General features: G+C 34.7%; 3 protein-coding genes and 1 long non-coding RNA gene across 17 annotated transcripts; 2 read left to right on the forward strand and 2 right to left on the reverse strand.

The window, feature by feature from the left end:
- Positions 1-23,774: 23,774 nt before the first annotated feature.
- LOC113727536 (probable sucrose-phosphate synthase 3) lies at positions 23,775-27,852 on the forward strand. Its single transcript, XM_072076210.1, has 7 exons — positions 23,775-24,059; positions 24,497-24,628; positions 24,707-24,853; positions 25,606-25,683; positions 25,845-25,945; positions 26,284-26,473; positions 27,578-27,852. Exons 1-4 carry the CDS (start codon positions 23,775-23,777, stop codon positions 25,648-25,650), a joined length of 609 nt encoding a protein of 202 aa, XP_071932311.1. The 3' UTR covers positions 25,651-25,683; positions 25,845-25,945; positions 26,284-26,473; positions 27,578-27,852.
- Positions 27,853-28,655: 803 nt separating this feature from the next.
- LOC113727535 (protein COP1 SUPPRESSOR 2) lies at positions 28,656-34,529 on the reverse strand. Of its 12 annotated transcripts, XM_072076212.1 has the most exons (7): positions 34,285-34,529; positions 34,011-34,093; positions 33,680-33,746; positions 32,233-32,306; positions 31,836-31,993; positions 31,476-31,727; positions 28,656-29,200 (listed from the first exon to the last, which is right to left on the reverse strand). In XM_072076212.1, the coding sequence occupies exons 4-6, from the start codon at positions 32,235-32,237 to the stop codon at positions 31,660-31,662; spliced, it is 231 nt and encodes a 76-aa protein (XP_071932313.1). In that variant the 5' UTR covers positions 32,238-32,306; positions 33,680-33,746; positions 34,011-34,093; positions 34,285-34,529; the 3' UTR covers positions 28,656-29,200; positions 31,476-31,659. The 12 variants fall into 12 exon arrangements, 5 of the variants coding, with proteins under 5 accessions (XP_071932313.1, XP_071932314.1, XP_027107559.1 ...); XR_003457845.2 differs by lacking the exon at positions 31,476-31,727 and having other exon boundaries at positions 32,261-32,306; positions 34,285-34,527; XR_003457847.2 differs by lacking the exon at positions 31,476-31,727 and having other exon boundaries at positions 32,250-32,306; positions 34,285-34,527.
- Positions 34,530-41,259: 6,730 nt separating this feature from the next.
- Positions 41,260-51,361, forward strand: LOC113727537 (DEAD-box ATP-dependent RNA helicase 28). Of its 3 annotated transcripts, none has more exons than XM_027251762.2 (20): positions 41,260-41,619; positions 42,419-42,911; positions 43,524-43,709; positions 43,846-43,914; positions 44,256-44,362; positions 44,622-44,703; positions 45,434-45,607; positions 45,803-45,951; positions 46,138-46,233; positions 46,449-46,551; positions 46,647-46,709; positions 46,869-46,930; positions 47,154-47,250; positions 47,931-48,049; positions 48,128-48,170; positions 48,417-48,518; positions 50,074-50,172; positions 50,256-50,333; positions 50,543-50,814; positions 51,140-51,361. In XM_027251762.2, the coding sequence occupies exons 2-20, from the start codon at positions 42,543-42,545 to the stop codon at positions 51,153-51,155; spliced, it is 2,286 nt and encodes a 761-aa protein (XP_027107563.1). In that variant the 5' UTR covers positions 41,260-41,619; positions 42,419-42,542; the 3' UTR covers positions 51,156-51,361. The 3 variants fall into 3 exon arrangements, with proteins under 3 accessions (XP_027107563.1, XP_027107562.1, XP_071932316.1); XM_027251761.2 differs by having other exon boundaries at positions 41,261-41,619; positions 42,414-42,911; XM_072076215.1 differs by lacking the exon at positions 42,419-42,911 and having other exon boundaries at positions 41,317-41,619.
- A 2,264-nt stretch (positions 51,362-53,625) lies between these two features.
- Positions 53,626-56,574, reverse strand: LOC113727539 (uncharacterized). Its single transcript, XR_003457849.2, has 4 exons — positions 55,925-56,574; positions 55,509-55,544; positions 55,345-55,395; positions 53,626-54,003 (listed from the first exon to the last, which is right to left on the reverse strand). It is a non-coding gene; the product is annotated as an uncharacterized lncRNA (long non-coding RNA).
- Between the last annotated feature and the right edge of the window lie 15,515 nt (positions 56,575-72,089).

Raw genomic sequence — 72,089 nt, forward strand, 5'->3', positions numbered from 1 at the left:
ATAGCTTGGGTACTTCTCCACTTATTCTGTACTTGCTGGTTCTGTATTTCCTCCGTCTGGATGCTTCTCAGGAGAAAAATATGTGGGTGAATGTTTACTGCGAATCTCTCCCATATCCTACCTATTAAAAGCGTTCCACTACAAAGGCGTAATGATTATGAGGCTGACACCTAAAAAGCAAAAAAAAAAAAGAGCCGGACAAAAACGAGTAACAGTAAGACGTGCAGTGCAAGCAGCCACAATTTTCGGGAACAAATACAAGGTAACTAGACACTCACTTATATATATTTTTTCTAAAATTCAAAATTTACATTGCCTTGGTACGTAATATTGATATTAAAATTGAGGATGAGGATGCCACGTTAATTCTGTTAGTGTCTCTATCGTTATCGTATGAGAATTTTGTTCAGTCTTTTATTGGCGGTAAAGATACAGTGACTTTAGAAGAAGTAAGATCAGCACTGCATAGTAAAGAGTTGTGCCATAAGGCGGCGGGTAGTGTTACAGATAATCAAGCTATTGGGCTAGTTGTCAGCAGTGGTAAAGGAAAATTAATGAAAAAGAAGTCAGAAAACAAGAAGCAGTTCTCTAAAGGTTCCAAGCCAGATGATGTCTGTAACTACTGCAAGGAAAAGGGTCATTGGAAATCTGATTGTCCCAAGAAGAAGAAGCAGCAGGAAAAGCAACACGCTTCAGCTTCAGTTGCAGAAAAGGAAGCAGAAAATTCAGAAGAAAATCTGACCCTAATTGCAAACGAACCAACACATCACTCTAATTTGTAGGTTCTTGATTTTGGGGCGTCCTATCACATATGTCCAAAACAGAGAATGGTTTATAACATATGAGCAGATAGATGACGAAAATGTCGTGATGGCTAATAGCGCTGTCTGCAAGACTGTTGGGATCGGTTCGATTAAGATCAGAACACATGCTGGAAAAATTGCCATGGGACCAGCATCCTAGATGATTATGACAAAGACTAATTAGTCACAACAAGCTGAACCATGATCTATTTGGAATAACATGATTTTTTTCACATCCAATTGATGGTTCATGATGAATTGAGCCTAAGTTTTAGATAATTAATATGTGCTACCGGAGTCATAGGCAACAAAGACAACTTTATAAAGCTGAGGAAATTGCTAAATTCTAAACTTCAAAACATCGGCTATTCTCTTCACAGTACTGCTGCCCACATCAAATGAAAATTCCTGTCCGTTGGCATCCATGTTCAGGAGTTAAGCCAAAATTGAATGTTTATAATAACCACAGCTTCTACAAAAAAAATGTATATCGGATCACGGAAAACAGTAAGCCCTTCTTTCAAACTAAGCTGGGCAAAAACTGAAGCAGGCTCCTTACAAACGAAAAAAACTAAAAAAATAACGACTAGATTCATAACTATTTATAAAAAAAATGTAAAAGATTTAGTTCTCCTTTGCCTAACGTTGATGGGCAACAAGATCCCCTATACTTTTAAACTTGTTATCACATATATCGCAACTGAACTTCAAGCGACCATGAACAGAATTATTGTGCTTCAACAGTGCATCACGACTCGCAAATGAGCATTCACAGTGGGAATGGTAACACCAGCACTGAACCCCGGGTGGCAGAGCTCGGGATTCTTGTTCTTTTTTTGGCATATTTAAACGTAAAAAAGAAACGTATCAGAACGACAAATTACAAATTAAAAAAATAACAGCAAAAGAAAAGGAAAAATAATCCGAAGCTGCATGTTTTGTCATCACAACTATCACAAAAAAAAACACTGAGTTCTAAGCAGCAATAGAACCTTTTTTTCCGAGTTTTAAGTTGAAATATTTGTTCAAACTGATCATCGCACATATCTTCATCGTCATCACAAAAATCAAAAGTTTTTTGAAACATACATAACAACTCGAAACTAGCTAAATTCAAAAAGTTTCTGAAAGCCAAAAGCCAAAAGTTTCTGAAAATTTTTCTTCAACAAAACAACTGCAACTAAATTCAACACTTCGAAGCTACCTTTTCTAATTTCGAAAACTTTTTCGTAATCTTTTGCTCTTTAACCAAGAAAGCATGGATATACTTCATCTGCATAAGCGAAAAGCGAAAAATCTACAACAATACAAAATAAAAATCTAGAAATAACTAATTAAAAGGAAGCGATAATCACCATAGTTTAGGCACTTCTCCACTTATTCTGCACTTGCTGGTTCTGTATTTCCTCCGTCTGGATGCTTCTCAGGAGAAAAATGTGTGGGTGAATGTTTACTGCGAATCTCTCCCATATCCTACCTATTAAAAGCGTTCCACTACAAAGGCGTAATGATTATGAGGCTGACACCTAAAGGGCAGAAAAAAAAGAGCCGGACAAAAACGAGTAACAGTAAGACGTGCAGTGCAAGCAGCCGCATTTGCCAAGAACAAATACAGGGTAACTAGACACTCACTTATATATTTTTTTTCTAAAATTCAAAATTTACATTGCCTTGGTGCGTAATATTAATGTTAAAATTGAGGATAAGAATGCCACGTTGATTCTGTTAGTGTCTCTACCGTTATCGTATAAGAATTTTGTTCAATCTTTTCTTGGCGGTAAAGATACAGTGACTTTAGAAGAAATAAGATTAGCACTGCATAGTAGAGAGTTGCGCCATAAGGCGGCTGGTAGTGTTATAGATAATCAGACTGCTGGGTAGTTGCCAGCAGTGGTAAAGGAAAATTGATGAAAAAGAAGTCCGGAAACAAGAAGCAGTTCTCTAAAGGTTCCAAACCGGATGCTGTCTGTAACTACTGCAAGGAAAAGGGTCATTGGAAATCTGATTGTCCCAAGAAGAAGAAGCAGCAGGAAAAGCAACACGCTTCAGCTTCAGTTGCAGAAAAAGAAGCAGAAAATACAGAAGAAGACCTGACGGTAATTGCAAACGAACCAACACATCACTCTGATGTGTAGGTTCTTGATTTTGGGACGTCCTATCACATATGTCCAAAACAGAGAATGGTTTACAACATATGAGCAGATAGATGACGAAAATGTCGTGATGGCTAATAGCGCTGTTTGCAAGACTGTTGGGATCGCTTCGATTAAGATCAGAACACATGCTGGAAAAATTGCCATGGGACCAGCATCCTAGATGATTATGACAAAGAATAATTAGTCACAACAAGCTGAACCATAATCAATTTGGAATAACATGATTTTTTTCATATCCAATTGATGGTTCATGATGAACTGAGCCCAAGTTTTAGATAATTAATATGTGCTACTGGAGTCATAGGCAACAAAGACAACTTTATAAAGCTGAGGAAATTGATAAATTCTAAGCTTCAAAACATCGGCTATTCTCTTCACAGTACTGCTACCCATATCAGATGAAAATTCCTGTCCGTTGGCATCCATGTTCAGGAGTTAAGCCAAAATTGAACGTTTATAATAACCACAGCTTCTACAGAAAATATGTATACCGGATCACGGAAGACAGTAAGCCCTTCTTTCAAACTAAGCTGGGCAAAAACTGAAGCAGGCTCCTTACAAACGAAAAAAACTAAAAAAATAACGACTAAATTCATAACTATTTATAAAAAAAAATGTAAAAGATTTAGTTCTCCTTTGCCCAACGTTGATGGGCAACAAGATCCCCTATACTTTTAAACTTGTTATCACATATATCGCAACTGAACTTCAAGCGACCACGAACAGAATTATTGTGCTTCAACAGTGCATCACGACTCGCAAATGAGCATTCACAGTGGGAATGGTAACACCAGCACTGAACCTCGGGTGGCAGAGCTCGAGGTTCTTGTTCTTTTTTTGGCATATTTAAACGTAAAAAAGAAACGTATGAGAACGACAAATTACAAATTAAAAAAATAACAGCAAAAGAAAAGGAAAAATAATCCGAAGCTGCATGTTTTGTCATCACAACTATCACAAAAAAAAAACACTGAGTTCTAAGCAGCGATAGAACTTTTTTTTCCGAGTTTTAAGTTGAAATATTTGTTCAAACTGATCATCGTACATATCTTCATCGTCATCACAAAAATCAAAAGTTTTTTGAAACATACATAACAACTCGAAACTTATATTTTTTTTTTCTAAAATTCAAAATTTACATTGCCTTGGTGCGTAATATTGATGTTAAAATTGAGGATAAGGATGCCACGTTGATTCTGTTAGTGTCTCTACCGTTATCGTTTGAGAATTTTGTTCAGTCTTTTATTGGCGATAAAGATACAGTGACTTTAGAAGAAATAAGATCAGCACTACATAGTAGAGAGTTACACCATAAGGCGGCTGGTTGTGTTACAGATAATTAGGCTGCTGGGCTAGTTGTCAGCAGTGGTAAAGAAATATTGGGAAAAAAGAAGTCCGAAAACAAGAAGCAGTTCTCTAATGGTCCCAAGCCGGATGATGTCTGTAACTACTGCACGGAAAAGGGTCATTGAAAATTTGATTGTCCGAAGAAGAAGAAGCAGCAGGAAAATCAACACGCTTCAGCTTCAGTTGCAGAAAAGGAAGCGAAAAATTAAGAAGAAGACCTGGCCCTAATTGCAAACAAACCAACACATCACTCTGATGTATGGGTTCTTGATTCTGGGCCGTCCTATCATATATGTCCAAATAGGTAATGGTTTACAACATATGAGCAAATAGATGGCGGAAATGTCGTGATGGCTAATAGCGCTGTCTGCAAGGTAGTTGGGATCAGTTCGATTAAGATCAGGACACATGCTGGAAAAATTGCCATACTGAACGAAGTCAGGTACGTTCCAAAAATGATGAAGAATCTGATATCACTTATTACTTTTGACAGTAAGGGTTTCAGGTTCAGCGGAGGAAGTGGAAAGTTGTGCACCAGTAAAGGTTCGTTAGTGGTTCTCAAAGGAGTTAAGCATAGCACCCTGTGCATCTTTCAGGGTCCTACGCTAACAGGTTCTGCCAATGCTGCTGTTGCATCTTTTGAAGATCGCAGGTCTGATAAGACCAAATTGTGGCACATTAGGCTTGGTCATATGAGCGAAAGGGGGATGCAGATTCTGTCTAAACGTGATCTTCTAGAATGCCACAAGGTCACCGATCTTGGATTCTGTGAACATTGTACTTTCGATAAACTACATCACAGAAATTTTGGGAAGGCAATTCACAGGACCAAAGGCATACTTGATTACATCCATTCTGACTGTTGGGGTCCTCCACGAGTTGAGTCTTTGGGAGGCTGTCGGTATTTTTTATCCATGATTGATGATTATTCAAGGATGACTTTTGTAATCGTTATGAAGGAAAAATGTGAAGCTTTCAAGGACTTCAAGCAGTGGAAGGCCTTAGTGGAGAATCAAACTGGAAAGAAAATCAAAAGGCTGAGAACTGTTAATGGTCTGGAATTCTATTCAAAGGAGTTTGATAAGTTCTGCAAAGATGAAGGAATTGTTCGACATCACACAGTTCGACACACACCACAACAAAACGGTGTAACAGAACGCATGAATTAGACACTTCTAGAGAGAGTACGGTGTATGCTCTTCAATGCTGAGTTACCAAGGAGGTTCTGGGCGGAAGCAGTGAGCACAGCCTGTTTTTTGATCAATCGTGCACCTCATACAGGTATAGACTACAAGATACCTTATGAAGTGTGGTCTGGTAAGTCCCCTATTTACTCAAATTGGAAGGCTTTTGGTTGTACTATGTATTATCATGTCAGTGAGGGCAAAGTAGAACAAATGGCTAAAAAGGAAGTGTTTCTGGGATATGGAGACGGGGTTAAAGGGTATAGAATTTGGTCACCCTCAGAAAAGAAAGTTATACTTAGTAGAAGTGTAATTTTTAATGAAAATTCTATACTTAACCCTCCTATAAAGATTGTTGTTGAAGAAAGTGCAGGTGTTGATAAACAGGTGAAGCTACAAATCATTCAAAATGGTTTTGAATCATAGCAGCAATTTGGTGATCATCAACAGCTATCCTTTGAAACTGAACCTCCTGCAGCAGTAGAGTCTCCAGAACCTGCATTAGCAGAAAGGTTGGCACCTATATCCCATACTGCGTCAGAAACTCAGCAGCATGGTATTGCTTATGATCGTGCGAGGAGAGTGAGAGTACGAGCTCCCGGCAGGTATCGGGATTTTGTAGGTTATGCATTTCAGGTTGCTGAGGAGGTGGATTCTCTTGAGTTCTCTACCTATAGAGAAGCTATTTCAGGCAGTGAGTCAGCTCAATGGCTTGCTACAATGGGTGATGAAATAGAGTCATTACACAAGAACGGCACTTGGAAATTGGTCAAACGGCCAATAGAGAGAAAGGTTGTGAATTGCAAATGGGTCTTTTAAAGGAAGGAAGAAATTTCTTCAGCTGAAGGCATCAAGTATAAAGCACGTGTTGCTGTAAGAGGGTTCACTCAAAGAGAAGGAGTAGACTACAATAAGATTTTCTCACCAGTGGTCAGACACACTTCTATCAGGGTGCTACTAGCAATGGTTGCACATCAGGACTTAGAACTTGAGCAGCTAGACGTGAAGACAGCTTTCCTACATGGAGATTTAGATGAAGAGATTTATATGACTCAGCCAGATGGATTCCATGTTCCAGGAAAAGAAGATTATGTATGCAAGTTGAAGAAATCCTTGTATGGATTAAAGTAGTCCCCAAGGCAGTGGTACAAAAGATTTGACGGCTACATGATTGAGTTCGGCTACAACAGAAGTCAGTATAATTGTTGTGTATATCACAACAAACTTGAAGATGGTTCGATGATCTACTTGATTCTGTATGTAGATGATATGCTCATAGCTACGAGGAACAAAGCTGATATACAGAAGTTGAAAAGTCTTCTCAGTGCAGAGTTTGAGATGAAAGACTTCGGTGCGGCACAAAAAATTCAAGGAATGGAGATTTTCAGGGATAAAAGTCAAAAGAAACTTTTCTTATCACAGAAGAGCTATATTGAGAAGGTACTATCCAGATTTGGAATGTCTACAGCAAAGCCCTTGAGTACTCCGAGTGCAGCGAATGCTCAACTATCAGTTACACTCGCACCATAGTCAGAAGCCGAGATAGAGTATATGGCTAAGGTTCCCTATTCTAGTGCAGTGGGTAGTTTGATATATGCCATGGTCTACACTAGGCCTAATCTGACACATGCAGTCAGTGTTGTTAGCAGATTTATGGCTAATCCTAGGAAGGAGCACTGGTTGGCCGTGAAGTGAATTTTTTGGTACTTGAGGGGTACATCTGATGTTGGTCTCATCTATGGAGGTGATACAAAGTGTTTGGTTACAGGCCATTCAGATTCTGATTATGCTGGATATGTTGATAGTAGGAGGTCGATGACTGGTTATGTTTTCACTCTTGGGCATTCTGTAGTTAGTTGGAAAGCAACTCTACAAACTACAGTGACTCTGTCCACTACTGAGACAGAGTATATGGCACTGACGGAGGCTGCTAAAGAGGGAATTTGGTTAAAGGGGCTGGTTGGAGATCTTGGCCTACATCAGGATCAGGCTAATATATATTGTGATAGTCTCAGTGCAATATGTCTAGCCAAGGATCAAGTTCATCCTGAAAGGACTAAACACATTAATGTCCGATATCACTTCTTGAGATCTGAGACAAGGATCAAGGTGAAGAAAATTGGCACTGCTGACAATCCTGCTGATATGTTCACCAAGCCGGTTCCTCATAGTAAATTCAAACATTGTTTAGACTTGCTAAATGTCCTAAGTTTCTGATAGCCCTTATGGGCATTCTGATGGTATTTAGAGACAATTCTGATGATAAAAGAAGACTCTGAGTACGTCTGACACTTCATCAGTGCGTTTGTTACATCTATTTCCGAGAAAATTCAAGTTAAGGTGGAGATTTGTTGAAATGCATTGAATCAGATCTTCGACCTCCGTTGAGCTATTCGGGGGTCTCGCTTAGTAAGGGTCCGTTTTAGTTTGGGTCTCGGTTTTTGGGCCTAATGGTTCAGTCCATTTTGGTTATTTGGTTTTATATATATACCTTATATCCATTCTGTACAAAAATATCTGATACATTCCGAACCCTAATAAAAATCTGATTTCCCCCAAATTTGTTCTTGCTTATTCTTGTTTGTTCTTCCGTTCCGCTGCATCTGTTTTAACACTATTAGTGTGAGGTAACTTAAGTTGCAATACCCCACAGAGCACTCTGCCGCTGAGAGTTGGATTTTCAATTGGGGGACATTTGGAATCTTTCTAATTATATTTTCCGCTCTATCGTCTAAAGACACAATCAAGGTGGAAAGAGTGTCTAAATTCGAGAGGCCGGAGGTGTTTTCAAGATTTTCACTCGGCAAAGAACAACTAACGCTCCAGCCCACAATGTTCCAGCCCACCACATGTAGATGCCTCAACTTGGTCATGTTCCATATGGTATCTGGGAATGAAACAGTACCAGATTCAGCAATCACAACAAAAGTTTCTAAGTCGGAGAGCTTGTCAATTGTGAAGGGAATGGAACTCATTGCACCCTGAACACCCAAGTATCTCAGCTCAACGAGAGCTTCTACCTCTTTTGGAAAAACCTTATGTGGCAGAAAAATTTGCTCCAAATCCAACACTCGAAGTTTTTTGTAGATGCAAAAGACAAATTACATATCAGCCATGAATGAATCAGACTCTTCAATCTGACTAAGCAATAGTAGACTACATATTTGTGGACAGAATAGCCTTGACTTCTTAAAATGCTCTACCTTGGACCAAATGGACAACCTCTCGAGGTAGGGGTGCTCATTAAAAGTGGAAAGTTCACCATAGCCACGCAACACCTGTAGGAAATTTTCTTCTTTGGCTTTTTCCTTACAAAACTCATGTAATAGATCATGAATGCGACAAGTTTTGACTCCACCAATATGTCTTTTTTTGGCAACCATGACTAGGTTTCTGCCAATAAGATCCATCATGTATTCTTCTGCTAAATCCTCCATTCTCTTTGGCTCTATATCCCGCACAGGCCCTTCAGCAGAAACAAAGCCTTCGGCAATCCATAGCCTCATCAACTTCGCAGTTTCAATTTCTTGATCTTCTCGAAATGCTCCGAAGTACAGAAGGCATCATTTCAAATAATGCGGTAAGTGCCTGTAACTCAGCTCCAATGTACTCTTGCATTGGTCTGTAGCATACACAATGGTTGAAGTTAAACTATCTGCAACTTCGCTCCAAGCATCATCCTCTATAGTTGACAAAATTCCAGCTATGATGACAATGGTAAGAGGCAATCCCTTGCAATTTGTTGCTATTTCTTTCCCAAGAATACGTAGTTCTTGAGGACAACCTGGTTCTCCAAACACCTTCCACTACAATAATGTCCAACTCTCTTCTTCGGTAAGCACGCGAAGATTGTGAGGTTCCACACCAAATGTTACCCTTGACACCACGTTAGAGTCTCGACTTGTAATTAGGACTCGACTTCCGTTCCCATCGTCCGGGAATGAAAAGTTCAAGCCATGCAATGCCTTATCGTCCCAGACATCATCTAAAACAATAAGATACCTATTCCTCTTTAACGTTTTATACAGCTTAAATGCCAAATCTTCTTCATTTAGAAATTTGAGTTCATTCACCTTCCCATACACACAGGATAAAATCTGAACTAACAAATTTTTCATGTTATATTCTTGAGAAACAGAGCACCAAATAAGAATATGGAAGTGAGGCAAAACTCTGGCATTCCCACAATGGGAACAATTTGCAGCTTTGCTGATCCACTTACGAGTCGTTCAATTACTTTTTGTGCCTCATCCTTGAAACCAACTACAAATTCATCGGTCATTGGTACTCTACCTCTTGATGGCTTGAAACGGGTAGTCTTGCGAACTTCTTGTCCTCTGAAGCTATGATCGGAAGGAAGACTTCCTGAGACGCTTGAACCCCTTAGCTGAGCCACAATGAGCTTAACACTGTTGTTCGTGTTGACCAACATTGCACAAGAATCAGCAGATTCTCCGACCACTGAGGAGTCAACATCCACTTCTTTCACTTCATACAGAAAGAGCGAGAAAATTACAATTCCTGCCTCACGAATAACAGCTACAATTTTATCATTTAGCTCATTCATATTCTCCTGCGGCTCATTTAGAGTGCATCTCAAGAATCGTAGTCCCTCATAGAGTCTTTTCATTTGATCTTTCACAGAAACTGTGAAGCTGGTAGTATAGTAGCTCCCAAAGACTACTTATGAGAGAGTCATTAAAATCCCGCAGTATGTGCATACCTGTTTCCGTGGTAGGCAAAGATTCTGGGGATTTCGGAGCTTTAAGGACTTTGACATATGTCTCATAAACTTGGAGGTCAACAGGCTTAATCTTCCCCAGTAGTTCACTGATTATGGAGCACATCTTGGGATCATGCATCTCTAGATCTTTCTTGTAAAACAAACACTTGTAAGAGAGGCGTGCAGCTTTTAGAGCCACAACTTGAACGTGAGCCAACAGATCTTCCAATTCACATTGCTCCACACCCAGAATTTGGCAAAGCCAGTGAAATTTTTCAAGAATGTAAGCTTGTCTTCAAGCGCCTCAATATGTGCGTGCAAAGCACTGTTGTAACCTTCCATGGACTCAAAATACCGATGGCTGAGAAGACCGACCAGATTATGCAGAACAGAATCTATGAAGTCCACGAGTTCATAGTCTCTTAAGCAGGAGCCGGACTCTGATGAGCTACAGCTCGACAAGGTTTCGTATATGTCGATGATATCTTGCTTGAAGGACTTGATTTTTCTCAGCAAATTAGAGACGACGGGTTTCAAAGCTGTGACTGCGCTTTTGAAATTGAATGAACTTTTTAACCTAAGATAGAGGGAGCGTATATCCATCCCAGGTTTGTTTACAGAAGCTTCAATCTTAGACAAGAAAGCTCGAAGCCTTACCTTCAATTGGTTGTTGCTCCAGTTTCTTGCACACAGAAGAACTGGTTTCAGGAACAGCAGATTCAGCTTGAGAGCCTCAAAATCTTCACGCAGGCTGGAAAATCCAGTTTCAAACGAATCACGTTTTTTGAGGTGGTTCTGGAGCAACTCCAGATCATGCAAGACGGAGTCGACACGAGTGGAGGCCATGTCTCTATCTCTTTGCCGGGATCTTCCTCTGACTCTCGAATTTCAGGGCGGGTAAAGAAGAAAGAAAACTCAGCACCAGAGCTAGCAATAGTAGTATTTTCTTTTTGAACAATACTTCCTGAGTGACAATAGTAGTATTAGTTGTTGGTTTCTCAGTTTCTCTGCTTAATCCAGGTGGGGATACCAGTATTCATCATTTTGAGGGAGCTAGAAAAAGAAAAAGATCCACTAAATGTCGTCATGGAAAACATATAAACAACGAATTTATTAACTTTGCATTTACTCAAGAAGAATCCACTTAAAAAAAAATAAAAGATCCACTAAAAACTGCAACAAACAACCATTATGACCCTAAGAGAGCGACAGTCTACGGTCGACCTGTACTTGCATGATAAAAGACATTTGCTTATTTAAATTTCAGCGGGCCAACATTCTTGTACGAGGAAAGCAACCGGCACCCACACTTGCATTATCAACAAGGAAATTTCTTTATCCTTCAAGTGTGAAAGGTTTGTTTTAAATTGAAACTGGACAATTACCAAAGTGAAAGACTAGTGTTTGGATAGCCAAATAATGCTCAAAATTATTTGCTTACATCACAAATATAATTTTTAACATATCTTTTTATCTTTCTAATTACATTTTTATTTCACATACATCACATCACAAAAAATGCTATAGTAATTATTCTAAATAATATTTCAAATAATCTCCTATCCAAACATAGGAAATTTCCTTCAAGTGAATGTAAGACCGCTTCCACCCACGCAACCAAAATATAAGAAAATGTAAGACTTGGCCCTTTAACTGTTTTGGTTGCTTTATTAAGGATCCAATGGAGATCATTTAGTTTTATCATACCAAAGTTAATTAACCATCAAGTACTAACACATGTTCACTTTCTGTGCTTAGGGCTGGCACCGGAGCGGTTTGGGAGGAGACCCGTTGCCAAATGGCTCCCCCGCCCTCACACTTGCTATTCCCTGCGCCTCGCCTAGTTTCTCGTGCAGTACCCCCAGCAAAAGACAATAATGTAGAAATTGCCGTCTTGGGTAAATCTCCCACCTTGTCAAAAACCTTGATATGTGCTCAGCAAATTATGATAATACATGTATTGCATGGCAATCAACTATTACTAGAATAGTTGTTCATTAGAAAAAGGCTTGAGGCTCTCTTTGGGCGCAGTGCAAGGAATTAAATCTTTTGACTTGCATTTCTTTTCCAAGTTTGATTCTTCTTGAATATAAGTTAAAGGATCAAATTCTATTAACTTGCATTTCTTCTCTAGACTTTCTTAAAAATTTCACTAGGAAATGACTGTCCTGAAAATTGCATAGAATAGGAATTATCGTATCTAACATTCCTGTGCGAGGAAATCAACCAGCAACCTACACTTGCATCATCAACATTCTTGTACGGGGAAGGCAACCGACGGCCATTATGAATTCCTTTTTACCTATTTGTCTTTTTCTTTTCTAGCCAACTTGCCTATTTTGCGGAATGCCTGGTTCAAGTACCCTAACCTTTCGTCTTTTTTTTTTATTATTTGGGAACCTCCGTCTTACAGTCAAGCTAGACAAATGACTATTTCTATAGTTACTTTCTTATTTCCGCACCAAATTTTTGTTAAAATGTAATAATTATACCCCTCAATAGTCACAAGTTGGGTACACTTTTTTAAAAAGAATGAATTTGTTATTTTAAAAGAAATTGACTGTGCTATTAAAAAGTGGACGGCTACATTATCGCCGGCCATCAACAAAAAAATGTTGGCCCCGCCTTATAACTTGAATGTAGCAGCTTTTAACCTTTTTTCCATTCGTTTTATAATTGCCGCAATAAAACGAGAATGAAACGGAAGAAAAGGTTTCCGACAAGCATCACGTATTAGACAGGAAAGACACCCTGAATTCTTTGCTTTTTTTTTTTTTTGGCCCTTTTCTACCTATGTTACGGATGCTGCTGAAATCGTATGGACACAAGCCGCATTGTTGGTAAAAAAATACAAAACAAGTTAACAACTACTGTTTTTGGGATAGGCTACCTGTAAAACTGGTTAAAGAAAAAATTTCCAAAACTTCCCAATTCATCTCTTCTGTCCTTGCTCACCGTCTTCTGCTCAAGTCACCCATATACATACAAGTCAGAAACGACAAACTCACAGTGAAACTAAGGTCCGTTTGGATTATTATTTTTAAAAATTTTTATAAAAAAAAATACTATAATAATTTGAAGCATATGAAATCCAAAAATGCGTTTACAAATGATATAATTTTTTTGATAGAAAACTGTACAATTCAAACATAGTCAAGTTTTGGATATGGATGCTTTCAAAATTGTTTTGAAGGGAATACTTGGGGCGCAACTAGGGCTGAATGGGGTGTTCAATTTGTTGGGAGATGCACGAGGCAGTTGCTCAAAAAATTTTTGATTTTTTATTTAAGGTATCGATTATGACCTTCTTTTTCTTGTCAGAGGGTTTAAATTGAATAAAAAGAAGGCAGTATTCATGAATAGAGCGAAAAGGCCAAAAAAAAAAAAATAGCAAGAAATAGTCTGATAAGCAGGGATTTGGCAGCGGTGATTGACCTTGAGTGACTGTATCTGCCACTGCATCGAAGGGGAAGATGACTATTTTTCAAAATCGCACTTTAACCTACTTTTCAGTCAAATTTTCCATCAAGTTTTATTTTGGCCCAGAAAGTACTCAACAAATTACATCTTAACTCCAAAACTGTTTCTTTCAAGGGTGATTTCAAAAACCTCCCTGAGATCTTTCATACCTCTACTATAAGCTTGACAAGACTAAATATCTCTATGTATAAAGCCTGAGCAGGTTTGATGTTAAAAATAAGTGTCATTATTTATTTTTCTGAATAGACTCTTCCAATGTTCAGTAGCATTTCATATACATCTTATCTACTAAACTTTCCACTTCTACTAACTACCACTACACTCTTCCCATGTTAGTCCTCTACTATTAGTTAACCCACTAATCAAAGTTGCTTCAATGCATCACCTTCCATTTCTATTATTCTATAATTATATTCCTTGCTTTAAATGTTGCAAGAATCAACTTGACTGGAGGATTGCATTTATTTTAAGTGTTATCAACACAATTTTCGATCATTATTTACCTTTTTCCCAAAATATGCATACATATTGAGTATGCATCACCCACAGTCCCCATTAAAAGTTGAAATTAACAATATTTCTCTTGCACTCTTAATAACTATTTAACCAATAAAATAAGATAAAATTTTTAAACCAAAAAATGTAGATAAAAAAATAACTAAATTGTTATCCAATATTGGTCCATATTTCTTTGCATCGAGATGGTTTGGGACAGCAAAGAATGTGAGTAAATTAACTCTAATCAAAGTCAGCCAAATAAAAGAATTTTGTTAAGTAACTAACACCTTGAAAAATTTCCTAGACAGTTACAAAGAAGTCAAGAAATTTTTTAAAAAAAAAAGTTTAATGCATGATGTAGTTTGAATTGTATTGAAAATCAAAATAATCTCTTAATATATGTGATTTGTAATATAAAACCTACTTATAGAAAAATATTTTATAATTAAGTCATAATTAAAAAATTAATAAAAAAAAAGTGATCTAAAGGAGATATCAATCCATTGACATTCCTCTTAGACATATAAGAGGAATGTCATTTTAAAGGTTAACATGTCAAAAACTAAAATAAACAACGAATGACAAGATAGTATTGCAGAGTTACTTTACGATATCGTAGAAGGCCTACATACAGTATTACTCCTACAATTTATTGTACTCATAGAAATGTCATTAAGGCTTTCATAGCCTAGAATTAATAAATATTTTTTGAGGGAAGGGGGAAATATCTAATGGTTAACGTGTCATCCAACATATAAACATACAATGACACATTTATCATCCTTAAACTTGCTATATAAACACACTTGCCAGGTTCATGAACCTAAAAGACATTAGTATGAATAACTTGATCATTTTTTTATGCCACTACTTAGGCACTTGTTTTAATTCATATAAGGATTTAACAAGTTTATATACCTTATGCTCTTGACCATGCACAAGAAAACCTTCTAGGATTTTGGACCAACTAATAAATTTACCAAACTCTCGTTAGCCTATTTGTTTGTTTATGAATGTCGAGATGATGAAAGAACTAAGATTTTTTTTTTTTTGTATGATTCAGTAATCTGGTCTTTTCTATAGGAAGCATTCTTCTCCTTTTAATATGTTATACTGTAGTATATGACTACGAAGTTATACTAAATTGTTTAAGGAAAGAGTACATAATACACGGCTTGGTTGTAATTTTCTTCTACTGGCATACATATTTGAAAAATTCCCTTTATTTCTATTTTCCAACAATCTTTAAGACTAAAAGAGTTGGCAACCAACACTTTGAATATGGAGATGAAGGAAACTTCGTATGTTGACGAAAAAGGATGAAGGTTGTATATGTCATGACAACACCAAAACTTAGCACATAAGGAGACGAAAAATCTCTTAAACAAACTGAAGAGAAGCAAAAATGGGACAATGATTATTAAATTTAGAGAGGCCACATCCTTGATGAAATGAGTGATGAACTCTTTGATGTTTACCACACGGTGACAATTCAAATCCAAATGTGTGCAAGAGGATACTACAATCAAGAAGTTCTTTGTTTCTTCTTTTTAACAATTATAAAATGATAGATGCAAGACCTATTATGGAACAATTTGCAGAAATTTTGAACCGTTTTACTTAATAAAATATGCATATGGATGAAATCATTGCTGTGAGTTCCATAATTGACAAATTGTTTCCAACATGACAAGATTTCAAGAGAAGTATGAAATATAAAGAGAGAAGACATCTGTCTTGAAAGTGTTGCCAAGTCCTTAAGAGTTGAGGAGGAATTTCGCATGCAAAGGAGGAAACACAAGATGAGATCCCAGATTCTTCTACCAAAATACACGTGATTGAAGAGGACAGTCAAGCAAGTCTCGAGACAAGAAAGATGATCAGTACAAGAATCACTAAAATAACGAGAAAATGAATAAGAGAGGAAACTGCTGCTATTGCAACAAACGTGGACACTGCAAGTCCAAATATAGACTTTTTAAGAAGGCTAAAAATGAGAAGTAAGAGACATGCAATAATGCAAGTAAAGGGCTAATTGCAATGATCTTCAAGGTGAACCTTATGGAAGATGGCTTTGCTTAGTTGGTCAATAGTACTGAGGCTATAAAACATATATGCAAAAATAAGGAATTCTTCAAATCTATGAAACCAGCTCAAAATGGAATAGTTGCTTTACATAAAATATTCAGCCACAACTCCCATTGCAGGAATAAGTGAAGTTGAATTTGGAATTTACTTGTCAAAATATTATAACTCTTATTAATGTTCTTGATGTACTGAGATTTAGGAAGAATCTTGTTCCATATGGTATGTTAAACAAGTTTTGTTTCAAATTTCTATTTGATACTGATACGTTCATACTTCCTCAGACATGTATGTATGTAAGAAAGCGTTATCTTTGTTATGGTATGTTCAAACTTAATCTACTGGCAATCTACAATAATAATAAAGGAGAATTGTAGTTTTAGTCCCCAATGTTTAGCATATATGTTAAATTAATCCCTAATGTACTAGCCAAAACAAATTTGGTCTCCAAAATTTCTAATATTAAGCACATTTAGGACATTTGATGGAAATTCAACAATGACTAATGGTCAAAATCAAATTGCCATTAGTCAACAGTTTTGAACTTTGTATTTTTGGTCCATCATGTTTGAAATTTTAATCATTTCAATCATTTTAGTCACTTTAGATTTCAATAATGATATTGAGGGTTTTAGGATAAAATAAGATGCGAATTAAAGTGAAATTGTGTTAATGGGTACTAGGAATTTTAATTAAACATTTTTTTATTTTTGACACTAATTTCTCATATATTTCTTCCTTTTTGTATAATCCATCCCAAATTTGGTATAATGTATATAATTATTGTTTTACGCTATTAGTAATTAACTGATAATTAATTAATAATGATTAAAAGCACTTGATATAGTATTTATCTTTACTAGATTTTATAATTACAATTCTTAACTATAGCAATTTAAGTCCTATGTGCACAAGTCATGCAAGAACTTGTGTAGTAGACTAGCAATATAATGATAATAAATTTTTATATTAACACTAGAGATATCTCCTTTTGTTTTTTTATTTTATAAATTATTCATACATTGTCATCTGATTGTAATGTATTCAACAAAATTTATACTTAGGAAGACATTTGTCATATATGTAATTGAATTCACATTTCATTTTGTCTCTAAACCCCAAATTATAATGACTTGAAATTTAAGGGACCACATTAACTGAAACATCAAACATTAAGGACTAAAAATAAAAAGTCAAAATATCAAACATTAGGAACTAAAAATAAAAAGTCGAAATGTCAAACATTAGGCACTAAATATACAAAGTCAAAACTTTTGACTGAAGGCAATTTGATTTTGATGGTTGGTTATTGTGATTTTTCATTATCCTAAATTTGCCTAAATCAAAAGTTTTAAGGACCAGATTTATTTTGGCTAAAATAGTAGAGACCAATTTAATACACAGGCCAAATATTAAGCACCAAAACTATAATTCTCCCTAATAATGATGACATCTTTATTTTATATTATATAAGAATGAGTTTAGGAAAAAGATTTCAACTGCAAGAATGGGGCTATATTGGGAATACACTACAAGAAAATTGTTCATCAGTGACAATACAAAGTCATCACAAAACATACAAATATCGTCACAAATACCTTTTATTGACGACTTTTTGATCGTCACAAAGTCGTCACTAAATCCCCGTCGGTAAAAGTAAACAGTGACGACATTTAATAGTTCTCATTAGTGACGACTTTAAGTAGAGCATTTTTGACAAAAGATCAAGTCGTCAATAAAACACTTCCAGATTGTCGTCACTAATGACAACTATTTAGTGACGACTGGGAAGCAACCCAATTGTTGATTTTGTGTTCAATTTCTTAAATATGTCATTTCTCACTTGGGTACTAATCACTCTTGATGTTTCTTCACTATGACCAGAATAGGTAATTTTGGCGTGCCCACGCGAGGAGGGCACGCGTTAAGCGTCTAAATTCAAGTCTCATGGTCAGTGGACGTTTTACAATCTTGACGTGGCTAGACATGCTATACTTGTTCACGGAGGATAAAATCTTGTAGCTCGCTTCAATGCTTCATCTTCAATGTGATCCTGGTAACCCTCATAGATGGAGTAATCTTTGAGCACACGAGCTACGGTCTTCCATGGACTAGTTGATGGCGCCAAATAATCAAGCATTGATCGCAATTCTTCATCCACTCCTCCATCAAGAGCACTCAATGGTTCAAGATATTTGACCATAGCTACTCTTAACTTATTTCTGCCATGAGACTCAAAAACTTCCGGTATAACAAAATCAATCTCATTAACAAAAATCATAGAGTAAGAGTTAAGAAAATGCGGGTTAGGGAATGGAGGTGGTGTCACCACATTTGATGATTCTTCACTAGATTCTTTCACTTGAATGGGTTGCGGTTGGGGTTCCATTTCTTCCTTTCGGCTTCTTTTCCAACTGCATCTGTAGATTTCTCATTTTGACACTCTTGCATCTCCTCATCACTAGTCAAGCAAATTGCACTCTCATTTTCTTCTAGATCAACAATGGTTTTCGAGAGCAATTCTTCCATTTGAGAAGCCAATCGATTTATTTTGGATGTCAATAGACATAGTTGATCTGCCAGATTACTCATTGCATCCTTTATCATCTCATTCCTTATTTGTGTCTCCTGTTGGAATTGGTATGTATTAGTAGCTAATGATTCAACTATTTCTTCAAGAGACATACCTGACATAGATGATGATTCTGGAGACTCATACTGCTGAAAATTCATTGGCCCTGTTGTATAATCATAACTGGAGTTATCCCACCATTCTTGATCATACCCGTTTGGATTAGGGTTATACCACGTTTGAGACCAGGGTGAAAAATCTCTATAATTATTGAGTGGGACACTCAGATTATCTTGATATTCGGGGCACATACCGGTTGAATGATCCCTGGCATAACAAATTTTACAGGTTGCAGCAGCCATTCTTTCTCTAATAGAGTTTAGTGCCTCTAAATATGCAAACTTAGCAAAAAAACTAGCCTCATTGCCTTCCCCGGAAACAAAATCCATTATATCACCAAAATACGGAGCGTTAGAAGCCATAAGTTATATTAAAAAAAATAGGAGAAAAATAAATTAAAAATGAAAATAAAATGAACTCAAAAAGAAACAAATTAAACAGGCACCAGTCCCCGGCAACGGCGTCAAAAATTGACAGGGTGTCGAACCTGTACAATAATAAATACCTACTCGAGAAAAATACAGATTTTGTATATAGCGGTGAGTAGGGTCGAATCCACAGGGATTGGGGATAATTCGTTTCTTTTAGAGTCCAAAGTATGGGGGGTTTTGGATTGAATGCTAACTAAATAAATTAACTGCAGAAAATAATTAATTAAAAGAAACAATTGGAGAAACTCTAGCCAAGGGTACACTTCAGAAATGGTTCACGCAACTGATCATCGATTCAAATATAATTCCAATATTTATTAATAGATTAGTTATAGTTGTCATGCCACTACAAGAAAATTGGTCATCAGTGACAACTTTTCTCTGTGACAAAAAATAATTGTCACAAAAGTGGATCCTTTATTGACGACTTTCTAACTTGTCACAAACCTCTAATGGGAGCCAACTCATTTGTGACGACTTCTAAGTCGTCACTAGTAAATTCCCGCCAAGATTTAGTAAGAGCGCGGGAGTGTTTAGAACACACAATAGTGACGACATTAAGAACATCATCACTATTGCTTGGCCTATTTACGGACGACTTTTTGTTGTCGTCACTGATCACTAAAAAAAAAGTTATTAGTGACAACATTTTGTAGTGATGACAATAGGTCGTCACAAAAGGAGCTTCTTTAGTCGCGACACCTAAAGTTGTCACAATTGCATCAAAGCAACTAAATGTTTAGTGACGACCCGTTATTTTCGTCACAAACTACACTGCAAGAAATATGGTCATTAGTGACAACATTTTTTCGTGGTTGTTTAGTGACGACAAGGAATGTTGTCATAATTGCTCAAAGCAACTAAGTCTTCAGTGACGACCTTGAAAAAGTTGTCACTAAAATGCTCTATATAGTGACAACTTCTAATATCGTCACTGTCACTCTACCGATTCGGATTTAGTGACAAGAATTGATCGTCACTGTTTAAAGTACTTATTTCTAAGTCACTTTCATTAATTCTACTGTGCCACCCTAACTTTTGCGATTTAACCCCAAATGTTGTAAAAAATTCCATTAATTCCATTATGATACCTTAACTTTTACAATTTAGCCCCATATGTAGTACACCGATTTCTTTAATTCTATTATTACTCCCTAACTTTTGTAATTTAGCCCCATATGTAATTCACCAATTTCATTAATTCTACTATGGCACTCTAACTTTTGCAATTTAACCCCCATATGCAATACCCCAATTTTATTATTTCTATTATGGCACCCTAACTTTTACAATTTAGCCCCTATTTTTTTATTAGGAAATTGCGAATGGTATCTTGATAAACTATGCATAAATATTTTATAATTTTCTCAAACTTAAGTAATAATTTGTTATAAACTCTAAACATATATCTTTCATTACAATAATTATAAGGCAGACAGGTCTTTTTATCAATGGAATAAGAAATTTATGCCAGATTTATCCTTTGTACTACATGCCAAGTAGTATTAGCAAAGGAATAACAAAGTACTACAAAGTAATTAACAAAATAGCCTTCAGGGAGTGTAATTTATGGGCAAATGAGAATTATCTATTCAAAGTACCAACTTTTTTTGAGCATTTTACTCTCAAACATATAATTTATGATAAATTTATAAATGTTTGTAAGTAAAATTCAAAAAGTGTTACACTGATTTCTTACAAAACGAAAACTGGCAGGTTATCTTTTCAACATAAATTATATTTTTTTTAAAAAAGAAATGGCCCATAAAGTACCAACTCTTTGTGGGTTTCCTCCATTACATGAACAAATATTCTGCTCTTTATGGGCATTTCACTCCAAATCATTTAATTTATGTTAAATACATAAATGTTTGTAAGTAAAATTTAAAAAGTGTTGCACTAATATTTTTATGGAAGGGAAACTGGTAGGTTTTGTATTTAACATAAATTAAATATGTGAAAGCAAAAAAAAAAAAGAAATTACCCATAAATCTATGTCTTGCAAATGTATACTAGTAAAATAGTTTCAAACAAAATTAAACATTAAAATAAATTGTAATTTATACACATTAAAATATTTGTAATTTATACACATTTTGCAACTACTACTTCGTGTTTTCTCTGTAATGAATTTTTTAACTATTGAGAACTTAAGTTTTGTCTTGCAAATCTATACTAGTACAATAGTTTTAAACAAAATTAAACATTAAAATAAATGTTTCAAAAAGAACAAAAGTACATTTATCACTTGCGGTAATGTAACAAAATTTTCTCAACCATTATCAATATTTTCACAAAAGTATTAAAAACTAGCAATTGACAATATTAAAAACTAGCAATTTAATTAGTGACGACTTTTCTTGTCATTATAATCTTGAATAAATTAGTGATAACATTATGGCATCACTAAATTTTCTTTGATTTTGACTTAACAATAATGTCTTATTAATAGCATTTGATTATTTTTAATGAAAGTCTGTTATAACTGTAGAATTTGACTTTCGTTATTTTCAATTAATGATGTACTTTAGTGCTGCAATTATAAAAAATTGCAGGGCTAAAATATTTACAAATTATAAAAGTATATTTTCACTTATATGTAATTAACAAATTTTGCCACCTATATTGATGAAAATTTGTGTTTTTGTACTAAAAAATAAAGAATAATACTATAGCAATAAAATCTATGCTTCAAACCAAATTAAAAATAAAAAAAAGCATTGTGTTTTTGTAATCATTATGTGTTCTCTAATGATTTTTAACTGTTATATACTTACGAGCCTCCTTGTTAATTTAATTTTCTTGTATATGTAATAACTTCATTAGAATAAAAATAATTGAATAAATAAATAATTCATTAGTGTAAATAAACTTGTGACTACTTAACTTAGAATGATTATCAGTTAATTTGATATGAAAATTTGTGCCCAAGTTTTTTGGATATTGTTTGAGTTATGGGCGAAATCATCTCCACTAGAATTATTTTAGTTGTGAATACCATTACTTCATTTTTTTATTGTGCAAGATAAAGGTTTTCAGCGGAGTTGGTGGTGGAAACGGGTTTGAGAGATTGAGTTTGGGGAAGGTGAAGGTTTTAATTAGCTATAGTGGTAGGAGTGGATCCCCTTCTTCATCCACCTCTTCCACCGAGATTAACCCATCCAACTCCACTTCCTTCAACCACCAAAACGGTGGTCCTGCTCCCCACCGCATCGCTGCCGGAGCAAATAACTCCGACTCGATGCACTCCTGGTGGGAGTCCATATCAAAAGCCCGCACTCGAATCCATCTCCTCTCCACTTTTCTCCCCGGAACCTCCTCAGTTCTCTCGTTCCTTGCCGACTCCGACCGCCCTGCCCGCTCCCTCCTCCTCTCTTCCGCCACCTATTCTTCCATCTCATCTTCCCTCTCCTCCCCTTCATCCGGCTCCGACGACGACTCTCTTTGCCTGTGGCTATACGACACCTTCCTCTCCGCTGACTCCGAACTCCGCCTCGTTGTCCTCTACTATATCCCTCTCCTCTCCTCCTTCTATCTATCCCGCATCCACTCCTCCTCCACCACATCCGCTATCTCCCCCACCCCTAATCTCGCCGGCTTCGAAGCTGTCCTTCTTGTCCTCTACTCATCTGAAGTCAAGGCTCATTCGGGTATACCCGTGCTCATTTCAATCCCTGATCTCTCTCAACCTTCTCTTTATCACTCCTCTCGAAATCCCCCTTCGAATAAATCGAACCCCATTAACAATAACCCCTCGTCTCGGCCTCTAGTCGGCGTTCTATCGCCTCCTCTCGAACCCCAGATGGCGGTGAAGTCTACTAAACGAGCTTCCATTGTAGGCATTGCCCTTGATTGTTATTATAAGCAGATCTCGCAAATGCCCAGTTGGTCAAAGCTTGATTTTTGCAAATTTTTGGCAGATTGGGCAAGTCAGGATTGCCCTTGTAAATCTGATTTCGATGATTTTACTACCCAAAAACCTGATAATTTTACTGAAAATAGCCATGGGCTTTCGGGTGACTCGAGGGGTCACAATGAGATTGAGGATGTTGTGGAAGAAATTCAGCATTTGCGAAGTGAGGGGAGGGATGATGAGTTGAGGTCACAGGGGGTGAGAATTCCGCTGCCATGGGAGTTATTACAGCCGGCATTGAGGAATTGTCTTGCAGCTCATTATGCTGATGCTATTGGTCCCTGCTATGGAATTCCCAATTATTGTGATGTTTGGGTAAGTATATACTCCTTTCTATCTATGTTAGACTTTGAATCTATGTATTCTGTGCATTACTGAACACTTACAATCTTCATGGTCAAAATTTGTATTTGTTACGAGGTTTGATTGTACAAAAATAGAGCATATGACTTTTGACTGCATATGGTTCTGACAGGGCACTCACTCGGTAGAAACAAGCTAGAACAACTTCTGAAACAAGGAAGGCAATCAAAAGAGGACATTAATTCTACATACAAAATTATGCGTAGGGTAGAAGCAGAAGAACTTTCACTTGATGCTGCAGAACTTGTTATTACAAGCACCAAGCAGGAGATTGATGAACAGTGGGGACTATATGATGGATTTGATGTAAAGCTTGAGAAAGTTTTGAGGGCCCGTGCAAGAAGAGGGGTCAATTGCCATGGTCGCTACATGCCAAGGATGGCGGTAAGCATACTGTTGAGAAATTAAATTGATGTGCTATTGCTTTAGCTGAAACTTGTGCATTAGTGTTGGTTCTTAAAATAAGCAAAGCAATTTAGATAGTTATTGCTTCTTTGTTTTTTTGTTCAACTAAAGTAATTCCCTGGAATGGTAAGCTACTAAGACAAGGCTCATTACTCCAGTGCAGTAATGGTTTTTAATTGATAGCATGCCTCTTTTGAGGAACTTAGAAGATTTCATTAGACATGTATGATCTGCCTTTGTTATTTCCTATTAAGCACTAGTATGGCAGATGGCTGTTGTCAATGAGACTATGATTTTCACTTAGGTTCTTGAATTCTGCAGCCAGGAGAGCATCATGAGAAAGTCTAGACATCTGCTCAAGTGTATATACATTTATGAAGGTTCTAATATCTGCTAGTTTTAGCTACATTTTTCAGGTTATCCCTCCTGGGATGGACTTCAGCAATGTCATAGCACAAGAAGACACAGCCGAAGTCGATGGTGAACTTGTAGCACTAACCAATGGTGATGGTGCTTCACCTAAAGCACTCCCTCCAATATGGTCAGAAGTGAGTAGGTGGTTTTCATAACTGATTTTGCTCTTACCTGGGAATGTTTACCTTACATCTTAGTAACTGTTTTGACAGGTAATGCGGTTTCTCACAAATCCCCACAAGCCAATGATTCTAGCATTGTCAAGACCAGATCCAAAGAAAAATATTACCACACTTGCAGCTCATTATGCTGATGCTATTGGTCCCTGCTATGGAATTTCCAATTATTGTGATGTTTGGGTAAGTATATACTCCTTTCTATCTATGTTAGACTTTGAATCTATGTATTCTGTGCATTACTGAACACTTACAAAAATAGAGCATATGAGTTTTGACTGCATGCTCTTTTTTTGCCGTGCAAAAAAGATTGATCTTATATGGCTCTATAAGTATAATGGGAGTAGATTGGTCAGTATGTGAGGAACTAAAGCAGAGAATTAGATAAGGAAGAACTGGCCCTGAGTGGGAGACAGATGTTGACTCCATTTTTGTTAAATTCCCCAGATAAAAGGTAATATGATGGTTCGAATGGTAATCTGATGAATGTAGGCAGACAGATAGTTGATTTTCATGGAGAGATGGTCCTATTGGAGAATTACAGTGCTCTTAACTACACTGGTATTTGCCTGTTGTCTATTTCTTACACCTTATTGATGTATTTTAGAAAGCGGTGAATGATATGGTGCCTTTTTGACAACTAAGTTCAGTGAATTATTTGGTTTTGGATGATGATATGATAAACATTGCTACTCAAGGAGGAAATCTTATTATTGCATTCCAATGTTATGATAAGTTGTTCGTCTCCTGTCTGTGTTACCCTCTGTCATTCTAAAGTATTTGGGATCCCTGCATAGGTTCAGTCTTTCTTAATAAAATTTAATTCCAATGCTATTTATATATCTGTACTGAGCACCTTTTTAAATGCTGAACTCTTAGAAGTAGCTTCTGCTTCAGATGGATAAACTCCGATGTCTCACTGTTACATTTGGAAGGTCTTTTCCTGTGCTTGCGACTTGGTAAATGGGAAGCAGGATTAGGTGGAACTGGCTACTACGTTGCTTGTATTACAGGTAAGCCATATGTGAAACTGCATTTTGGGAAATCTGTTTCAGGATGCTACTTTTGGAAACCATTTATTGCTTATAAGCACTGATGGTACTTATTTATCTTATGTACTTTACCACTTTCCCTTTCTTGTCCTTGGCATGTGTATTAACGGTGGAGCAAGCAGGGGAACCAGTGAAAGATTCTAAAACTTCCATTTCTGTGAGTGTTGGAGGTATTAAATGCTCGATTGGGAGTCAGTATGTGTCCAATCAGGACTTCTTAGAGGTAAATTCCCTCTATATTTGTGTTCAAAAGCATCTAAGCCACCATTACAGTTATCACTTTCATTTAGTATGCTAACTGATTTTACATGGTTTAAATAAAATTAAGGTGTTTCTCAACTTCTCTTCTGTAATTATCCCAGATAATGCAGTAAAATGTGAGCTATATGTTATTTCGGCTGTGGTGGTGTAAATATTTAATGCTTTTGTATTTGGTATCTGATGCTTGGTACTATTTGGGTTTTCATTTCCATTTGAATTTTCTGTTTAGTTGTTAATGGTAGATTTCTTGAATCTATCTCTGTGTTGAGACCAATTGTTTTCTACGTGCTCACCTAACAGGATGAATTAAAGGTCTGGTGGTCCAGAACTTTGAGGAATGGTGGGAAGATTCCATCAACGGAGGATTTGGAAACGAAATTGAGACAGAGAATCAAATTAGGCTTCTAAATTCTACACTTAAGACCAGTAGCATAGCATCACCAAGCTACAGTGGGTTTCTTGCGCAAGTTTTCTGATTTGGTTAATTAAGGCAAGTTTTTCGGTATTCATTGTTGGTTTTGACATTTGTTTTAACTTGAGCTGAGAAAGTGCGAATTCAGAATAAAAGCACCCTTGGGGTAAGCTGAGAATAGCTGAACAAGCATGTAGTTATTGTACATAGAAAACTAGTTTGGATCCTGTTTGAAAACTAGAATCAGTAGTGGGAAATTTTAACCAATTGCTTGGCTTCCAAGGTCGCCTAGTCTTAAAAATGGTTTTCAGACTGACAAAATACTGGTTCACATTAATGCCTCATTTCTTGTGTAATTATGTGAAAGGTTGGACTAACACACATCCAGATCAAAATATCTGATATTAGAACAAAGCCACAAGAATGTTGTTCTGGTCTGGGCGTAGGGTATATCATTTAACTACTAAGGCCTAGGAAAATATTCACTATCAATTGCCTGAGCAAAAGAATCTCTATCTGGAACTATGTGTGTGGATGACAACTGGAAATTAACAGCATCCATATCTCCACCTTTGTAGATGTGTTGGTCCATTGCTTTTAACTAGAATGAAACAACTTGACTTCAAATGATGTTACAGGACTTCATGATGTTTTCCTTTTTGTCAAAGGAAAATATCGAAGTATGATGCCTGTTTCGATTGCTATTTTCTGGAGTTTTTGTAAAAAAAAAAAAAAAAATACCGTAGTGATATGATGTATATGAGATAAAAGAGTGATTAGAAAATGTATTTACGGAAACCTAAAAATATTTTGAAGAAAAATGGCAATCCAACCTGTGGAGTCCATTCTCTGTGGACTTCAACTACACCGAATTCATCTAAAGATTAAACAACAATTACTGTGGGAGTCCAATTTAATTGTTCAATAAGTTGAGCTATTTAAAGAAGAAAGAAAATAAAAAAAAACTGTTTTAGAGAGCTCTTTAGTTGAGCTTATGCAGTGTTGTATTTGTATAGATTGGACTGTGATTTCTAACTTCTTGCTGGTGTTGTAATATGTGGGCCCAAATTATATGAGGTTCTTAATGAATTGTAATTTTTGTCTTAATAATCTAAGTCTCATTACTTGTTCTTTATTATTGTACTCCTCCCCTTACCTACTTCTTTTACCCTTTTATGACAGATAAATGCTATTCATACTAGCTTTCGGAAGATAACTATGGTTATGGTTGAAGAATATTGAAGACAAAATTGCCTTTTGCTCATGGAGTGGTTCATTTAAAAGTTCTTCAATTTCTTAAACTGTGATTGCTTTTGTAAATGTACCTTATGTACAAGTGATATTTTGGACAAATGTTATTTTTGTAGGCATTAGTTGGGTAATGTACACTTGAATTTGGCATTTGAGAATGCTATATTATTACCATGTAATCTAATGCAAATACTTTTGGTTATCAATCGTTCATGTTTATTTGTATGGTTTGTTTAAAATCAATGATTTAGCAATGATTACAGGCCAAATTATGATTATTAAGCTATTGAGAAATTATCTAATGACAAAAAAAAGTTGTCACAAATTAGAAAATAAAAACTCCTTGTCACAACAGAGACTGTCACTAAATCTAAGTTACATTTGTGACGACAATTGTTGTCAGTAAAATAGTTATATACAATGGCTTTCGGTGCTTTTTAGTGACGATCTTAAGTAGAGCATTTTTGACAAAAGGTCAATTCGTCAATAAAACACTTCCGGATTGTTGTCACTAATGACAACTATTTAGTGACGACTAGTGACGACTTTGTGACGATCAAAAAGTCGTCAATAAAAGGTATTTGTGACGATATTTGTATGTTCTGTGATGACTTTGTGTTGTCACTGATGAACAATTTTCTTGTAGTGTGCACGCGATAAACAACCAACCTTTCCTTAGTTTTTCGATAGTTAAGGTACGACCGTTAGCTATTTTTCTAACCCAAAAATAACCCTAGGTACGACCGTAGGATTTAATTTCTAGATTGCATTAATAATTAGAAAGACCCAATCCTAACTAACAAACATGCTACGAGGGTTTGTTTAAATTAGATCGTATGTTCCCCTGACATAAACCCAATTACGCCAGTTGCTACTGAGATAGAGATAACGAACAATTACGAATTCAATTACCCCTATTTAGGAAAATAACCTATATGAATAATTAATTATTGCGCACTAATCAATCATACATAAGGGTTACAACAATTAAAAGCAGGAAACATATAAATACCAATAAATGAGAAAAATAATTAAAAGTGGTTTAGATCTCACAGTAATTGCCGAACCAATTCATCAGTTGTCCCCTCGACTAGAAGAATTTAGCCATGCCTCATGGAAAAATCTCTACGTAATTTAACTGAGGTCCAGGCCATCAAAAGAACCAAGAAAGAATAAAAACAAAACTATGCCAAAAGCTAAGCTAAAACTATTGATAAAGGCTCTCGATAAGAGCTCTCCCCGAAAGACCAAAGTTCCCTCTTCTAAACAAATGACTACCTCTCTCCCTTGTTGGTCTCTCGGATGAGAAGGAAAAGATAAGACAAAAAGTCAAGTGCTACCTAATGTCCTGTTTTCTCGTTTCCTATTGCTAGTCAATTAGCTAGTACAATGCACTCCTCATCAGCACAAAGAAAAGGAAATCGTTTTCTTCTTCTCCTTGTGGGCCAGCAACCGAAAAAGGCTTCCTTGTAGCACCATATGGGGCCCAACTATTTGAAGTCTCAATTGTATAGTGGAAAATCCCTCATTTTTTGTAGTTTTCTGCTTCATTCCCTGAAATTAAATCCAAATACCAAATATAAGTAAATATTAATAATTAAAACAATATTTAGCAAGGATAAAGGGAAAATTAATAATAAAATAACCAACAATTAACACCCTATCAATTCCCCCCACACCTAAATCATGCTTGCTCTCAAGCATAAGAACAGCAATTGAACACCAAAATTTGACAATGGCTGTTACTCCAACTACCGTATTGCCAAGACACGAAAAAATGCTATTACCATATTGTTGGTATTATGTCTAGTTAAACTAACCTAAGAGGATCTCCACAAGAATAACCGGTAAATCAGAAATATGTACTGTTACAAGCACATATTCAAGAAGATAACCATTTAGCACATGTACAAATCTTATGCAAAAGGAACCTGATGAACGAAGCATAACCTATTTCCTTTTTTTCTTTTTTAGCTTATTTGAATCATTACTTCTCTCACTTCTCAAAGGTCATCCTCAGTTTTCCTTACCATTCTAAATACGGCCAGATCTACTTCCAAAAAATTTCTGATCTTTTATATAACAATACGATACAACAATCAATGAGTATGCGTCCAAACACAAAAGTTTCGCATACAGCTAGTCTTCCAATAATGTGTAAATCACGTAAGAAAGTTTCCTACTTGTGGTATAAGAGTTAAAAAGGTTCACTTGAATGCATAATATCAAAATGTATTCAACCAACTACAAAAGGATTAAGTTAGACTGGATTCCCTCAAGGTTTGCCAGGTACTCTTTCCTCTCCCTTCACCTCACCTCCTCGGCTGTCTTATCTCTTCCCCTTGAAGACCCCCCACCTTTTGGCCAGTCTAGTGAGGAACCATCTCAGACCATAAAGTGAAAAAATAAATAAATAAATGCGGCAATGTGTACAGAATTGATAATACACAAATCCGGAGTCAAGTACAAAACCATTTGCACTTTAAGCCTCTTATAAAAATATATTAAAATGGGTGTCCCTTCTTTTTGGAGATATATACCTATAATTGCTGCTCCTACAGTTCGAATAGAAAATCATTGTGGAACTAATATTATAACTCTAGAGGTTTACACTTTCTTTACACATGAGAGACGTCATACTAGATCATTCAATATTTGTTTCCAATGAGATCCCATCTTCAGAAAATTAAATCAATATACATGAAACAAAAGAAATAGAGGTCGTAAGGCAATATCACATATATAACAAGGTTAAATGTTTAACGCAATTTAGATTTTATTCTATAATCACTCACAATCCCATATTATATCAAGTAATAGAGTATTTTCCATTTCCAATCCAATCAAACTAGAGAATGAGCTAATTAATATGGCGCTTTTTGCTATAGTTGAAAACTGCCCAAGTGAACTGCCAATTCACATAACCAAGCCAGTTTGGTTTTGTTCAGACAACTTCTATACTGAAGTTAACAGTTCAGCTTGAAAGAGCAACTAAGGGTGGTGTTTGATAACCCCATTAAGGACTTAAACTTAATGGATTAAGGGTTTTTCCTATTAAGTTTGTTTGATAACAAAACTCCACAACATCTGAATCCATTAAGAGACACTTAATTTCTTTGAAAAATTTTAAGTGAAAATTTAATCATTTAATTTGCTGAATGTTTGAACTAGGGTAACATTATTCATCAAAAATATTATTTCACATACTAGCACACTTTCATACATGCACACAGCCTCTTTCTCTTTCACACACACGCACACACATATAGTCTCTCTCACGCACACTTTCTCTCTCTCTTTGACATATACACTCTCTCCCTCTCACATATACTCTCTCTCTCTCTCTCTCAGGCACACTTGTCTCTCCTCTCTCTCTCTCACACGCTAACATTTGTTGTTTAGCATATTTTATTTCAAACATAACTCGCTTATTATACATAGACATGCATTTTTGTTCCCAACATGCATTTGCATACATAAACACCATACACTATTCGTATTGGAATTTCGGTTTAACAATATTAATGAGTGATATTTAAACTTTATAATTTGTGTATAATAAAATTTTCTCATTCAGTTAATATAATTTATGTATAATAAAAGTTTTCATTCAGTGCTCAAATTCAGCAGATTATCAAACCGGTTTGACTTAATGAAATCAGCAACGTCGGTACTTAAATTTCAGCCTTCAAATTTCAGTTTTATCAAACACCCATAAATCAAATGAAATTGAGCCATGGATCAGCCCAACCCCAGATCCCACCATTCCAATCTACAACCCTCAACTAATCCACAGCAAACCCCCTCCCAAAAGAAAAAACTCTCTCACCTGCTCGCTAACCCTTCCTCTCCTTCACAAACTTGCCTGCCACCCATTGACCCCAGTCTTCCCCATGCTTGTCCCTCTCCCTGAAAAAGAATCTAAGCTTGATTTGCCACTTCATGGAGGCATATATGGCATTGACATTATTCTTCTTGGTTTTGAGTGATGATATCCGGTGGGGTAAAAACTATCATACTGAGGCTAATGGCAGAGGCTGAGGATAGCACAAATGATCAGTGCCAAGTGTTGCAATATTCCCTAAGCAATCAACCAGGCATGCAAACATACTCAGGTATACATACATACTTAGGCAAACATCAGATCATAGAACCAAATAAGCATTTTAAGTGAGTAATTGCCACAAACCTCTCCTAAGCTTCTCGGCATAGTCCTTCCCACGTTGCAAGTAATCTGCACTATAACTTGAGGGAATACTAGAGTCAGTTTTGGTGCGACCCATGAGCCTTTTTTCTTGTAAGAGCTTTTTGGCAACCTCAGTTTCCTCAATATTCCTCAATTTGTATCTGTCACAAATGGGAGAATTTGAGCACAACTTATTGCATAGAGATCTGCAAGCTGAACCTATCTGTATAATGTTTCAACAGAAATTAAGATGTTCTATTCTTTACACAAACAACAAATGCCACCTCAAGACATTTTAGTTTCCCAACCAAAATTAAATAAAAAGTTTGTAGTAGAGATACATCATGTTGTATAAGACAAATTAAGATATGCCTAGTCACAGTGAGGAAAATTAGCATACTCCATGGGAAGCTAAACCTCGGCAATACCAGTAGTCCACTGCATAGAGCTTTCCTCTGAATTTCGCCTCTTAACCTAAGGGAAACATTAGGACACTTCATAAAAAGAATATTAAGTAGATAAATCTTAAAAGGATATTGAACACAATAAAGTGGGAAAAAATGACTAATTTCAGTGACCACAACTCCTTAAGTAGATGGTAAACTGAACGCCCCATGTACAAAATCTGCACTTGATTAGGGCCAAAAAAGTACATAGTACAATTTCTTTGCTTTCGATTGACGCTGCAGTAATCATCTACAAAACTTACTTTTACAGTTATACGTATGTGGTATGTGTGAGAGCCCATAAATTTTCCCATTTTCTAGGGTTTTATCCTATTTAATGGCATGTTTTTCTACATTTTCTTTATTAGGAAAAATTTTCTAGATAATTTTTATATGACTGAGTCCCGGCGAGAGTTGGGCAGGCAGTCCGCCGAACCCTTTGGTTCGTCCTAGGGTGAGGTGGGGCTGTCACAGTATGTGGTATGATACCAAAAAAGTTCTTCACTAAGTTTTTATGGCCATTCGTCACTTTATGAAAAGGTTGTTTCTGTATCCCCATACAGTTTTCAGCCATAAGCAGTGACTAACTATTTTTGAAAGGTATTGATCCTTTTATCCAAGAGGAATAGCTTCTCATCACATTGCAGCAGGGACATTGGGCATATTCACTTTTAAATTAAAATTCTGTCCTCTTAGTATTAATCCCTCAAGAATAAACTATTTCCTCTGTAAATCTCCCACCTTTATTTTCTGTACCATCTAAATACTTGGGGTCTAGGTAGTTCTTAATAGACATCCAACTCCTATCCATATTGTTGCAGCCCTTTATCCTACCATAAAGAATATGACCGTCACATTATATAGAAAACAAATGCAATATAATATGAACTAAATTTAAACTCTTCAAATACCAGCAATGGGATCCAAGGTGTAAAACACATTTTTAGCAAAAATCAACCATCTCAAGTACAAATGCATTAGTAAGGCAACAAACTAAATAGAATCTGCAGCCACAGTATACATGCAAAAGTTTGGCAAACAAAAGATAAAGCCAAAAGATTTACCTACTTTCTTATCTCTTTTCTTTTTTAGTAAAAGAGGTCTACTATAATGCCAATTCCGCATTCATTCGTTGGAAACTAATTCGCAGATAAACAATTCACCATTAAAGAATGCTTATTTTGCTCTTTGGGACACTTGCTTCTCAATAAATATTCATTCATTGGCTTTTAGAACTATCCGAATTTTAAATTTTTGTCTACACTTGGGAATTTGCATTGTAGTACAAAATAACAAATGGTGAAAAGTTGGCAGGACAGTAAAGAAGGAAAAGCAAAGAAACAAAACAAAGACAGCCGGCAATCTGAATGGTAAAACAATTACAAAGAAAAATTAGTTTACCAGATCAGCTCCCACTGTCCTATGCATGAGACCTGACTGGGTCTTCCAGTCAAACACCTTGAGCCGACTGCAAATTTCAATTTCTAATTAAAATACGAAACATTTGCCAGCATGCGCTGCGCTGCCCATCGTGAACAATTGGACTCTTATTTTCAAACCTTCAATGGTCAACATTCAAATACCACAACGCACATCGCTTTATTATTCTCGTCTATGATTTTGAACAATTCCCTCTTTTCCCCTACCTATTCCTACCTTTGAGTATTTGACCTCAATAATTTGGCAAACAAAAGATAAAGCCAAATAAACTCGAATAGACAGCTTCTCAAACCTGATCGATGCACCAATCAAGCGAACTCCTCTTCGAAATAACGGACATCCAACTCAACGACCAATCACGCTTGCAGAAATGAACTTGAAACAAATCAACCATAGGTTAGATGAATCGAGTCGAGCGGAGGGAGTTCCGAGTACAACATAGCTATGATAGCATCTAATAATCAAGAGCTGCTAAAAGATTTTGGGCAGAAATTTGCAAAAAATATTGTAGAATATTAGGGATTTGGAAAAATTGGGGAAAATGTATAGGAGAGAGAAAAATGAACCTTTCCAATGAAAACCTTGCCCTTTAATGCTGGACAGCCATGGTGATGCTAGTGAGAAGCCAGAGAACGGATTTGTTGTGTGGGTGAAAGTATCAGGTGCCGTGCGGAAGCTCTGTTTTGTGCTCAGTGTAGAAGCTTGTTTGTTTCAGCTCGGTGAAAGTTTGTGTTGCTCAAGTGTTCTGTTGCTTTAACTCAGACCAAGTGTTCCGTTGCTTTTGTTTTCAGAATGTGTTCCGCTGCTTTGGTCTTTGCTTTGCTTTGGATATTGTTTTTGTTGCACGGCACTTTTACTATGATTTGATCAAAATTTTGACTTCACTCATTTTCCCTCCATTTGATACCAAAAATCATGTTTTTTCTGGATTTGTAATATGGTTTGAACCATAGATTTTAATGCTATAGTATTATTCTTTATTTTTTAGCAAAAAATAAAAGTTTTCATCAACATAGGTGGCAAAATTTGTTAATTTCATATAATTGAAAATGTACTTTTATAATTTGCTAATATTTTATACTAATTTCTTATAATTGCAGCACTAAAGAATATCATGTAATTGAAAATAATTAAACTCAAATTATATGGTTATAACATAGTTTCAATAAAATAATCATTTTCCCAACATTTGAGACCAATCATCATGCTTTTTTTTATTTTTAATTTGGTTTGAAGCATAGATTTTATTGCTATAGTATTATTCTTTATTTTTTAGTACAAAAACACAAATTTTCATCAATATAGGTGGCAAAATTTATTAATTACATATAAGTGAAAATATACTTTTATAATTTGCAAATATTTTAGGCCTGCAATTTTTTATAATTGCAGCACTAAAGTACATCATTAATTGAAAATAACGAAAGTCAAATTCTATGGTTATAACAGACTTTCATTAAAAATAATCAAATGCTATTAATAAGACATTATTGTTAAGTCAAAATCAAAGAAAATTTAGTGATAACATAATGTTATCACTAATTTATTCAAGATTATAATGACAAGAAAAGTTGTCACTAATTAAATTGCTAGTTTTTAATATTGTCAATTGCTAGTTTTTAATACTTTTGTGAAAATATTGATAATGGTTGAGAAAATTTTGTTACATTACTGCAAGTGATAAATGTACTTTTGTTCTTTTTCAAACATTTATTTTAATGTTTAATTTTGTTTAAAACTATTGTACTAGTATAGATTTGCAAGACAAAACTTAAGTTCTCAATAGTTAAAAAATTCATTATAGAGAAAACACAAAGTAGTAGTTGCAATATGTGTATAAATTACAGATATTTTAATGTGTATAAATTACAGTTTATTTTAATGTTTAATTTTGTTTGAAACTATTTTACTAGTATAGATTTGCAAGACATAGATTTATGGGTAATTTCTTTTTTTTTTGCTTTCACATATTTAATTTATGTTAAATACAAAACCTACCAGTTTCTCTTTCATAAAAATATTAGTGCAACACTTTTTGAATTTTACTTATAAACATTTATGTATTTAACATAAATTAAATGATTCAGAGTGAAATGCCCATAAAGAGCAGAATATTTGTTCATGTAATGGAGGAAACCCACAAAGAGTTGGTACTTTATGGGCCATTTCTTTTTTAAAAAAATTTAATTTATGTTGAAAAGATAACCTGCCAGTTTTCGTTTTGTAAGAAATCAGTGTAACACTTTTTGAATTTTACTTACAAACATTTATAAATTTATCATAAATTATATGTTTGAGAGTAAAATACCCATAAAAAGTTGATACTTTGAATAGATAATGCTCATTTGCCCATAAACTACACTTCTTGAAGGCTATTTTGTTAATTACTTTGTAGTACTTTGTTATTCCTTTGCTAATACTACTTGGCATGTAGTACAAAGGATAAATCTGGTATAAATTTCGTATTCCATTGATAAAAAAACCTGCATGCCTTATAACTATTGTAATGAAAGATATATCTTTAGAGTTTATAACAAATTATTACTTAAGTTTGAGAAAATTATAAAATATTTATGCATAGTTTATCAAGATACCATTCGCAATTTCCTAATAAAAAATAGGGGCTAAATTGTAAAAACTAGGGTGCCATAATAGAAATAATAAAATTGGTGTATTACATATGGGGGTTAATTTGCAAAAGTTAGAGTGCCATAGTAGAATTAATGAAATTAGTGAATTACATATGGGGCTAAATTACAAAAGTTAGGGAGTAATAATAGAATTAAAGAAATCGGTGTACTACATATGGGGCTAAATTGTAAAAGTTAAGGTATCATAATGGAATTAATGGAATTTTTTACAACATTTTGGGCTAAATCGCAAAAGTTATGGTGGCACAGTAGAATTAATGAAAGTGACTTAGAAATAAGTACTTTAAACAGTGACGATTAATTCTTGTTACTAAATCTGAATCGGTAGAGTGACAGTGATGATATTAGAAGTTGTCACTATATAGATCATTTTAGTGACAACTTTTTCAAGGTCGTCACTAAAGACTTAGTTGCTTTGAGTAATTACGACAACTCTCCTTGTCGTCACTAAACAACCACGTTTTGTGACGACTTTTGTCGACACTAAAAAATGTTGTCACTAATAACCATATTTCTTGCAGTGTAGTTTGTGACGAAAATAACGGGTCATCACTAAACATTTAGTTGCTTTGATGCAATTGTGACAACTTTAGGTGTCGCGACTAAAGAAGCTTCTTTTGTGACTACTTATTGTCATCACTACAAAATGTTGTCACTAATAACTTTTTTTTAGTGATCAGTGACGACAACAAAAAGTCGTCCGTAAATAGGCCAAGCAATAGTGATGATGTTCTTAATGTCGTCACTATTGTGTGTTCTAAACACTCCCGCGCTTTTACTAAATCTTGGCGGGAATTTACTAGTGACGACACTTTTCTAAGTCGTCACAAATGAGTTGGCTCCCATTAGAGGTTTGTGACGAGTTAGAAAGTCATCAATAAAGGATCTACTTTTGTGACAACTTTTTTTCGTCACAGAGAAAAGTTGTCATTGATGACCAATTTTCTTGTAGTGATATGAGAGTATTTGAAATATAATTGGAGTATTGAATATGAATCATTATAGCTGATTTGATTTTTTTTTTATAATTACTTAAATGTCCTCTCAGACATTTAAAACTATGGATAAGTTTAACATGTGAGAGTATTCGATATCCAATTAAATATTCGGTACAACTGAATTCAGCTTGTGTTTTAGTAGAATTACATAAAAATCCTTTTAATCATTTAATTGTATTAACATCTAAGTCTCTTAATTTCTTAAAGCCTTTCTTAACAGTTATTTGCAAACTTATGATATATAGATGTTAAGACACAATTAATGCTGATTAGTAGAGAAGTTTGGTTTCTTGGCCGTTACTATAGTAACCCCTATCTATTCAAATTCATTTCATTTACTTATAACTTTGTTCCACTACAATCATATAGTCTATTGAATTCAGATGTTGCTATATTAGCTACAACTCTTTCCCATTTTGCAAACATCTTTCTCAATATGTTTGTTTTCTTTAGCTAATCCACTTTTTTAGTTGTAAGAAATTTGTAATCTTGCAAGTTGTATGTGCAATACTTTTTTTAGTGTTTTAATTCAATTGCCCATGTTAGATAGGCTTGATAGGGAGGAGATCACATTTGTTAATTGTTATTTGTGGTTTAGAATAAGTTTGTCATCATAAATTTTTTCATTAATAGATTGCATCTACTTTTTTTGTTGTTTTAACTATTAGTTACAATAATTTTTAAATCATTTACTACTTTTTATGATTCCATTTAGGCAATTTTTCATTTCATTTGATTTGCCAATATGTTTAACTACCTACTTAAAACTATTTGGCTGCAAATCTAAAGTATGTACTTCTAAAGTATCTACATAATATTGCCTTTTGCTGATATTTGTCACTCAGGTGCTCCAAGAGAGTTCTAACAATTATTTTTGCAGTAAATTATGGGATTGTATTATTGTACCTTTTAGGTTGATTAATGGAATTTTTTGAAGATAACACAATACTACTTTTTGCTGATATTTGTCACTCTCAGGTGCTCCAAGAGAGCTCTAACATTTATTTTTGCAGTAAATAATGGGATTGTATTATTGTACCGTTTAGGTTGATTAATGGATGCTTCTTACCCTTTTGACCGTTGAACCTTTTTTTGAAATTCCATCAGTTTTTTGAGATGCCTAATGAATCTATTCAAACCGTTTGTTATAATCTAACTGAGCTGGTCAGCTGATAATGTTTCTAAACCTGGAATTTTTTTAATTTTATTTTTTTAATGTTGTTTCATAGTTCTTTGAATTGAAAGGATTTTGGCTGGCTTTAGCATCACGTGATAAACAGGACCTTTCTCTAGGCAGCAAGCCTTTTATGATTTTTATGAAGTTGGCGCAAAATATTAGAACTTACCAGGAATTTTCAATCTCTTGTATTGTGACGTGCAGAAGATTATAGTTGCTAAGTGTGATTTATAGTTGTCTTTCGTTTGTGGGTCTTTTATTTTCTCAATTCTTAATGAGAATCCCTGCCTAAAGTCTCCAAGTTCCCTTTGTTTCCAGCCTTCAAGCATGACACTGGAAGGGTGCACAAAGAGAAGCACCAAAGATGGTGATAAATCCACACTGGTACAAGCGGTTAACAAAACCTGAGCTGCTTCAATTTTTTAAATTCGCTCGGTTAAAGAACAATTGTTACTCAAATTGATGTTAATTCAGAAATAGTAACTATGATATGAAGGCAAGTATTATGATATACCGCTACATCACTTATCTCTTGATGCACTATATGTATATACGAATACATGAGAAACATGTGATCCAATAACAATCCAAAAAAAAAAAATTTGCCAAAAAATCTAATGAAAAAGGAATTATAATCTTTTTGAACTTAATAATGGTAAAAAATACGTTGTAAAACCGAATGGAAAAAGAGCTAGAATCTTAATGGTAAACAAACAAATCCAAAATATTTCTTTTGAAACAGGCTCCAAGTATCTGCACATCTGCGGTCAAGGCTTCGTCATTCATGGTAGAAGTAAAATAAACAATGCTCACGCAAATGTATAGAGAGCAGCAACAATGGCCTAAAGATTGATTGGTGTCTTTACTTATTTGATTATTCCTTTGTTGTATTTGTTTTCTATGAGAATTCTATCATTTTCATCTGAATTATGTGTTTCTTGGATTATCAAGTTTTTGGTTTCAACAATATATCACACTATTAGATAACATCATCCTTAATTTTTATAATATAATATAAGGTTTGGTTCTAACATCATCCTTAATTTTTATCCCAAGATTGCTATTTTTATATTTCCTTTCCTTTTTTTCATTCTTTTTTCCCTTTCTTTTACTCAATCTTAGGAATTAAGCATTCTGAAATTCAAATCCCACATCTACTCTTTTTTTTTTAGCTAACAATTTTTTATAAATAGTTATTAATTAGTAGTTATTGATAAGGCTGCTGGAATTAACTCTCCAGAATTCAAATGCCATGCTTACTTTTTATTTTTTTTGGTACTAACAATATTTGGTGTTTTCTTTCCATCACATTGTTAAGTGGTTATTATTTTTTTTAATACTTGCTGATAATGTCACATAAATTAGCTAACTTGACGACGAATCCAATGCCAATTTTTTTTCTTTTTTTTTGGCTTACAATATTTGTTATTTTCCTAGGGTTTCAATTTCTTTATACTAATAATAATATTACTATAGTAGATTATGGAATAGGGCTGTTGTGTTTAATAAATTGTTATTAATTAGTAGTTATTGATAAGGCTGCAGGAATTAAATTTCCTAAATTCAAATCCCATGCTTACATTTTTTTATACTAACGATATTTTTTCACTTACAGTAATTTTCCTAAAGTTGCCGTTTTTTTTTCAACAATAATAATACTATTATTATAGTAGAATATAAAATTGTGTTGTTACATTGTTTCTTCCCTTTTTCTTTATTAGTAGCTAATTAATGAAAAATAACGTTGTAGAAATTAAGTATTTCTAGGGAAAGAAAAACACTTGTCGATTTCTTTTTTTTTTTAAACTACAGTATTTTCTTTTTTTACAAGGTTGTTGCTTTTTTATAATAATGTTATTATTATAATAGAGTATTCTTTCCCTTTTTTCCCCTTCTTTTATTCTCTTTTTTTACCCAAAGTTTTCTTTTTTTTTAAGTAGTTACTAATTAGTAGCTATTGATGCGGCAGCATGAACTGAGTGTCCTGATGCAAGAAAACATAATACTATTCTTCTTTCTGTTATGTGAACAACTAATTAAATAATTTAAAAAGTCTTTATATAATAAGCCGATAGAATGTGGATTTAGTATATAAGGGTGTAAATTTAGTCCTTCCCTTATAGTTCTTTCAAACAAAATTTAGAAATTAAATATAAATCAAATATCCAATTATTCTGACCCACACAATATACATATGTGCATAACCAAATACGCATATTAGTAAATCCAAATATATATTACAAAATAACTAATCCAATTTTTATACCTCATTTCAACAAATGATTTAATAAGTATCTCTATCCAAAAAATAATATCCACACGGATGAAATTTGCATCCTTTTTAATGAAACTCCTTCTTATCCATTACTATGCCATTCACTCTTTTTTATTATGATACTATAGTACTATACAGCCGTAATTCTATGTATTAGCCCTAAAAATTTGAAACCCTATTTATTATATATTTAATAATTATACCACCTTAGTTGCATTCATTATACTAGGGTGGAAACGAATCGATCTGCTCTCGTGTTGCTCGGTCAACATTCGAGTCGAGTTCTAGCGGCTCGTTTATAACACGAGTCGAGTTCGAGTCATGTGTACGAAAGCTCGAATGGCTTGTGAGCCATAGGAAATTACATAAATATCTCTACTTATATAACTAATTACCAAATTAGAAACTAGATAACAATTTCGCCGAGGACCAAGACAGTGGAGGACGGTGGACCCAAAGTCACAAACACATCTCCTTCTTCCCACTCGGCTGTTCTGCTGTCCGCATTCTTCTTTCCCCAAATCAAAAGCAAGCCCTAGCCGCCGCTACCACTGTCTTCAAGGCTCAAGCCACTTCTGCCACCACCACTGCCGGCCTTCAATTGAAGAGCTCTTTCTCTCCGACTCGCAGTTTGTTGGCCACTTCTGCCACCACCACTGCCGCCATTTCTCTCCGACTCCCAGTTAGAAGCTACGGTAGGCAAAGCGAACAATCTCCGACTCCCACCACTGCCGCTCTCTCCAACGCCCATTTCATCAGCTCTATTGGTGGAGGGCCTCGCGAACAGGCATAGCGAACAGGTTGCCCTTTCTCTTCTTCCCTTATTAATTTCCTCTTTCCTGTTAATGGCGACAGAGCTTTCGTTAGAATTAGATCGCCTCTTCTTTCCCATTTCCGTCCCCAATTTCTCTCAATTTATTTAGAATATATTTGGACCTTCGCATGTATTGAATTGTTTTCTATATCATGATCGGTGAATTAAGATTGTACTGATTATTGATTGGAAGAAGGCTTTCTGTCAATGTACTTTTTTCTCCTTTTTTTTTTTTTGAATTTGGATCTGTTATTATTATTAGGGACTGTTTTTTGAAGATTGGTAAGAATATTGGGTTTCTTTTCTTAACTTCTTACATACATTTTCATGGAATATACCTTCTGTTTGATTGAATTACTTTTGGTTTGTAGTTTTTGATTGTTCACTTTTTATTTTCTCATTCTGGGGTAATTTTTAGCTTGTCCTGTTAGAAAATGCAAGCTGGATGGATTGCGTTTAAAAATTATGTGCTTAGTGACAGAAATTTTCGAGCCAATTCGAGCTCTTGTCGAGTTGAGTAAATCGAGCCTTATCCAGTCGAACTTGAGCCAACTTCTTACTTATTCGAGTCGAGCTCGAGTGTACAGTAATTGAGCCTGACTCGATAAGTTCAATATTTGACTCGGCTCCGCTCGTTTGCACCCTTGATTATACAAAACAAAAAAATCCATAAATTACATGAATATCAACTCATTGTGGGCATCACTTAAATTGTTCACCGTGCGCAAGCACGGTGTTCTTCTGCTAGTTTAGCTAAAACCCTCAATATGTCTCGTGCAGCGCAGCAAAAGGCAACTGCTGGTGTGTAAGGTCCAAAAAAGCAGCAGCTCCTCCTCCTCCTCCTGAAAGCTGAAATTGAGAATCCCCATAAGTCACCAAACACAACATCATCTCGCTAGTCGCCACTCAATGGCTTCAAATTTCTTGTTTGAACCCCCGAGCGATGAGGAAATCGAGTACGAGCGTGACGACAGTAAGGACGACTCAGGCGAAGAAGACGGAGAAGCGGAAAACGATGCCGTTAACGAGGAGGAAGACGAAATATCAATTTCTCCAGCTAAAAAGAATAAAAAATCCAAGCACTCTCCCTGGGATTTCTCTTCCTACTCCCAGTCAGTTGCCGATGAGCATGCCCGCCGCTGCACCACTTCCATTGACTTCAAAATCTCCCAAGCCCTCCTCCAACAGCGATCCGCCCCTGCCCCCTCCCCGCCTATCCCCACCTCTGACAACGACCACGACCACGACCACGACTCCGATTCCCAACCTGACCGTCAAGTTAGTAGCTCTCAACCCCCACTTAATTTCTCATTTCATTTTTTCTTCTCTCCTTTTTCTTTTGGGTGGAATTGCCTTTTCGATAAACCTACCTAGACAGTAATTCTTCCTTTTCTTGTTCCTTCTTTTGAATGAGGCTAGTGGAATCTAATTCATTCCGGCTAATGCTCACCCCTACTTCAGTATTTAATCCCGGAAGTTACGCAATCCACCTTCACTTTTCTACTGATTGAATTGTCAAAATTTGTGTCATGTTATCAAGTTCATACATACACTATGATCTTCACACTTCTCTTATGGTATTATCTTGTAAACGTGATAAAAATACTTTTCTTTCTTTTTTTTTTTGCTTTGTTTCTTGGGTTAAAACCGTAATATGTACTCCAAATAGTAACTAGTATGATTGAAAGGAAGCTAGAAAGTAATACTTTTTTGTTAGTTTGTAACTGTCCCTATACCTAGGCATTTAAGTTGTTAAAAAACCTAAACTTGGGGGTATTTGTATTATTTTGGCTAATATAAAGTAAGAGAAGAGTGCCTGAAGCTAATGCTGGAGTGTCAAGATTCTTTTTTTTTTCAAATAATAATAATTTTTATGGGTTTAAAATTTAGGAGGACTATAGGGAGGAAGATGATGATGATATGGCTAATAGTAATGCTGTCAGCGATAAAAAACCATTCTTTGGGTCGGCGGAGGAAGTTTCCTACCACGCAAATTCATTTCTGGAGCTGCATCTTTCGAGGCCCTTACTTCGAGCTTGTGAAGCATTGGGCTATACCAAGCCCACACCAATTCAGGTTTCTGTTTCTTTTCCATTTTTTTCTTTTGGTTTTTTAAATGTGACTTTAATTTGATGGATATATGATAAAGTCACGCATCCAGTAGTCTTATGTTTTTGTGAGATGATAAATATTTGAGGATCTTTTGTTGTAGGCTGCATGTATTCCGTTGGCATTAGCGGGCCGTGATATATGTGGAAGTGCAATAACAGGTTCAGGGAAGGTATATAATACAGATGGAGATATTTATGGGCTATTTCCTTATTTCTTTTAACCGATGTATGCTGGTTTTTTGCCATTATGATTGGAAGAAAAAGAGAGAATTTTTTTTTTTTTAAAAAGTTGGAAGTGCAATAACAGGTCCATGGAATTTATATACAGATGGAGATGTTTCAAGGGGTTTATTTGCTTATTGTTTCTTTTAACTGATGTATGCTGTATTTATGCCATTATGCTGGTAGAAATAAGAAAGAGATTAAAAAAATTGTAGAAATAAGAAAGAGATATTAAAAAAAATTAATTGCAGTTATTGGTATGTTTTCTTGTTTGACTTTGCTCATGCAGACGGCTGCCTTTGCCTTGCCAACACTGGAAAGGTTACATTTCCGTCCAAAGAATCGCCCTGCCACTAGAGTTCTAATTCTGACGCCAACAAGGGAGTTAGCTGTGCAGTAAGTTTTGAGATTAGGCTGTCAGTCGATTCACTTGATTTGTCATATAAAATTAGAACAGTTTTATTCCATTTCCTCAATCATTCCCCATGATCTTAATTGTGTCTTTTCTTCTCCTCAATAAAACTCTTTCTTTCTTTTCAAAGTCAACCGAAATATGTTAATGATGATAAAAGTGGTGCACTGACTTCTCTGCTCAGGTTTATGTTTGAATTATATTTAATTGATTGGCTAATTTTTATTCAACCATTTGAATCAGGGTCCACAGCATGATAGAAAAGCTTGCTCAATTCATGACAGATATTAGATGTTGTCTGGTGGTTGGTGGGCTTTCATTGAAGGTTTGTTGTTTATCATGCTTGCTTTGCAAGAGAACTATGCCATCTCATCTTATGCTTTTTTATCATTCATTTTCACTTTGCTGCATCTTTTAAATGTAGTTGTATTGACTGCCAGATAAACGCTCTTTAGTTCGTTTTCAGTTCTCCCATATCTTTTGGGTTGTATGATGCTAGTCAATGCATTCTTTACTTCCTTTTTCCCCCCACTGCCTTTGCTTCTAGAATTAGAGTGGATTTTGAGCTGAATTTGGTTCTACATATGAGTAAGCTTAAAACATTGTCAAGCTTCACATTAGTTTGGAGTTAGATGGAAAGGTGGCATGCTACTAGTGAATAGGAGTTAGGCATTTGTATCACATAATGGGTAATAGTTGGAACTTGGTTGCATTTGTTTGCAAATACGAATTGGGTAGAGTATGCAGAACTTCCTCCCTTCTGCCCCTAAATGCTGAAAAGGAAAAGTAGAAGAAACAATTGCCCAGGGTTGAAGTTAATTTTCTTCTGTAGGGACTGGTGGTACATATTTGGGAATTTTGTTAGTCTCAGTTTCTATTTAAAAAATGCATGGAGGTACCAGATCATGGCAGTTCCTCATGTGATTACATTATCTAACTATTAGTGTTTTTTCAAGGACTTTACTTTGACACTACTGATGGTTTATCATGTCTTGTCTACTCATAGCATTTGGTTGTCTACCAGAGAAAGTTTGCTAACCTTGAGCAATTTTCAGACGCAAGAGGCAGCTTTGAGGTCCAAGCCGGATATAGTTGTTGCTACTCCAGGACGTATGATAGATCATCTCCGCAATTCTCTGTCCATAGATTTGGATGAGCTTGCTGTTTTGATCCTTGATGAAGCGGATCGTCTCCTGGAGTTAGGATTCAGTGCTGAAATTCGTGAGCTGGTATGTTTGACGACTGTGTCTTTTTCCTTGTATGGAGAATGGGCATTTTTAGGAAGTTTTGCAATGAGAATCCATTTTACTTTAACTCCTCTAATACTTTTCTTTTCTTTCAATCGTTTTTAATAATCCCTTCTGTGGTTGTTTTTGTACTTTGGGTGTGCTTTCTTTAAGTGATTATTGGAGGGCTTGTCTCAGGTAAGACTGTGTCCTAAACGTAGACAGACCATGCTATTTTCAGCTACCATGACAGAGGAAGTTGATGGGCTTATCAAGCTATCCTTGAACAAACCTCTGCGACTTTCAGCCGATCCATCCACAAAAAGGCCAGCAACTTTAACTGAAGAGTAAGTCATCCCAGAGATGCTTTGGCACTTAGCAGCTTATGCTGATGGCAAAGGGTTCTTAGAGCCTTGTATTTTTATTGTGTACTACATCGCTATTCATTTTCTTCACCATGTCAACTGGTTTTCTGAAAAACTTGGTTTTCTTTAGACATTGTGAATTTATTATCCTGTTCTTCATTTATGTAGGGTGGTTAGGATACGCCGGATGCGTGAAGGGAATCAGGAGGCAGTACTTCTTGCTCTGTGCTCTAGGACATTCACATCTAAAGTCATTATTTTCAGGTTTCCGCAGATAAAGTGATACGAGTTCATTCGTTAAATTTTTGTTTGACTCCTGGTGTATAAATATGGTTGATAAATAGGTTATTCGAGTTTATGTTTTATGTTTACATCATCCATGTTATGAGTTCAGATAATTGAGAACCTTCCAGGTCTTAACACTGGTTAGTGTTGATTTAAGTCTACATTTTCTCAGAAATTTCATTTTCATGTGGTAGTGGGACAAAGCAGGCTGCCCATCGGTTGAAAATTTTGTTTGGGTTGGCTGGCTTAAAAGCTGCTGAGCTTCATGGAAATCTGACCCAGGCTCAACGCCTAGACGTGAGACTTTGCATCCTGCATCCTGCTTTAAAAATTAAAGTAGGTTACTTTGTAACTGTTCAGCTAGCATATTCTAATTGGTACTTTTTCTGTAGGCTTTGGAACTTTTTCGGAAGCAACAAGTGGATTTTCTGATTGCAACTGATGTTGCTGCTCGAGTAAGATAATTAGTCCATCTTTTGTAGGGTTTTATTTTAGCATTGCTTTCAATTCTTTATTCTGTCTATATATTGTACAGTCTGAAAACTCGGCAGTGCAGTTAAAACACAAATTTAAAATATCACGTGCTTATGGCCTAACTTCTTTTCTTTTTTTAGGGACTTGACATTATTGGAGTCCAAACAGTTGTCAATTTTGCATGTCCTCGCGACCTTACAAGGTTTGTAATATTGGTCCCCCCAAAAAATTGCTTGGAATTACATGATTTCAGTTGTTTTGCTCTTCTTGATTCCGTATTTGTATGCAGCCATATGCAGTTTCTTCTATGCATATGTTGTTCTTTGGAGCCTTCCCTGGTCTCTGAGAATTGAATTTCTTTGGATTGATTGTATCTTCGAATTCTGTCTGTTCTGTTAATTTTTTCTTCTTAATTTTATTTCCAGTTATGTTCATCGAGTCGGTCGTACAGCTAGAGCTGGTAGGGAAGGGTATGCTGTTACTTTTGTGACTGACAATGATCGGTCTCTTCTGAAAGCCATTGTAAGAGCCTCATTTTCTTTTTGCAGAGTTGCAATTGTAAAATGCTTTGCATTTTGTGCATGTTTGTGATTTTTATGCTTCAATGAGAAGGTGTTCTAGTGATTGGTAATTGTATTTTAACTAAATATGATATTGCTAAGCTCCATTACATCTAGTGATGGGGGAAATTTCTATGATTGAAACTCAATATTGCACTACAAGTCAGAACCATTTTGGATTTTGGTCATGCCCACAAGCCACACTTTTCTAAAGGCAAAAAGGTAAAAATGGTTTTGAGATCTTGCCTGCAAGTAGCTGGTTTTGGCTGTGATTCTTTTTTCTGCAATGTGATGCCATCTCGGACTGCAACATACCTGCTGATACCTCTCAAGCTTCTAGCCACTAATTTGAGTAATTTCATGGTTCTTAAGATTTTTATAACTCTATATTAACGTTAAGCCTTTCCCCCTAGATTGATACCCTGCTGCATTTTTGAATGAGAAATATGCCAATCAATCAGTGTTGGTCCTTGTGAATGAATCACTACATGAGAAGTTCATTTCAGATGATTTTGGTGGTGCAAGTTCTTTTTTTAACCCCTCCTTTTTCTTTAGTAGTTTAGACCTGAAAGAGAGATGGTACATTCTTTGCTTGAGAAGGATGTTTATGCTGGTAAATGTAAATGTGATACATTCTGGCAGGTTAAAAGAGCTGGGTCCAGGTTGAAGAGCCGAATTGTGGCAGAGCAGTCCACAACTAAGTGGTCTCAAATGATTGAGCAAATGGAAGACCAAGTTGCCGAAATTCTTCAGGAAGAGAGGTTTCTCAATATTCTAACACTAACCTGTATTTTATTGAACTTGTGTCTTTTGTTTCAACATCAATTTGGTTTTTGCAGGGAAGAAATGGCTTTGAGAAAAGCAGAAATGGAAGCCGCTAAGGTTAATCACCTTTCCTTTCTTCTAGTTTCCATTTTGATATTTATGAGAACAACTTGCTTGTTCGTGGTATATTTTGTGAAACAGTTGACTTGAAAGTAGACAATACTTTATTCTGGCACCAGCATCATTTCAAAACTGGTGTGACTTGTTCCATGGCACTTGCATTGTTGCCTGCTGGAACTAGACACATATCTTTTGTGGTATCATTTTGACAAATATTAACAGGAATTCCTCAATGCATTGCAGGCTGAAAACATGATTGCACATAAAGATGAAATTTACTCGCGCCCTAAAAGAACTTGGTTTGCTACTGAAAAGGAGAAAAAGCTTGTTGCAAAGGCGGCCAAGGTAAGTTTCAACTTTCCATGGGGATACTATGGAAGTATGAATCTATGCTTCAATTTTGATGATGGGATACTTGGATGGTTTGTGGATCATTGGTCTTGACTATTGTTGTGCTGATTTGAATGCTTTGCTGCACTATTCAAGCTTCACTACTTGGCTCTATGAAGATTTCAATTTGATCATTTTTTAAGTCATTATGTGGGGAATAAGAGAATGTTCATTAGAATTGGTTTACTATCCGTTGAGGCCTTTGGAACTGCTGAATTCATTATTGTCTCTGTTGTTTTTGTGTGTTATTGATCAGTTGGAAACATACCACACTTCTGGTACTGTGGTTTTTAGCTGTGGACACCTTTTTCTGACCTCGTTTTCTTAGTTTCTCTGCTTATACTCTATATTTAGTATGAAACAAATAGAAAAATCGTTTGTTATTTTCACAGGGTCTATATTGTGAAAAGTTGGTAGTCTGTTTGTTTTTTTCATCCCAAAAGCTAGTCTAATAACTAGCCCATTTGTTTTTTCTTAGGGCCCAAATATTGCTTAAAGTCCAAAGTCCCAAAACAAATTTGAGGAAAGGCCCAAACATGGCTAATCAATGTCCTCTTCCTCACTCCTCAATTGCCCTAAAAACGACATAGCCAACACACTCCTCAAGCTTTTATCTTCATCATCAGCCCCAAATCCTAATTCCCAACTCAATCTTCAACACATTTTTTCTCTCATCGCAGCATGACCACTGTTCACTGTCATCTTCCACCTTGAACAAAAACACACAGCCGCCACTCTCAGCCACCTCTCAAGAATCTTAATCATCATCACTGATGCTCCTTTTTCTTTCCTTGAAGATTTTGATAATCATCTCGTTGCAAAAATTCAACTTTCCCTCCTGGGATTCCGTCATCTGCTTATTCTCCCATTTTGTTTCAACTATTCTCACAGAAATAATGTTTAGGTGACTTGTTGCCCCTAGAATCAGGTATTCTGGCTTTGCCGCAACAGTAGCACTTGTCTCAAGGTCCTCATGTGAAAATTGTGACATTTGTCCAGAATCTCCATTTCTTCCTTCTCATTTTCTCTTTGTAGAGGGTTTCTGTTATTTTTGTGAACCCATTTTTGTTTCTCCATAATGGCAAACAGGATTCATGAGATTGCTGCAATTGTAAGGCGTTGTGTCAGGAAGGGTCAGATGGCATAGCCTACTCCTTTGTGCCAGACCCGTATTGGTTTCGTAAATACGGATCATGATTTAGTACCCTCAGCTGTGCTTGAAACCTTGCAATTGATTTTGCTGCACATACATTTTTTTTTCTTGACTATTCCCCTATGTGACCCATGTTTATAAAACATCAAATTTGCTAGCTTCCCTGTAGTTTGTAGTTTTTGAATTTCTTTGTTGCTTGAATCTTCCATTTTTGCTTTTATACTTGCATGGACAAGACTAATTCTCATTAATGGTATCTGGTTAAGTCATGGACTCTGGATTCGGTTTGTCTCCTTAATGCAAGGTTGTGGCGGAAAGTATTTGATATGGAGATAACATGTTGATTTCTGTTGCTAGGAATTGTTGCAAAATAGGGAGCATCCTGGAAATGAGCTAGTTAGTGCTGAACAAGCTGAAGATCTTAAGATGAAAGAAAAAAGAAAGCGAGATAGGGAGGTTCGTATTATCTTTTATTGACACAAGTACAAAATTGTGGGCGTAAGTTGTCATACACATTTTTATCTGATTGTTTTCTTCAGAAAAATCTTCCTAGAAAGAAAAGGAGGAAGTTGGAAGCAGCTAGAGAGAAACTGGAAGATGACAGTGAAGTTCTCCAGGTATGTACTCTTGCTCTTTACTTTTTGCCTCTGACTGTTTATGACTAAATTCTTGCTATGATTGCATGCACGTTGTAGCTTCCTTTGTTGCTGACCTGCTTTACTTTCTTTGCCAGTGTTATCATTTACAGTTCTTTAATTGACTGTCTTTTGTTCTTTTAGCTAGTTTCTCGAGTATTGGGTTTAGCAATAATTTTTTTCCCCTCCAGGGCATTGACAAAAGTAAGAAAGAGAATGCTGGAATTTCCCTTGTTGATTTAGCTTATCGGCGGGCAAAAGCTGTGAAAGCTGTGAAAAGGGCTACTGACGCTGGAAAAATTACAAGAAGGGTGGAAAAGAAATCCAAACATCCTTCCCAGAAAACCCAATCTAGAATGGAAGAGATGCGGGAGCTTTTTCAGAGTGACATGAGTGAGAAAAAACAGAAAAGAAACCCCCAAGGAGGTGGGAAGAAGAAATCCTCATTCAAAAGCAAGTCAAGGTATGAATCTGGTCATGTTTCTCGTCATATCCTATATGTAGAGTCTTGATACACTGGCCGAATGCTGAGTACTCCAAAGATAAACTCTGCCTCATAAGTTTTTAAAAGACCATGCGAGTGACTAAAACATAGGATCTGGTTATGCCTAATGTTAAGATTTTTGGACGTCAGAGGTTGGAGAGTATATCATATTGTCACATATGTATTGACTTGAGCTTGTTACTTGAGTTGCGCAATAGCAGTTTGATCTTCTGCATGGGCCTGGAAGTTGGAAATGGGCAATGCTATTCAAAATGCGTTCTTAAGACCATTGTTACTGATGCAGGTACAAACGGAGGTAGCAGAACAAGTAGAAGAGAGATTAGATTACACTGGAAGTAGAGATGCGTTTTTGTTTCAGAATTACATCTGACCGACCTTGAGCAAATACATATATTTTTTTAAGTTTTAGTACGGCTGTAATATAGCTGCAAGTGTTTCTTAGTGGACGGTGATTAATTATTCACTTCTGTACATTCTTTTTGGCATAAACAGCGTTTTACGTCTACCTCTAATTATTCAGGTAGTGAGTAGCAAACTCGTGATATATCATCCTTGGCGACTTTTTGTAAACTCAAGCCACCTGGGAATCGAAGTCAAAAAAAAATTCCTCGTTTATTAGCTTGGCAAACAAAGTTTTTCTTCTTCATTTTTTTTTTGTTGGAGACAATCATGAATTAATTGGGCCTCTGATTCTGTTGTTTCTGCTTTATTAGTCGATGCATATGTTGCATTTAGTTGATGAAAATTTTCACTGGCTTCAGTCACGTAGGCAAGGAGGAAGTGCGAAAGGACGGCACCTTATTGCGAGAATTTTTTTGAAAGAATAATGATCGTACTAGTTGCTTAGTCTCCAAACAAATAGCTCCAATTCGACTGTAATCGTCGTCCTGCTTTCCCATTTCGTTGTAGAGCGTTTGATACCCCCTTACTTACTAAACTAGTGAAATGAATGAAACGGATTTGTTTTACCCTCATCTAATGCATTCTGAATTGCGGACGTGCAAATCCCTCGCGGACTAGACTCGTGAAGAACTTCCAAGTTCAAACTTGACGCGGCCAGTTCATGGGAGTTTACGAGCCTTAAAAAGAGTTACCAAACAGACCTGGTTAGTCGCTTGGTCGGTCGCAGAATATGATCGGTCCGACGGATGACTCTCGCGGACAAATTTTAAGGCAGAGCCGATGGCTTTCCTAGTTAGCAGTCAAACTGATGACACAAAACTAACGGTCAAGAGAAACATGGGTATCAGATAAGTATCAAAGTAACAGTGTTGCTGCTGGGTTTTTTTAATCTTTTTTTCCTTCCAAAATTTTTTTTTTTATCAATCGTCAACCCTACTCCTAATCCTACTCTATTCTAATTTAACTATGAGGGAGATCCAACTGGACCTATGGGGGGATCGATGGGGACAGAACCACCACCGGACCAGACAGGTCTATCACACACCCATCTGAATTTTTTTAAGAACTACAACTGTGGCGAATCTTGCCTCCCATCCTACCAAAGTCTTAAAGGCTTTGTGGTGGCCATTAGCCTAAGGCTGATAGGCTGATGGTTATTTTTTTCCTTCCAATTGCTGCTGGATTTTCTGAGATTGACTGGTTCGATGCACACTGTAACCCGTAAGGGTCTTGTCAAAGTAAAAAAAGAATTGAAAGAAAAAAAGGAAGGGGAAGGAAGAAAGAAAAAATTTGCTTCACTCTCTCTGTCTGCTCTTTTTCACCGGTGGCGGCAATCAATCTGGCCGTCCGCGCTAGAACCCTACTCAATACAAACGCAGTTCATATAGGCATTTATCGAACACATCCAGGGCAGAAAGAAAGATACCTTCTGTCAAATTGTAATATAATTGAAACCAAAAATATTGCCACTTTGAGTGCACTGCTTCCACCTCAATCATGTTTACTACAATCAATTTGCAAAAATAAATTCCATTAAAATAAGAAGAATTACTCTCAGTTTTTTCTTGTCCCCCAAAATCTTCCCCCATCCTACAACATCTTGACGGATGATGAAATCCAGAGAGGCCGAATAATGGCTGGGATTGATGAATGAGAGGCATGCTAGTGGACAACAAATTGACTCAATTAGAACATGGCTAATTTTGCAAGGACGTAATAAAGAAGGAATGGTCCCAAAATTCTACTAAAACGATAGGAAGGACTGGTCCTAAAATTCTGTGGAAGCACAGTAATTTACAATGGACTGGTCCTAAAATTTGATGATGTTAGCGTCAATCTACGTCACAATCTTCAGAATGGGATGCGGCGCGAAGAAGATGTGCATAAATCCATATTCAACATCTTTACTCGAAAATTGTGGACCCCGAATGTGTTCGAGTGAACTCTTATTCATCAAATTTCGTAAACAATTTTGTGGCCTAGTCAAAATTTCACGCTAGGATGCTTTAATATAAGATGCACTTGAGTGAAAAGAGAAGGTTTCTTTAGACCTGCTCAGCATCAATTTTGATTCACTTGTTTTGGGCAATTACATAATCAACCCAACCTTGTTAATTGTCAGCCTGGATGGAGAACTCTTAGAATATTAACTAGGAGAGGAACACCGCACCATGTGCGGTGTGATGTTACAAGTTTAATATGCCCAGTGGGAAGTTAAAAGGCTAATATGACCAGAGCCCTCGTTGGATGTATTTTTCCAACTAAAAATTATTTTTTTATCATTTTCTGTACGTGGTAGATAATGAAGTATTTTGTCAACATTTCAATTAAGAAAAGAAATAATACTAATAAAGTTGAAGAGCATAATAACACATAATTGAGGTAAGCTCCCCAACGGTACAATGCATCTCATTACCTGTGAAAAATTACAATTTAAGATATAAGATACATTCATCTAGAAGTATTGACTGCTATATCTAGAAATGCCTCTCGTCTTTTCTTATCTAGTCTCTAGTGCCGCGTTCAATCAGCCAATTCTAGTGGAACTATGTATTAGTAGTGAAAATTTCAAAAAAAATCTTCACAAAGTTTGATATCTATACTATAGCAAGTGGTTGTTGACGTAAATAATGACTTTTGCTAAAGATATTGGAAAGGAGAAAACAAAGTATCAAGCATTCATGACAAAAAAACCATGAGCTTCCATTAGCTTCCAAGTTCCAGCTATCTAAATATCAATCAGATCTGCCAAGAAGGAATTATATTAGAATTTAATAACATTTTGTGTAAATAGTAGAATGACAATCTTGTTAAATCACAGGTGACGCACCCATAATTTTTGCCACACTTCATTGCAAAATTTTAAGGAAATACTAAAGCATGAAATATAAAACAAAGTCATCAAGAACACATTCCGTACTCCTAAGTTTGAGCGCCACCATTATATTTGAATAATATCTCTTGCCATTCAACTTCTTCTCAAACATTAATGTTGGATATATAAATAAAGAATAGAAAGCCGACAAATAGCAGATGCATTTTGAGCCACCATCTTATTTTGATAAATACCTCCTGCCAGCCAATTTTTCTCAAACATGAATGCTAGGTAAATAAATAAAGAACAGAAAATAAAAAACAACATGCATTTTGGCTTATAAATCATGCAGTTATATTTCATTCATGCCACATTTTCGCCAAGACAACATGAATGAACATAGGACATCAATTTAAACTAAAAGAAAATTTTCTCTTCTTTCTTAAAAAGCTCAATGACAGAACAAAAAGCTCCAAAAAATCAAGCAAAAGCTACAGAGAAATTTCAATATATTAGTTTGGTTTTTTGTTAGAGTTTATTTTTTAAATCCTGAAACGCAATTTATTCTCTATGTAATTCTTAGATTTTAATTTTCTTTTTTACATAAAGGTGTTAGAAAATTCTAGTTGCTTAATTGAGAAAAGGTAGAGAAGCTAAGGAGTAATCACCACCTATTGATCATTCCCCAGTATACACAATTTGGCTAGAAATTTAGAGCGGCAATATTTAAACTTACAACTGGGCTGGAGCACATGAACATTCTTTTTCTATATACAAAGATCTTATCTTAGAGGTTCTTTTAGCCATTTCAGTTACATCATTCCAACTACTCAAACACGAAAGCATTAGAAGGTACAGGACAACGAGTAACAAAAGCTACAATCAGTCAATGTACATCATTTTCTTAGAAATTACTACGTCTAAAGAGTAATTCAAAAATGACACCATCAAAGCAGAGAAAAAAATTTATAATGATTTCATCAGTAATCATAACTTTCAATGAAATAGGGTGAAAACAATTGCTATTAAACATTGAATAAAGATCTTACTGGAATGGAGCAGCCAAAGAAGACTTGCAACCTCTTATTGATGAATTTACTAAAATAGGTAAAAACTAAAGGAACTGACTCTAAATCTAAAGGAAATGCAGTACCTTCACAAAATTTCATACTCCATTTTTTTCAAGAATAGTAAATAGGGTAAAGTGACCAGAAAATTATAGTAAAATGCTAAGAAAAAAATGAAGAGAACACTAAAACATCAAAACATACCTTTAAGGCTAAATGAAAAAAATTAGTCTCCTTTTTGCTTTGTTCCTTCATCTAACAAAAATTTAGAATAAATAAATATCAGAAAAATCCAATTTATTAGGAAAAATGAAATTATATTAACTTTTCTCTATAGGAAAAAAACAGAGAGCCGATACAATGCTCACCTTGAGAAAAGAATTCGCAGATCTTAACATCTCAAGCTACAACAAACATTTCAAACTTATGAGAGAGTATAGATAATTAATATGTTAGACCATCACATCTATCATAGGATATGTGAGACCACAATAAGGAACAAGAAAATGACAATAAAGCATAAGGGTTAGCATGAAGTGAAGAAATTGTGTTTCCCAATTAACAACCAGACATTAAGCACTAAACGTCTAAAATGCATTTCCAAAATTTCATAACCAGTTCATACCGACGCAATACTTTTTCAAGTTGAATATATTCCTTTGTAATAAAATCCAAAAGCATAACATATAAAGGACACAAAGGAAGGGGGAAAGGTGATTTGTTGCTTTTAGCCAAGGAAAGATCAGCAAAAAATGTTAGAAAAAAAAAAAAGCCAAAGGCAAACCTGAAGTGAACATTTTGCCAAAAACTGAACTATTCTTTCCTTCTTCTCGCGCTCCATTAGTCTTCAAGATATGCAAATCATGTCCATCTAGGTGATAAGAAAACAAAACAAAATATTAACAGATCATGATTTTGTTTAGCGAGTTAAGGAGACTTGCCTGTTTTTTTTTGGAACACCCTTTTATTTCCTCTTCTCAGAGGCCGAGGGAGATTTTTTGTGGTTCCCAAAAGAAAAAAAGAATTATACAGAAAAGTTATGGCAAGCAAAAAAGGGAGAAATTATACATAGAAAAGGGAAAATGAAGGTGAGAAAATAAAACCTGTGAGTAGCCAGTTGAAAAAATAGTGAGCGATCTACAAGATCACACAAAAAATTGTGGTCCAAAAGAAGTAAGAAATTAGGCATAAAAATAGCAAATTAACAATATAAAAGAACCTGGTATCAGATTTTCAGCTTCCAATAGTGGGGAAAAAATTAGATAGAAGAGGAGGAGATAAAAGGAGAGTTGAATTTGAGGAAGTCTTCTTCATAAAATGAGTCTTCAGAGGTTTTGGTACGGAGAAGAAAGATGATTTTGGATGGACAAAAGAGAAGTGAGGAGAGATGATCGAGAAAAACGAGTCATGGATAGGTGATTTGCAGCGGAGAGTGGTTACCTCGAGCCACGCCCACACGCCTTATCGTTTCTTTGGCGCAAAAGACGAGGAAAGTACTTTTACTAATTGCATTGCCTACGGTAATTTTTTTCGTCAAACAAAAAAAATGGTAACTAAGTGTGATTTGTTGGGTAACCGAAAAAATGACATTACAAATTGCATCTAAATGTGATTTCTTGCATCATTAATTAGTTATCACATGACGAGGAAAGTAGAACAAGAAGAAAACAAAATGAGAATAACTAACCTGCTTGTATAAAGAGGTCCAGTATCGCAGAAATTAATAACAGCAGAAGCTATCAAAGAAACCACGAGCAAGCAAGAGGCAATAAGAAAAGGTGGGAAAAAACACGAGCGACAAAAAAAAAGAAGCTGATTTGGTGATAAAAATATAGTAGGGTCAGGGGAAAAGTAAAAATGGTCGAACCAATGCACAAGAAAGTAGAGAATCAAGGAAGAAATAGAAAACAAAGCAGCGTAACAGCAATTCAAAAATATTCGAACAATTAGACAAAAAACTAAAGAAACCAAACTGTAAAATCAAGATGCTCACCAAGAAGCAGTGACAACAACACCAGTGCAAATTAAAACCAAGGCAAAAAAATCGGGAAAAGAAAGGTCCAAGATAGCTAAAGAAAATGAAGGACAACGCTTATGAGGTAGCTCTTTCTCTCTAGCAAAGAAACAGAGCAATAGAATATGAAAAAGAAAGCAGTAGATGCACAATTACCACTGTTCATGATGTGAGCAGCAAAAATTCTGCCATGGAAAACCGGAGGAACTCTATAACCACTGTGCAAATGCAAAATAGAAGCCAGCGTCAATCAACGGGAGCAAAAGAGCTGATGGGCGACAACGGGAAGAGGTGACGGTAGCTTGCAGATTTACAGACATGACCCTAAGCAAAGGACAAAAAGAATACAAGGACTCTTATGAGGAAGCGTAAATGGAGCGACAAAGGATGGGCAATATAATAAAATAAGACAGGTAGTGTTCAGCTGAGGTACAATCAGCTGTCAAGAAAAGGAGGCTGGAGGCTTATGACAAGTAATGTGACTATGTGAGCGGTGGATGAAGAAATCGAGAAACAAATAAAATCCGTCTATAATTAATGGCAAAGAATTGGTAATTAAGTATGTTAATTTATAAAATTTGTTAATTACGAAGCAATTAATTATTAGGACCGCCAAAGGCAAAGAAGAAAAGAGTAACGAGAAGCGCTTTTCTCAAGTCAGAGCAATGTAGACATATTAATTAACTAACAATTAATAGCAACAATCAGGTAATTAGTTGAAAACCGTGGGAAGCACTTTTCTCAAGGAAGAGCAACGTAGACATATTAATTAACTAACAATTAATAGCAACAATCTGGTACTTAATTGCAAATCGTCGGGCAACAAAAAGGTAACAATATTAATTAATTAGTTAGCAATCAATTGTTAAAAAGGGCAACCAAATATGATTCAATCCGCAACCAAAAAAAGAGGCTAAATTTTGGCTAATAACTACCTAGAACCAGTAATTAAATGCGATTTGTTGGGTAACAAATTTTAATAATTATAAAATCCGGTAATTAAATGCGACTTGTCTGGCAATAAAACAGCAAAATTAGAACTTAATTAACAAAAAACAATTGGAAAAAAGTTGATAATTAAACTTGATTTGTTGGGTAACCCAAGATAAAGGAGGGCATTTCCTTAATAAAATCTGGAAAACAAAGGTAACCAAACACAATTTTGTGAATGGTCAAGGGTTTTTTTTTGTTTTTTGGTTAAGAATTGCAAAAAAGTCATGAACTAAATATGATTTGTTGGGTAACCAAAAAAACGACAATAAAAAATGACATCATTAATTAGTTATTAACAATTAAGAATAAAAAATTGGTAATTAAATGCGATTTATTGGGTAAAAAAATGGAATCCAAATAAAAAAGATAAATAAATAGTTATAACAATTAATAGTGGAGAATCAATAATCAAACGCGGTGCGTGGCGTGCATAAATGATAAATGACACCAGTGGAAGCGCATTCAATTGTTGATTGTTTACGTAGAATCGATACCAAATAAAATTGTAATGAAAATTTGATAATAATAGTCGAATGCCTTCCCCTCTCATTCCAAAAAAAAAAAAACACGTGTTAATAATTAATATAAGTCAATTACAAGAAATTGATAAGTAATTGTGATTTATTTGGAAACTACAAATATGTTAATAATTGTAAGAAGTTGATAGTTAAATGTGATTTGTTAGGTAATAAAAATTCAAATTAAATGTGATTTTTTGAACAACCACAAAAAAGCGGTTTTTTTGCTAATAATTGGAAAAAATGCTAATTAAACATGCTCCGTTGAATGATTAAAAACATGGCATTATTAATCGATTATTAACAACAAATTTCAAATAATTTGTAATTAGAGGTAATTCCAATCCAATAAGGGAATCAGAGGGGCTGTAGCATCCAAAAAAAGGTTATTAACAAGCACTTCCAATCCAATAAAAAAAAGAAAAAAAAAAAACAAAGGATGTGGGACCACAATTTAGCGGCGGGCTTCCAATGTAGACGTCCAAGCAAACAAAGAAAGGAAACAATCGGCTGGACGACCAATTCACGCGAGCAAATTCACACGAAGCAGACGACCACCAATCGGCCAATGGAAGCCCGCCACATCAGCAATCAGAACTCAATTGAAAAGCTCCCCATTCCCGCATAGACTAGATTTGTTAATTAACATCTTATCATGCACTACAAAATACAGAAGTTATAAATAATGGGATAGACCTAATCCATAGATTTATTTATGGATGTTCCAATCAATTGGAGAGTTGATAGATGATGGCAAAGAAAATTGTTGTGGCTATATAATCCACCAGTAGTTTGAGAAATTGAGTCTACCTAAATATTTTTCAATTCGAGTTGGAATATGTTAGGGTACTTTTGAGACTGCCAAGAACGAAATGCGGAAAGATGATGAACATAAAAGATGTAGTATTGTTAATTGCCTATTCTCTATGAACGTGGATACTTGAAGCATATATCTAAAGGGAAAATTCTAGTAACCTTCCTTGAGGTTTCTGATAGTTTCCCTTAATTTTAAAAAATATCACCTGTCTCCCCTCCTTTTGTCTATTTGTAACATTGTCAATCTATTTCAAAATATGTTATTAAAAATTCATCTCTAGATAGAGAAGATGTTTCATTTCAAAAGTACCCTTTTTTTTTCAAAATTGAAAGCACATAATAGAAGGTTGAAAATAAAGAGAAGCTATGTAAATGTGCAATGTTGATAGAATCAATATAATAGTGATAATTTAACATATAAAAGAATTGGTTTAAGAACAAATTCAAAGTGTTTTCAAGCCTGAAAAGATTATGCCTTCATTGTAAAGTGTTTTCAATCAATTTGAGTTTTTCAAAATTTTAAAATTTTCTAAAATAGTTTTCTAGATTGATGCCTTGGAAAAAAAAAAAGAAACAACATTATTGTTTACAAACTCATTTGAGCTTTTCTCAAAGACCAAAAAATTTTCTCTTAATTTAAAGAGTTTGTGGATGAATTTAAAAATTTATGATTATGTACATGTTTATTGGATTTTTTAAATTTTTTGTCCAAACCATTGGCTTCAAAATTCGAAAAGGATAAAATTCTTAACTATATAATTTATTTGAGGTGCTTTAGGTACAAAGTGTTTTTTTATTCTATAATTCTTGAATAAATTTTATGACTTTTCTAAATTATTTAGAATTTTAAAATTTTATTATATGTCTTGTGTAGACTAATGACACAATTTATTAATAGTTCTTTCAACCTTGTTAATACCTTGTAATTCCTAATTAAAAAATCATATCAGCCAAATTTTCAGAAGTTAAGGAATTAACTAGATTTGGTATGAAAACAAAATTGTTCACAAGTAAAGGTCAATATTGGAATGAAAATCTATTGTCTATCCACTCCTGTTTAGCAAATGAGCTTTTTGAATATTTGTTTAAAATTTTACTGTAACTTACTATAAAAGTTGTAGGAAAATTTTTAGGTATTTTGAAGTATATAATTTAAAATTTTTAAAAAGTTTTTTGAGGTTACTATAGTTAAAATTATTTAAAAACTTATATAAGACAAAATTTGGCCAAAAAATTGTTTGCCAAACATATCCATATATTGAAATGGGTTGACAATGATACAAAATGTTTAAAATAAAGGAGACAAGTGATGTTTTTCCAAATTTAGAAGTGCTAAATAATATTGTTACAAATTTCATGGGAGGTTTCTGAAATTATCCCTTATCTAAAACGGATATTCTTTCAATTCATTTGGACTATATTCCGAATAGTGTGTACTTCAGATGCAATTCATCTATAAAACGGTCATTCTCCTGGCAACCAACATACGCAAAAGCAAAGAAGCAAAAATACATAACTGAAAAAAAAAAAGAATGGGTTTCTTTTTGCAGCCACTGTTCTTAGCAATAATATCCCTGCTGATGATTTTAAAAATCTTGCTATACAAACAACAAAAGTAAGGCAGGTTAGTGATATTTTTAGAATTTTAGGGGTGTTAGGTGAATTGAAGAGAAACCTCAGGGGAGGTTTACAATATTGACTTATTGAATACACTTATTTATGCCAATTATACTCTTCATACTGATTATATTTTTAAACTAAATTACTATTTACGCATATTTTAAAACTTCAAATTTAATTGCTATTAGCGAAATTATATTGATTTTTTTTATACGAGTAGTATTTTTTATCTTGGAAACTACTTTAATTAGAATTTAGTTTAAAGACATTCACTGGAGTTTGGACGCATCCAGAGAGCACCGATCGATGTATCTTTATGCATAAATTGGAATAAATATGCAACTTAATTTTTTAAAATAAATTTCTACTCTATATCCGAAATTTACTTTTTGGATAGTAGGTTTAGTTCATACTATTTTTCATAGTATTTAAAAATATACAAGTACAAAAAAATTTTAAATTATACCTATAATCATGTATTATACGAGTATATTATAAGTACTTACTAACCAAGGTACTAAACTTTAATCATTGATAAAACATCCTATCGTTATTTCAAATAAACTTCCTAATACTAGTTTGAGATAAGTTTTAAAGTAAAATAGTACATGTGTCCCATAAATCAGTAAATCTTGATTAATAATCAAATTTGCCATGTTATCAACAATAATTACTATTTATGTATAAAAACTTACTATTACTTGAATTAAACTTGCCATTACTTGAAGTAAAATAGTACATGCATTTGCTTGCCTTTTGCTTTGGTTAATTATAAAATTAGACATAATTGTAGAAACCTCCTACAGATTTTTGACATATTCTCACGGCCTTCCCTAACATTTGCAAAACTATACAAAACTTCAAAAACTCTAAGGTTTATATTACAAATTTAATTCCAACGAAGTTTACTAACATTAAAAAAATCACTTTACATGAGGGAGTAAAGTGAAAAAATGGGAATATAATAATACCCCTTAATTGTTTATTCCATAAATATCCCTTATACATGTATGTGAGTTGAATTTGTTTAATAATAGAAATAATTTTTGGTGCAGTTGGAGCATATTTTGCCTGAATAAAGTATTTCTAAGATTTTGCCTGAATACCTAAATTATATGTGCGGTTGGCGGATTTACCTTTAATATAATAATAATAGTAATAGAATTACTATTATTATTTGCTAGCAAATCACAACATTATTTCCCTTCCCTTCTACATTCTCTGTTCATGCAGCACTTCCCCTCGACATTTCTCTACTTTTCATTGCTCTCTTATTCACCATGTTAATCCAAATGGATATGTGATTTTATTAGTTTCAAATGAGTAGCTAAATAAAATCGATTAATTAGTGGCTATTAAATGGACAGATTTCGACTGCCTATTTATAATTAATTCAATTAGACGAAATTCAAATTCACTAGTAAGCAAATGAATTTGAATTCGTATACACAATAATTATATCAAAGTTTTTGCAAAGCCATATCTATCCAGTGTTTCCTATTCTTTAATTTTCATTTATTAAAAGTTTTGGAAACAAAATTGGTTACAGTAAAACAAACTGCCAACTATTTATTAAGTACTAATGTGAAAGTATTTTCAAGTACCTTTGTCTGCTTGACATTTAAACTAATTTTTTATCATAAATTTTTATTATTACCACACTCATTCAGTGTGTCATAACCAGTGCTCATAATAATTGAAGTTTTTGCACCAGAATACACTATGTCTAACGTTAATTGTTGGGGTTAAATGCAATAAAATCATGACTAACTATATACTTAATTGCAGTTTACCCCTTAAACTATAGTAATACACTTTTTCCTCCGTTGAATTATTGGCAAAAAAATTTTGGAGTTGCAGAAAGGCATCCTCAATATTCCGTAATTTTGGCCAATTACGGACAATTGATGGGAAATGAAGAATTGATCGTTAGAACCAACGGTTTTACCTAACAAAAAATGGGTAAAATCGAATGGAGCCATTTTTAACGGAACAATTGCAACGGACGAAAAGCTCCATTCTTCTCCTTCTTCCCTCTGCCTTTCTGCAACCCCAAAATTTTTTTGTCAATTTCTGGAGTTTTAACGACCGTTATACAACTTTCAAAACAAACAAATTTATTCTAAATTTTTATTTGGGATAATTTCATAAACCAAATCGCGGCCACTTTCTATAAAGTATCACTTTCCCATAAAAGACCAACTCTTTATGACTTTCCTCCATTATAAGAATAGAGTACCAATTTTTTCATAAATAAATTTATTTATAGGATAAAATAAAAATAAATCCATTTTTAATAAAAGACCAGCTCTTTATGGCTTTCTTTCATTATAAGAACAGAGTACCCATTTTTCCATAAATAAATTTACTTATCGGATAAAATAAAAATAAATCCGTTTTCCAATAAAACACCAGTTCTTTATGACTTTCCTCCATTATAAGAACAAAATACCCATTTTTTTTATAAATAAATTTATTTATCGGATAAAATAAAAATAAATTCATTTTTCAATAAAGACCAGCTCTTTATGGTTTTCCTCTAACAGAGTACCCATTTTCCTATAAACAAATTTATTTATCAGATAAAATAAAAATAAACCCATTTTTCAATAAAACACCAGTTCTTTATGACTTTTCTCCATTATAAGAACAGAGTATCTATTTTTTCATAAATAAATTTATTTATTAGATAAAATAAAAATAAACCCGTTCTCCAATAGAACAGCAGTTCTTTATGGCTTTCCTCCATTATAAGAACAGAGTACCATTTATGGGTAAAATCGTTGGTTCTAACGATCAATTCTTCATTTTCCGTCAATTGTCCTTAATTTGCCAAAATTACGGACCTTTAAGGATGCAATGTATTTGGGGTAAAATTTTGAGGATGAAATTGGCCAACCACCCAAACTTTGAGGATGAAAAGTCCATTTTTTCCTATAAGATATTTAATCAAATGTTATTTCTTGTCTTAATTTTAGTTATGACTATGCTACATATTTATTAAATAGATATATCTTTATAATTAAAATTAATACTTGATATTTTAGGATGACATATATTTAAATAGATGAAAATTATTTTGAACATAACATATTAAAATAATTTTGTTTGTCAATCATTTTGGCCCCACCCCCCAAGGAAAAAATCTTGGCTTCGTCACTGTTTAGGAGGAAATTAGGGCCTATTGCTAGTAAAAAATTGTGAAAATTTACCTTTATACCCTAATTATTTGAAAAATCTAATGAACAAATTTTGCAAAAGAAACCTTGTTTCTTGCTAACAAATTAAATAACTAATAAAATCACCTGTAATGTTACTTTAGCATATTTAATTTATGTTAAATACAAATTCTACCAGTGTCCCTTTTGTAAAAATATAAGTATAACACTTTTTCAATTTTAGTTACATACATTTATGTATTTTACATAAATGTAATGATTCAGAATAAAATACCCATAAATAACTAGTATTTTGTTTATGTAATGCAAAAAATTCAACAAGATCTGGTATGTTATGGGCGCAATCTTTTTTACTTTCACATATTTAAAATTTGTTAAATACAAAATCTACCAGTTTTCCTTTCGTAAAAATATAAGTATAACACTTTTTGAATTTTAGTTACAAATATTTATGTATTTTACATAAATATAATGATTCAGAGTAAAATGCCCATAAATAGCTAGTATTTTGTTGATGTAATATAAAAACTCATAAAGAGCTGGTATGTTATGGGCAAAAACTTTTTTACTTTCACATATTTAAAATTTGTTAAATACAAAATTTACTAGTTTCCTTTTCGTAAAAATATTAGTGTAACAGTTTTTCAATTTTAGTTACAAACTTTTATGTATTTTACATAAATGTAATGATTCAGAGTAAAATGCCCATAAATGTTAGTATTTTGTTGATGTAATGCAAAAAAATCATAAAGAGTAGGTATGTTATGGGCAATATGTTTTTTACTTTCACAAAAATCAGTTTATGTTAAATACAGGACAATCAATTTTCCTTTCGTAAAAATATTAGTGTAACAGTTTTTCAATTTTAGTTACAAACATTTATGTATTTTACATAAATATAATAATTCAGAGTAAAATGTCCATAAATAGATAGTATTTTGTTGATGTAATGCCCATAATCGGAAGAATCTATTGGAATCCACTGTTTCTCAGCCTTGGACGCTTTATGTAAAGTAGAGATATTTGTATTCAATTAAATGTGAAACAGGCAACAATCTGTCTTCCCATGAACCCAGTTTCCACAAATGTTAATATTTTACTAATATAACAATTAAAATCAATTTCAATAATTCAAATTTAGTAGGTTAGATAAAAGTTGTTAGAAAAGTGAGAAATCAAAAGAAAAATAACTCAAATTTATTAAAAGTTCAAAAAGGATTCAGTACTTCAGCTTTAGAAGTCCTCCAAATGACTATATATTAGAACAACTATAATCAAAATAGATTACATAATTAAAAAAACTTAATATTTCAAACATTTATTTTCTTAAGTTTCACTTCTTAAAGGCCCTCAACTCGTTATTCAATAATGACCATATGTTGCTTCAAAGCCAAGCATGGCTGTGTTTAATACTGTTTACGCTTACTCTTCGGTATTTTATTTCTAAACCCATTATATTTATGTTAATTCCGTGACACCCCAATACATTTCCAGCTTCTGCAGTACGCAACATTTCCAAACCGCCCGCACCTGTTATAGGTCACCATTTGCTTTTGTAGAAATATTCCCTTTATCATCCGTACATGTCAACTTACAACACGCCGACTTCTTTGCCATATTCTTTACCTTTCCACACCTGTCTTGGGTTAGCTAAATACATTACAGAATTTACCTTGGTATATAATACAGTTTCTTCTTCTAAGGTTCCATTTGATAAAACTGAAACTGAATTTTGAAATCTGAATTCTAAAATCTCAATATTGAAACAATTAATTTACTGAATTTTAAGCATTGAAAAGAAATATATGAATGTCTGAATTTTAATGTTAAACCTATTTATACAGTTTGATAAACATTTATAACTGAATGCTTAATAAGTTAAATTTAACAATTTTGCCCTTATATCTTTTCATCCAAAAAAGAAATAGAATCTATGATTTAATTAGCTAAAAATGTTAGGTATGAAAATGACAATATTTATTTTTAAATCAACTTAATATAAAAGATGAATTATATTATATGAGGAGTATGGAGAAGAAGTGAAAATCATTACAAAGGGAGAAAAGAGAAATAGAAAATCATTAGATAAAAAATATTAAGTTATTTAATTATATAAGAATTTTAAACATAATTAATAAATAAGGGTAGATTTGGTAGATAAGATAAAGTAGTTGAAGTAATTCTATTGATTTTTATCAGAATTAAGCATTCAGTTATGATTCTTGTGCTGAAAAAAATACACACAAGTTCAACACTACTTAACAAGTTTAGCAAATAGATTTTTATTTATCAAACACTCAAAACATCAGATTCAGTACTTTTTTATGTTATCAAACAAACTCTAAATCAGAATTCATTCACTTTCTCATATCTTTCTCCTATCTTTCCCACTATTTCTCTCTTTCTTTTCTCAACTGTCCTTTGAATCTTACTCGATCTTCACTATTTCATATTAGTTCCTAACAAATTGTTATTAGAACTTTCGTTCCTTGGAATTTTTTTTTTTGCAATGGCAGAAAGTACGCGTCTTAAATCCTGAGGAATAGCTCAGTAAGCCATGGAAATTTTCCAGAGCTCTCAACAACAATTTCAAACTAATTTCAGCAGAGAAATTAAGGCGAAAATGGAGAATTCCAACAAGAAATTGGAGAAGTTGGAGGCCTCGATGAATGCATTAGAACAAAAGTTCAACTTCTTCATGCAATTGATGATGAATAGAGACAGAAATTCAGTAGAAGAAGGGAGAGAGAGAGAGAGAGACCAATTCTGCCTACAACTTCTCTTCCTCAACAGAAGATTCACAGGAAAGGATAAACTTCTGGAACATTCATCAGGAAGGGTGAAGGAAAGATTCACCTACCGAATTTTCCTAAATTGGAACAATCCACAAGAATGACTGAGGAAATGTAACAAGTACTTCCCGAATGATCAAATTTCCGAAATTCAAAGAATAGATGTAGTTGAGGTGTTCTTAGAAGGCAAGGCAGATAAGGTGGTTTCAAGGTCTTACAATGGAAAGGCCATACTCTTGACTTGGAAAGAATTTGAAGAATTCTTGTGTAAAAGATTCAGTAACAAGATTTCTTATATTGATAATGTAGACAGTGAAATTTTAATTAAATTCTAAAAATTACCATTGGTCTATAAATTATTTTTATGGCTTATTGTTATCAAATGAATATGACCATATGTTATGCACACTTGAAAGTTTGGCTATTCGTCGGCCAATTATGCCTCTCCACATGTCAAGATGAAGTGTTGCAGCCAATTAAAATTGTCGAGACATCTCTACCAATTAAATTATGCCACGTCACATGTCTATATGATTTGGCAAAATTATGAATAAATATCTAAATAATTATTTCTTTATTAAAGAAATAATATTTAGGGTCATTTAATCCCTGTAGATGTCTTATATACTACAATAGCTTATCCAATCAAATGGGCCATGTTATATGTCCCTACAAGTCTGGCCAATCAAGGAAATATTCCTTAAGTATTATCTCCTTATTAATAAATACAAAATAAAGAGATAATATTTAAGTTGGCACAGTCCTAATATGACTGCACGTCTTGCAAGGCAAGTAAAGTGGTAGACATGTTTTCAACGTCTGCCGCGTACCACAGTTATAAATTGGGGTTTCTCTACCAAGTCGAGGGACAGACACACAACGAAGAGGCATCTCATACGCTCAAGTATTGAAGCTCCAAGCTGCAAAGGTCTGGATCTTCAAACTCTTCAGGTCTCTTATATATCAAGACTTGGGTTTTCAAGTATCTTCTAAGTTCTTCAAATCTTCCATATCAAAATTTGAAAGAATTAGTGGTTGATTTGAAAACAAGCGGCGAAGCTCTTGGATTAGCGTTCGCAGGGAAGAATCGATGGAAACTCTCTAAAAGTTCGAAAAAATTTCAGAGATTGTACTCACATATTTTTTTAAATTTATATATTATATATTTGCCGTGTATTTCTCTTGTCTTTTGCAAACTTGAAATTTTATCGCGTACAAATAAAAAAAAATCCCCAATTGGATGAAGGACATTTTGTGTCCAGCTTTATCAGTGGACTCAAAGAGGAAATTAAACCTATCCGCAAAATGTTAAAGCCTATTGAACCATCTACAGCCTATGAAATGGCTCAATTACAGGAGTATTCATTGCAAATATAGAATAAATAGGCTAAGGAAGGACAGAAAAGTGCAGCAGAAAACAAATTTGGGATGCATAAAAGTCAATCACCACAAGCCAACATGGAGAATCTATACAAGAACCTCCCCGGTAGGCCAATATAAGAACCCTAGTTTCAAGAAATTGTCACCAGAAAATGGTACCACCAAGAACATTTCTGTAGAAGAGATACAGTATAAAGAAATAATGGGTTGTGCTTCAAGTGTGGGGAGATATATGGAGTGGGGCATCAATGCTAATTGGGCACCTGAACTTTTTTATAAGTGAAGAAGAGGATGAATCTAAATTTGAAGATGCTCTGGGAGAGCAGAATGATCACACAGGGAATCCAAGATCAGTTATGAACATGTCCTTACATACATTGTCAGAAGCCCTCAAAAGGAAAACTATTACACTCACTGGACAACTTGATGGAGAAGAAGTACTGATCTTAGTAGATACAGGTAGCTCTAATAGCTACATTGATGGTGAACTAGATATTGCCTTGAATCTTCCTTATAGAATGGTTTCCGCTTTTTCTGTCATTGTGGGAAATGGGGCATGTGTAACCAGTAAAGCCATCTGTCCTAGTGTCATATGAGAAATAAATCATCATAAATTTGGATTTGATCTGAAGGTGACGGAGTTGAATGGATGGCACATTGTTTTGGGAGTAAATTGGATGACAAATTTAAATCCCATCACATTTGATTTCCACAGATTAAGAATTTCCATGGAATATCAAGGGGAAGTGATCCAATTGCAAGGGCACGCTGAAGATTGTGAACTAGACTTAATAAGGTGCAAGGATCTAAGGTACTTTGTGGTATATAAAAAAATGTGCCTTGCAATGAGTACAGTTGAAGCAACAAAAACTCAGGCTACTACAACAGACGAGCTACAATAGTCTCAGGAAATCATAGGATTGTTGGAGGAGTTTTTAGATGTTTTTCAACAGCCTATATCATCACCACCAACTAGAGCATGTGATCATGAAATTTCCCTAAAACTAGGAGCACAACCATTCAAATTGAAGCCTTAGATACCCTTATTCTTAGATGGATGAAATTGAAAAACAAGTTACAGATATGTTGCACCATGGGATTGTGAGACACAACAACAGTCTCTTTGCATCTCCAGTCCTGCTGGTGAAAAAGAAGAAAGGTACTTGGAGGTTTTGTATGGATTATAGGAGATTGAACGAAATTACAACTAAAGATTGCTATCCTATTCCAAATGTGTGACAATTTTCTGGATCAAAGGCTCCCTCACCTTTTGTGCCTCTTTTTCATTAAATGGAAACTCTGTACATTCTATTTTAGGTAAGGATATATCTACCTCTCTAATATATTAATTACAGATATGCTAATATACAACTAATATACATGGTAGAGAAGATCCTATAATTTCAGCCATAATCTTTGCAATTGTGATAGAACGGATCCCATAATCAGCTGCCCTTGATTATTGCAATTAGTAGACCATAACATCTGCCCTTGATATCTCCCATCAAATTGATGCTGGTCGATCAAAAAGCATCAATTTGTCAACCAGAAAATTGTGTCTATGCCGAGAGAGAGCTTTAGTAAATATATCAGTAGTTTGAAGATCAATGGTGATATGAGGAAAAGAGATGACATGATCATCATATGCTTCACGGATAGAATGACAATCAACTTCAATATGTTTGGTACGCTCATAAAATACAGGATTAGCAGCAATGTGAATAGCACTAGTATTATCGGCATGAGGAGGAGTAGGCGCAAGTTAGGGAAACCCAAGCTCACCTAAGGGGCCTCGAATCCAAATGATCTCAGAACATGCAGAGGACACATAGCACGATACTCTGACTCAATAGAGGACATAGCACGATACTCTGAACGTCTAGTATTCAAACAACTCGCCCAGTCAGCATCGCTATAGGCTACCAAATGAATAGGAGAATTTCTGGAGAAAAAAAGACCACGAGAGGAAGTACCTTGTAAATAACGAATAATGCGACGAACAGCAGCTAGATGGAGGTGCCTAGGTGCCTGCATAAATTTACTAACTTGTTGAACAGCAAATGAAATATCAGGCCGAGTAATAGTTAAATAGTTGAGACTTCCCACCAATTGCCGATAGAGAGAGGGATTTGAAAGAAAATCACCCTCATCACGGCGATAGTTAACATTTACTTCCAAGGAGGTATCAACAGACCGACCATCTTGGAGACCTGCCAAAGCAATTAATTCCTGAATGTATTTATGTTGATGTAAGAAAATACCAGCTGAGGTAGATTGCACTTCTAGATCCAAAAAATACTGTAGAGGACCTAAGTCCTTCATATGAAAGGAACGTTGAAGATGCTCCTGAGATTGAGATATTAATTCAGAGTCAGTCCCTGTGATAACAATATCATCAACATATACCAGAAGTAAAACAAGTCCCTTAGTAGTCTGGCAAAGAAACAAAGAGGAGTCATACTGACTCTGAATAAATGAGAAGCTATTAAGCGTAGAACGGAACTTATCAAACCAAGCACGTGGAGCTTGTTTTAAACTATAGAGTGAGCATTTTAGCTTACAAACATCAGAAGAAGGTGTAGAAAATAACCCTAATGGTGGAGTCATATAAATCTCTTCTTGAAGATCGCCATGTAAAAAGACATTCTTAATATCCATCTGTCACAATAGCCAGCCTTTAGAAGCAGCAATAGCTAGAACAAGTCGAACTGTTGTCATCTTTACCACAGGAGCAAAAGTCTCCTTATAATCTACTCCATACTCTTACCGATTACCAAGAGCTACTAATTGTGCTTTATATCTTTCAAGTGAGCCATCAGATCGTAATTTAAGAGAAAACACCCATTTACAACTAATGGGTTTAACACCATCGAGACAAGGAACAATATCCCAAGTATGATTCTCCTGAAGAGTTTGAAGTTCCTCGTTCATAGCTTTCACCCAATATGCTTGTTTAGCTGCCTGTGAATAAGATGTAGGAACTGTAGTGTCAGTTATAGTGGCAGAGAAACCATACTGATCAGGCAGATGACTAAGACGTAGAAACCATCTAATAGTGGTTGGAGCAAAGACTGGACCAGAGTCTAGAAGAGGTTGTGATGAAGAAGCATGAAGAAGCCTGCCGTCTCTGATAAACAATCCTAAGTTTAAATCGTTCAATTGGCGGAACAATATCATCAAAGTTAGGAAGAACAACACCTTCAGACGAGGAAACATGGTATGGAAAGTAGTACTCATGTTAAAAAAAATCACATTTCTAGAGATGTGTAGACGATTAGCAATAGCATCATAACACAAAAATCCTTTATGAGTTGTACTATAACCCATTAAAGCACATTTTACAGATTGAGTTGTAAGTTTGTGACGCTCATGAGAAGGTAAGTGAACAAAGCAAATACATCCGAATGTGTACATGTTGCCATAATCAGGATGTACAGCAAAAAGACAATAATAAGGAGAATCAAGATTCAACTGTTGAGAAGGTAGACAATTAATTAAATAAACTGCAGTGGACAAAGCTTCTATTCAAAATTTAGATGGAACCGAAGACTGCAAGAGTAAGGTTCGTACCATATCTAACAAATGATGATGTTTATGTTTATCCACCCCATTCTGTTGAGGGGTATAAGGGCATGAT

Source organism: Coffea arabica, chromosome 2c (genome assembly GCF_036785885.1).
Source record: "Coffea arabica cultivar ET-39 chromosome 2c, Coffea Arabica ET-39 HiFi, whole genome shotgun sequence".
Lineage (NCBI taxonomy): Eukaryota > Viridiplantae > Streptophyta > Magnoliopsida > Gentianales > Rubiaceae > Coffea > Coffea arabica.

Excerpts from the sequence above, each read along its gene's own strand:
- LOC113727535 (XM_027251758.2), bottom strand. The coding sequence starts at position 32,332 with ATGAAGTGTCCTAATGTTTCCCTTAGGTTAAGAGGCGAAATTCAGAGG. Across the intron at positions 31,994-32,249 it reads GGACTACTGGTATTGCCGAG|ATACAAATTGAGGAATATTG; the intron begins GTTTAGCTTCCC and ends CATTTGTGACAG. Across the intron at positions 31,728-31,835 it reads TGCCGAGAAGCTTAGGAGAG|GGAATATTGCAACACTTGGC; the intron begins GTTTGTGGCAAT and ends TTGATTGCTTAG.
- LOC113727537 (XM_027251762.2), top strand. The coding sequence starts at position 42,543 with ATGGCTTCAAATTTCTTGTTTGAACCCCCGAGCGATGAGGAAATCGAG. Across the intron at positions 44,704-45,433 it reads TTGGTGGGCTTTCATTGAAG|ACGCAAGAGGCAGCTTTGAG; the intron begins GTTTGTTGTTTA and ends AGCAATTTTCAG. Across the intron at positions 46,234-46,448 it reads TCTAAAGTCATTATTTTCAG|TGGGACAAAGCAGGCTGCCC; the intron begins GTTTCCGCAGAT and ends TTCATGTGGTAG.
- LOC113727536 (XM_072076210.1), top strand. The coding sequence starts at position 23,775 with ATGGTTCTGACAGGGCACTCACTCGGTAGAAACAAGCTAGAACAACTT. Across the intron at positions 24,060-24,496 it reads GCTACATGCCAAGGATGGCG|GTTATCCCTCCTGGGATGGA; the intron begins GTAAGCATACTG and ends TACATTTTTCAG. Across the intron at positions 24,854-25,605 it reads CCAATTATTGTGATGTTTGG|GTCTTTTCCTGTGCTTGCGA; the intron begins GTAAGTATATAC and ends TACATTTGGAAG.